Source organism: Orbicella faveolata, unplaced genomic scaffold, assembly GCF_042242905.1.
Source record: "Orbicella faveolata isolate gen_17 unplaced genomic scaffold, um_ofav_v1 contig_46, whole genome shotgun sequence".
Lineage (NCBI taxonomy): Eukaryota > Metazoa > Cnidaria > Anthozoa > Scleractinia > Merulinidae > Orbicella > Orbicella faveolata.
This window is the reverse complement of record NW_028301576.1, coordinates 13050180-13120152: the sequence shown is the minus strand read 5'-3', so window position 1 is coordinate 13120152 and position 69973 is coordinate 13050180. Positions and strand designations below refer to the sequence as shown.

Sequence of the window (69973 nt, the reverse complement as noted above, 5' to 3'; positions counted from 1 at the left end):
CCTGAATATATTTGTCGTGATAACTGGTTACAAGTTTATTTAACTATGACACAGTGTATCTTCAACAGTTTTACCTTGTTTACGTGACCTGGTCACATCCCATACACTGCCAGCAATCAAAGTTGCCGTTAGCAGGCCCAAAGATGCGTACAAAATAATGGCGGTCAAATCCCGGTGCTGGGAACTTTTCATCTGACTGCGTTCTCGCATCTCAATGTTGCAGTCCTCCTCTTCATAGAATTCTAATTCATCATCGTCGTCAATGTCTGTCAGTGGATTGATTTCGGGATGTTTTTCTATCTTCTCCCTCACACATTTCACCAAGTCGTCTTTTGTTGCAGATCTTTTTTTGATCACCTTCATACTGATTCCGACGATGTGAGGCTTCAGTGCTTCCAGAATCTGCTTATTGTCGGCGTGATCGGCAACACAGGTGTAAAGGACAATACTGTGCAAGCCTTTTCCAGTTTGCAAGTGGGTTTTCAGATCTTTCAAGGAAGCCATCTCTAGGGAAATTCGTTAATAGAGTAAAGAGTATGAAACAATTTCCTCGTTTGGTTCCCAATATTCTCTCTTACGTCAATGCTCAAAAGGAAGTTCCCGGATGTTTTCGACGAATTTTTAGTCAAGTTAGAATATCTAATTTTCAGCCTGCTAGCTAACAGATTATAATTAGGCCCCCCGTCACGCCGAAGAGATTTGAAACGGTTAGACTACGGTTAGGCCGTCCTCCCACGCTAATACGTTACGAGAACGGGGCTTTTCGAAAAGGTTCTTCAAACCAGAGTAATTTGAAAACACTGGCTTTGCGTTTTAGTGTGGAAGGAAAACATTTTGAAAGCGGAGCTGGGATGGCGTGATGTCATTTCACTGACCGAGTTTTCTTAAAACATAAGTCCAAAATGACCGGTGATTGCTGCGTCTTCATATTTTTCCGGCGTAGTGTGGCCGGCGCCTTTTAGAATGATATTATGATTCTGCTATTCTATAAATTTCCTTTTTTAAAAAAAAAACAAACAAAGGCATTAGATTACGCAATTCTGCGTCTTGTGGCCTAAGAACAGCACACTGAACATCAACTACGTCTTTTGTTTTGTCAGCCTATCACATTAAGCTTTTATTAGAACTAGAACTCATCATGTGGATCATAAACGACGACAAGGAAATTATTTCAGTTGAGTTACCTTTAATAGTTCCCCCTCTGAACTCCTTCGAAAAGAGATTCTTGCTGCCGACAGGCACTCCGATCTACAATACAAATAAAACTATTATGACCTCCACGCCTGGACTAGTCTTTAATGCAAAAATAAACAAATTTGTTATGTCAATATCATTTTAATCAATCGTTGAATTTTAATGAAATGGAATAAGCGAAAAAATGAAATTTAATTTGTTCGCAATCAATTGACTTCCTGCTTTCCTGGTTAAAAACATTGGCACAGTGAGGTGATAACAGCTGAGTTGGTGCATATCTATCAATTGCTAACCTAAAATGAACTATTTAGCCTTGAAATCTTTATTTTCTGGAGGCGGCTCACTGTGTCGGTGTTCAGAGAGAACTAGTTGAGTCCTAACTAGCAAATGATCAGTATATTTACAGTTCTATTGAGATATGTGTTCCGAGGCATCATTTCTCTCGCCGTCAATATAGATGAAACGTCTGCAGTGAATGTGGAGAGAGTTACCATACCAATGATCATCCAGACCGCCGCATAAATACGGGCCAGCAAAGACCTGGGTGATCTATCTCCATACCTATTGTAGGAACAAAGAAAGAAACGATAAAAATAAAGGAAATGGCTGCATTTCGGTACTTGTATTGAAAATTGTGTGTCGTTCGGAAATTCCAACTCAGTTTTTTTTTTCCTTCGTTAAATATATTTAGTAACGCGTTTTAATGAATGTATGTCCCTCTTCTCATCCTCTGATATTTACATAGTAGATGTTTATTTTCTTACCCTACTGTTGTCATGGTAACCACTGCCCACCAGGTTCCTTCGCAAACCCCTTGCCAAAAAGACGATGGGAACTGAAGTGGATTCCGTCGACAATCCTGCAACAGAAACAACGCCAAAAATGATCAATTAAACAGGTTTTTTCCAATAAAATAAAAATAAAAAACGGTTTAAAAGAACTTATTATAAGTCACAAAAAAAAAAAAAAAATTTAAGGCCTTAGAATGTCACCAGAAGTTGCTGAAGCAAAGCATTATTAATAAAGTCACTAAAATTTTATTTGCGACTGATACAGTCGTGTGGACATGAAATACCATATCAAACTGGAATTTAAGAGCAATTAATTTATATTTGTGGAGGTGGAAAATTGGGGGAACATGGCGAAAACCCTCAGAGAAAGCAACAAAAAATTCAACAGAAGCATTACGATGTGCTGGCCGACCAGAACATGTGTCCCGCTAACTGGGAATTACATGAAGTGCAGAAGTGCACTGTCAGTAACACACCAAAAGTTCAATGAAAGTTCTAAACGTTACGAGGTCAAGCGCAGGCTTTAATTTGACATTAATATGAAGACATGATTCATCATCGCAGTTATGCACACAACTTAAGCAGTTGTGAAATTAAACCTTGAAAAAAAAATTCAGGCCTGAACGGGATTCGAAACCATGACCTCTGTGATACCGGTTAGTGCACTATCAACTGAGCTATCAAGCCATATGGGAGCAGGTCACATTGTCAGTTCGAAATATACCCGTAGATGAAGAAGAATGTAAATGAATATATGAAAGATCATATATTTGAACTGCGGAGAAAGATATGAAGACATGATTGATCATCGCAGTTATGCACACAACTAAAGTAGTTGTGAAATTAATGGCCTGAAAAAAATTCAGGCCTGAACGTTCAGTTTGCATACTGACCAGCTCCCAGATGGCTTGATAGCTCAGTTGGTAGAGCACTGCACCGGTATCGCAGAGGTCATGAGTTCGAGTCTCGTTCAGGCCTGTATCAAGAAAACCGGCTCAACATTGATAACAATAGGCATTGTTATAAGACCTAAGATTGGTCTTATATGGCCATTTTGAAACAATGGCAGTATAAGCTTCTAAATGCTCACAAGAGTTTTTGAAATTTCCGATTACCATACGAGTGCGAAAGTTAAACGATCAGAGAGACTGAATGGAAGAGAAATTCTCCCGAGGGGAGATGGTACTGGTGTAATCCTGTCGGTGCAAATAGTTGCGGTGGAGTGGCTGGTGGGGTGGCGGTTGTACACGTGTATTTAAAAGTGAAAGTAAAAGCTGCCGACAAGTAAGGCATGTTTTTGCTTTAAAATTGCTCTAACCTGGTAAACTCAAAACGCGTGGGAGTGAAATTGAAGTTCGCATTTGGCTAGATTGCGAACAGGCTCTCTTACACTCTAAACCCATAAGATCAGTGTAGGATAAACGCGAAAATAGCCAGCGCGATAATCGAGCGGCAAAGCCGCTCACTTCGCGCTCCCGCTGTTTCCGCGTTCGACCCACGGATTGAAAAGCAGGAGGAGAGATTGCTTTCAGTCGAGCATTCGGCCAGAGGTTAAAAGCTCTTAACAGCGCTTCGAAGCTCGCGCATCTTTCCTCGCCGACCATTTGATGTCCACAGTGATTTCTAGCGGAAAGAAATCAGGGAACAAATATCCCACTAATTAAAATTACAGACGCGATGTTTTGGGTAGCGTTTCTCCGCTCTTTAATAATTTTCGCTTTACTCTCAACGTATTTTTTGTGAATCACGACTCCACCTTTCTAGCTTTTTTTTTACTAAAATTGAGTTGATTCAAGTGTAGCTTAATTGTTGTGCCGAAAGTTTTCCGAACAATGACGGTGATTTTGGCTTGGCTTCAGACGAAGTCCCTCAAGGGTACCAAGAACAAAAGGCTATTCATTTTTGCTCAAAGTGAGATGTTGAGCCGGAACAATAGACCATTTTTTTTTTTTTTTCACGCTTTAATTTCACCTGGGACAACTCATCCATGAATGACCAATAACCCACTCGAGAAGAACGAAATAAAGAAGTGCGAGTCTAAATATCACTTTAAAACTCATGATCCTCGAGAGTGTGTTAATGGTGCTCCTTGTTTGACTTGAGGAACTGAACGCTTGTTAAACTGAACTTTTTTTTTCAAGTGGGCACCTTTTTGTAAAGCGTCTTAATGCATTTGCCTTGCACACACGCATTTGACTGCTAGGTGTCAATCATCATGACAGCTGAACATTTGGTCCTTATTTGGATTTTTTTCGAAAACTACTTTTTTGCCGACATTTGATTCTTTGTAACAGCGTTCATAAAAGCGTTATGTCAGAACTGTTAAGCCTTACACTTAAATTTGAGCAAACATTTGCTCTTCAATAAGAAATGTGTGTTACATGTTTCCATGACCAGCACCTTATGGAACTGAGACCAAATGTGAAACAGGGGCATGCACAAAATTCAGTTTTTATGTATATCTTTTTCAATTTCATTTCCATCTTTTTAATATTTCTTAAGACAGTACGATTGGGGAATTATGCAAATGTAGATATCCTGCAATCTTATAATAAGAAAATGTACCCAGGAAAAGGAAATCATCATCAAGGATTTGCTTTCTTACGCTTTCGTTTTTTTACACTCTTAAAATTAACAGAAAGGTCGGCAAACAAAATTGCCGTGATGTTGCAAAGCTGTTTAAATTACAATTTTTTTTTCAATTCTCTGTTAATTAAAAAACTATGAGCTCGTGCAGTCAATAAAGGTCTGTTTAGAGGAGGGAGGGTTATACCCTAGCAAGGAGGTTAACCCTAGCTGGAGGGCAAAAGATAGCCCAGGTTTACAAGCAAAATTTCACAGATAGGGTAACCCTACAACCCGGGACAACTTAATGCGCGGTTACACTCAAAGGGCTTGGAAAAAAATTAGAAAGTTAACCCGAGTATGCGGGTTAACCCTACCTGGAGTGTTTACAAGAGAAAAGGTTAACCCGCCTGCCAGGGTAACCCTAGCGCGCAGGTAGGGTAACCCGCCCACCCGTGTAACCTCAGCTGCCTTGTAAAAACGACGATGAAAAAAAAAAAAAGAGGAAATGTGCGAGCGCTAAGGTAACGCGCTTGCTAAGGTAACCCTCTCTCCTTGTAAACAGGCCCTAAATAATAACGATTTACAATTTTCTACAAATGCCTAAAACTTTTCAAACTTTTTCGATGTCGATGAACTACACTTTTTCGTGCATTTCTGACGCAAGTAAAACATTAGATGACGGCAGTAAAAGTTTCAAAAAACGGTCCATAGGAGTTTTCGTGTTAACATCCTTAATTCAGTGCAAGATTAGTATTCCTTAGCTTGGTGAAACATGATAACGTAATAACGTTTATAAGTATTCACAGAAGTATCGATCAATAGTTTAAGTTCTTTGTTTCAGTTTTACTAGGAGCAAAGCAGCCTGTATACAACCGCTCGTTTTACTCATGAAAAATCGGAGGGAGGAAGCCCCTATCCGATCTTTAATTTGTTCAGCAGAGCGGGTGGCTGTACATAAGACAGAGAGTGAAGAGTGGGGATTCATTGGAGTAAAAATAATTCAACGAATAGAATCTAGGAAAAACAAAACGTGTTACTTTCGAGATTACATTACGCTTCACAGTTAACACATCTTTGAAATCAAGGGGTCAAAGTCTTCGTAACATCTTTTAAGTTTTATTCAAACATTTTCCCAATTTTAGTCAACATGATAAAATCGTTTCTTCAAAGCCATAAGGTGAAGATTGTTAGCATATACGTATTTAAAAGGAGAGTAACAAACCTCAGGCGGCTGTGTAAATACGTGTAGCGGCAAGCTATAGGTGTAACACTCAAATGAAAATGATAGACAATGTAATAAAAAGTAACCATTTTATGGTGACGAAAACTGCTGAATTTCTAAAATTATAGATTTTAAAGAGAGTGGGTTAAAAAATGGAATATTCAAACTTTTGAATTCATCAAGTTTGAGCAAAGGAAATCATAACGGCGACCATAGTTTAAAAGATCCGAGATTGAAATTAGGATACAGGTTTCACCCATTTTCGAACGAAACGATGTATCAAACACTAGACACAGTATTTCATCAAATCGAAAAGTTCATCATCGTGTACGTCGTGTTTTAAGCATTTTCCTCGGTGTTTGGATATTTGATTATACACCGAGCCTCGTTTTTGTTATATTACGTAAAAATGTATCCCTCAAGCTTTTTTCATCATTGTAGAATTCTTCCCTCAACATCGTGTATTTATATTCAAACGTGTATTTGTACGTCGAAAGAAAGAAATAAGATAAGTATCGTTGCCAAGTGGTTATTTCATAACCATCAGAGTCCAATAAAAGCGTGATCAAGATTGCCTACTTTCTGCTATTGTGTCTTCACAGAATGTAGTAATAATTGCTTAGAAAAAACGGTAATAAATTGAAGTGTACGGACTTTATTCTCAAATTTGCATCAACTGAAGTAACGTCATTTTTGGGGAGTGGCATTGGAAATTAACATACTGATATTGTGCAATTTAAATACTTTTGGCTCTTAAGTATAGTTTTACTCGATATTTTAGAGAAAAACTTCTGATTTTGTCACTAAATTTTGCTAGTACATCTGTTTTATTTCTTATTCTGTATTTAATGTTAGGAAGGTCACTTGCTTATCAGTGTTTTATCTTATTTCGTGCTACGTACCCTCGGTAAACAAAGACCTTACTTACTTACTGCAAATAAAACGCATCTGATATTCTAAGGGACCAAAGGACTAAGAAATGCATCATTCCCGTCAAAATTATTTACATATTATCGATGATAACGGAGAAAAAGCTAATTTTATTTGGTTGTTACGAGTATTGTTAAAGAGCAGGGTTGTTTCCAGACAGAACTCAGGATCGCCGGTAACAGCAACAAACTAATTTATTTCCGTAAGGTAACTACACGAATTTACAGCACTAAGCTTCTTCAAATCTGAATCAATCAATCTCACAGAAGAAACTCTCGCCCTAATATACATGAGGCTTAAAGTTCTAGAGACTTCTATTAGGAGCTAAATTAAGTAGTTTAACACAGTTTCTAATCTGAGTAATTACATAAGGATCAGAATGTTCTGGAATGTTCTTATAGAAATTGGTCACGGCTGAATGACTTCCGGTTCTAGGTTGTTCTGGAACTAGACTTAGACAATTTTTCGTAACATTGGTCTTTTACCAATATGGTTAAAAAAGTTGAGTCTCTGTAATTCTTGTTGTTTCTCGGACCAGGTGCTCTCCTAGAGGCTTTGAAGCTCACGTGGCAATCCTCCTTTTGTTTTTATCTCTTTCAAAGGTAACAGCACGAGATATTAAAACGAATGGCTACCAGTACATGCAGTATTAAAAAGGAATAGAGACTGGCAATACAATAACTACATCAATACGTCACATTGGCTTTATTTCGTCTCAACATTGCACATTTTGGGGCCAATCACAAAGATTTTTAGCCTTGTTATATTTCAAGCCTGGAGGGCAGCTCTTGTGATAGGCAACACCAGCAGAGCAAACGATGAACTTGGAGCAGTCTACAGGATCAGAATAATACCCATCCACTGAACAGTCTACTGGACCTAAATAACACAAACCAACATTACTCACTTAGGTTCGTTTCTGCGATCGGAATTAATAGCTGATCCATGTTTAGAGGATATTTTTCGACTTATAGAACACAAGAGAAGTTGGTACAAAAACAACAAAAGCGTAATAGTTTCTCAGGGCGCGCTTAGAACTTGGCTCGCTGCGCTTTTAAAAAGACTGCTTTCAGTATTTTACAATTTGGCCAAAGATTTTTATGCTAAAATTCACAAATTTTGTTCCTAGATTCTACTTTAAACTTATTGTCACAAAATGGCCTCGAGTGCATCAGTGCACCCGATCGCAAAAGGGGACTGGTTGAGATTAAAATATCTCAAAACAAATAAAGCGACAAAAGGGTAAAATCTGGAGATGTAAAGGCAAGATAATACCAAGCTCACCAGTAGGAGGCTTTGTTGTAGTAACAGGACTTTGGGTCGGTGACTTCGTGGTTTGGGGCGCCGTCGGCTTTCCTGTTGTTGTTGACTGGGTTGCCGTACACGTTGTCTGCGGTTTCGTTGGAGGGACATGCGTGGTTGGCACCTGCGAGGGTGGAATCGTAATTCCCTGCAGAAGTTCAAATGCATACGTGCCATAGTTTTTGCCGTTGACGTTGTTGTTTTGCACCCAGGAACAATCCCAGAACATAAGTCCACCAACGCCAGGTTTGTCACGGATTTGCTACAGAAACAGAAAAATTGGTTAAGATCAATATCAATAACGAGGTGAAATGTTCTGTTTTTAGGAGTTTCTACAAACCACTGTTACGTCAGAAAATGTCCACCCGCAGTGTGTAAATTGCGGGATTTCTCATTTTGCCAACATATGAGGTCCATTGTTACTTACCCTGAGGGCTAGCCTTAACAATGCAAATGACGGTTTCACAGCTAACCATAGGAGATTTGATTTTAATCAATGAATAATACCTTGTAGACGGCAGCCAGTTTATCTGGCGGGAAGTAGTAATGCGGCTTCCCAGCAGCGTCGGGTCCTGCTGGCAGACCAAGGACAATAAGAGGGCCATTGGGAATACCCCGTGCCCACTTTAACCAAGTGTCCATCACAGGGAGAAAATATTGATCTCCGGGATAGCAGTAGTTGTTGTAGAACTGAATAAACAAGTAGTCAAATTCGTTGCCATATTCTGCCAAACAGGAAAACAAAAACAGCAACGTCATTACTGCCTGGTACCTTGTTTCTTCTTTCATTCCTCGTTCCTACCATTCTAGTAAAGCCAATTTAACGTTTCACGTTTTAACTGCCAATGATTTGAACATTATATTATCTTTTCGGAGCAAATCGTCGGAGAGATAGCCTCTTGATCCTTTCAAAACATTTCCATAGTTTAGCTTCCGTGTTTATTGTTTTCATTCCTTTGTGGGTTGTAAGTGGGCAATTTGTCAGTATTCAGTTAACACCAAAAATATTTGGTCGGTTGGTTGGTTGGTTGTTGGGGTGACGAACGAACAGACGAGAAGACGGATGGATGAATGGCTGAATGAATGCATGAATGGATTGAACGATTGACTGTATACAAACCAGTCTGGTGACAGCCGGTTTTTTCTCTAAGGGTCACTTAGCCATCGCGTAAATTAAAGGGCGGTATGGCTGTGGCTGAGTAGGGAAGAAGGCGAGACAAGAGTAGTATGTCCATATCTCGTCCCATTCCCTCAAGACTAACGAAAGCGTCTGGCCCCATAACCCCTCCTGAATTTCGAAGAAAAACAGACTGCCAGCAGTTTACATACACACCCTCTAGTGCAGAGCCTTGTATCTGAGGTCCCATCCATTTATCAGGAAAGGGACACTGGGGAGCAGCTGTGATCAGGTACTGTTTACGTTTGTCTGTATTCATAAGCCGCCTCATCTCACGAACAAAGTCTGGGTAGTAATTATGACTTCCTATCTCGATATCCAGATCGACCCCGTCCATTACTGTCCTGTAGAGAGGAAAATATCATATTTACTACAGATACCGGTACAGGCCTGAAGCGAGTGTTTGGCTCTCTTAAGCGTGTAAAGTTTGATATCCTGACCCCTCTTGCTTCGTTCTGTTAATTTGGTTGGATAAAATGTTTGTTGGTTATTGCAAAATAAGCCAAATGTTTATTACTATAATACCAGTACAAAAGTCACTAACCTACAACCGTACAAAAGTACCGTTTTAATGTATGGAAAAGCATCATTGTGTCATGAACGATAGAAAAACTCACTATGCATCTTTTTTAGTATGAAATATTGCTCTACATTTTGTCCGTCATTTATTTTTTTCAATCGATCAAGCTGAGATCTGAGATTAGAAAAAATGATTGATAGCGGAAAAACCACTTCTATACCTTCACCCAGTCCCTCAAATCCAAGTTGATCTTCGCTTTCAAATGAACGAACCATAGTTAAAGATGATTTCCAGTCCGCACTGTGCAGTCTCTAGAGTTTGTTAGACTTGCCACAAGTCGACCTCATGAATTTCAGGGTAGACCTTTCAGCAAGTCTAAGAGTTTGCTTGCGTTTTTTTGTTTTGTTCCATGTAAGACATCCCAAAAGTTAAACATTTCGCAACAGCTTACATGAAGTAAATTCAAGGTTTCAAAACAACCACCATCATGGATGTGAAGCGGTCGAAGCTTTATGGTTCGTTCTTTCTCATATCACTTGATGAGACAACTTCGCAGTTGTAAAAATCAATGAAGCTGTTGAAAAAAGAATTTGAAAGGCCTCAAAGATAAGGTATGTGGTTCGCAACGAACAACATCGATTCGCATTCCGTCGAGAAACATTAGGGTGCGAGACTGCGCAGTACGGACTAGAAATCATCTTCAAGAACGATATTCTATATGTATAAGCTGTCTGTAACCAGTTGGGTTTCTACAATGACCTAAATTGTTCTGTACCACAAAAATGGCCTTTTATCCTGCATGTCCTTTCCTCCAAGGAACATATTCCATATGTAGTATGCAAGTTTCTTTGCGTTTTCTGCACTTCCCAGGCTGCCATCACAAGTATCCCCGCCAAGAGATATCAACATTTTCTTACCAAGCTTCTGACAGTCTCTGATCCCACCGCCGATAGTAGCGCACTCAAAAGCATCAGGGTTCTGGGTGTCCGGTGCGTAGCTGCAGTGATGGGCAAAATTCATTCCAGGAATTCGGTCTGGTCAGTGTGCGATGAAAGTATATAGCTTAATATTAGCTATTGTTATTCTATATTGTTCTCTTTCCAGCCCTTTAAGGTATCTAAGACTGTCTGCACCGAATGTGAAGGGGGTGTCAGGGTAAAACTGGCTGCCACCTTGATGTCAGGGAACCCACCTAGACTAACATAGCCTCCTCCTTTGGTCAATTGTAAGTGAAAGTTTTATTGTGGATTGGTGTAACAAACTGTTTAGATTCGCTCACTTCCAACTATTCCGTTTAGGCCGCCAAGCTCTAGGTGGAAATCTCTTTTAACCGACCGTAATGTAAACTAGGTGTAAACCGACGAAATGTTTTGGATACATTTCAAAGCATGTTCCAGTTCGTACTCATACACTGAATCATATTTACAAAACTGTCCACCGCAACACGATCAGGTCTAATTGTTTTCTACTTTGATCTTTTTGCACAGCGGGCTGACTGGTTTCTATGAAGCTTAGATGGTTACAAAACTTGTTCATACGAATTTCTAGTAGAGTTAAACTCATAATTATTTTATTCAGGGGTCAGTTAAGAAAGACGTTTGTGACAAACCGCAAAGATTAACTTTTACCGTCTAGCCATTTATGCACTAAAATGAAAAAAATATTTGTATTCGCTGTAAATTAATAGGAAATTTTTTACTTTTGTCTTGGATTTTTTGTTAGACGAAAAAAAAAAAAAAATCAGAGGTGATTATAAAAATGTTTCCATATAGCACGCGCTCTGATTGGCTGAAACAGCGTGCTTTATCAGAGAACAGAGCACGGGTTGATGACGGTAAGTTGGTTTTCAAATTTTTGCTTCGGAATTTTGACAAATTTGACCCAAATTAATTATCTCCTGTGACTCAGACAAACGCAATGGAAACGAGCTATTTGTCTGCAGTAAATGTGGCTCACGGAGACCATTGTTAGCAACAGCAGTGTTAAAAATGTACTAAAAAAAAAGTTTTGCTGGATTCCCGCCTCTCAACCTAAACAGTGCTTTGATAAAAGACATTATAATTGTTACGAAGGCAGAAATTATACTTAAGAAGTAAAGCAATGACAGAAAACAACAATTGAACTGTCTCTGTTTATGATGAGAAGCTTTACTTTTATAAAAATGCTCAATTGCTCAAACAACACTTACGTGCAGTGTAGTAACGCTCGTTCTCCGGTCATCTCAGCGAAGTGAACCGACGAGTGCTCAGTGCAAAGCTTGCTCTGATATTCTCTTCTGTGCTCGGAGTAGAACCGGTGGGAGCAGTGTACTGAGTGTAGTCTTTCTAACTTTTACGCTAGTTCGGGCAATCTTGCTGCAAGCGGCTACAAGTCGTAAATAACTGTAGCTCCTTTCAAATTTAACTCGGCATTTCGCCTTTTCATCCGCAAGCTTTGAACTCCTCGTTTCGTAATTTCCACTGGAAAAGTGCACGTTTTCATGGGCTACAATACGGCTGGACTATCAACCTTTACCTGCCTTTCGATCCGTATTTAAAAATTAACTAAAAAGCGAACTTTGAAGGCATCGTTCTTCCCTCGAAAGCCGCTCGAAACTACTCGAAACTGAAAGCTTAGCTGAAGTCCAGTTTGTGATTGACGGCTGTCGCTTCGTTAGCCAATCAAATTATTCGAATAATTCTAACAAGGATTGTGATTGGCTTATTTTAGCGCGCTTTATCAGAGAACAGTGCACGGCTGACGCCACTTTTACTCGTTTGGAAAATAAAGTTTGGTTTGAAAATTCAGCCGAATGCGTAGGGAAATTATCGGATTCTTTATCATAAAACAAATAAAGAAGCCTCGACTGTGGTCTGTTCTGTTGTAAAGCACTTAAAAAGCAGTAGAGCACTCAAGAAGTGGGGAAAGACACTCGACTACGTCTTGTGTTTTCCCCTACACTTCCTTCGTGCTCTACCGCTTCCTGCGTGCTTTACAACAGAACAGAGCACAGTCGAGGTTTCTTTATTTGTTAATTACTGTCGTTTGCTGTAAACGTCGTTCTTAAACCCTCTCTTAATATTATGGCAATACCTCTGTTCCTGTTATTCCTGAAGAGCCGGTGTACAAATGCCACTAAGTAGACATCAAACTTGTGATTATTGCAGAAGTAGCGCAGGTCCTTCTCCCAGTATTGTCGGCTGACTCTTGTTCCAATAGCATTTTGTCCCCAGTAGCCAACCAAAAGCTGGCGTGCTGGAAGGGAGCGCTTTTCCCTAAAACCATGGCTCAAGGCAGCCGCTAAAGGACTTCTGAAAATCAAAAGTGGCGCAAGCATGAAACATTTTCGTTGAACACGTTTAAAGACAAAGTATATTTCAGAAAGGGGTGAACTATACTCATTGGTGAGCTTTGGCATGCAAATGAAAACACTTCGTGGATTTTGCTATAAATGCCCTAAATGATTAGGCGTCACTTATGCTTGAAGCATAACTGAACAGACATTCTCACAAGCATTGGACATGTTCGGTAGCCAAAGCTGAAGGCCGATATGATATTTAACCCTTAAAAACTGTCTTCACATTCAAGTTCAGCTATAAAAGACAAAGAAATTGAAAATGTTATTGAATGGATGTTGAACGTCGAAGCATCCTGGAGGAGCCGCACAAATTCCTTTTCCTTGTACGAACGCGCAATTCATGTCTGCGAGTTCCACCCCATTTTTCTAGTGATCGAATTCTTGCCACTAGAATTTTTTCGATTGACTCCCTAACATGGCCAATCTGAACTTACCAGAATAAAATGAAATAATTGTGCTAAATTTTATAAGCTAGAACCAAACTGTTAGGCCAGAAAATGACCGTCCTTTGGTTTTAATAAAGGAGCTATATAAGAACAGATTAAACTTATAAAAATTTTGAACGACATATTTTGGCGTGGCTCGTGACTACGAACGACGAAATACTCGTCGTATTGAGAAGATTCGTCCTTAACTTAGTTTCTAAGAAATTTTCGTTACTTTTAAGATATATTTGTGTTTAAGTCTTAAGTTTTCCATGTTTTTGTTACACGCCAATGTCGCGTCATTTCTTTTGCCTTTTTTTCATTTCTTCTTTTCTTCAATGCTGCAAATGAGTCCCTACCTCCCAGCAGCTTCCCTGGACGCAACTAAACAGATGAAAACAATAAAATGGTTCATTGCTGTACTGTGCATGCTGTATGGCTCAATCTTTGAGAAGAAGACTTGTCTGAACTCTTCTCTATCCCAGCTGGCCTCCTGTTTAAACAATGACACACCTCGGCACGGTGAATGGTGTTCTTTACGAGAACACCGGAAACTTCAAAGCTAGTGCAGCACTGCACAGTCTGTACACCTGTGTATGTTAAGGCAGTAGGTCTAAATGGAGTTTCAGTCCAGTAGGTATAAGGTAATTTTATAGGTCATTCTGTCGAGTTTGTCTTCGTTTTTCTCTTTATCACAGTTAATGCTACCGCGAAAAACAAATAGTCGGAAATAAAAGACATGTTTTAGTAACTGTTTCTATGTCAACCTAGCTACTGCCCAAATTTTTAGGGCAAACGAACAAATTCCCTTGATTTGTAGCTTTCAAACGGTGATTTAGACGCTCACATTTAGAGGTCGTGAAAAATTGGACAATTCATTTTATTTCTAAATTATTGGTACAGTTTGATAGCCAGCTCTATAAGCTTTAATTTGATATGGGGTTTAGTTATCCAGAGTCACAATCGGACGCGCTACATTCCTTGGACGTGAGTAACCTCTAAAGGTATACGGTAACTTTAACGAGTAGAATTTATAATACCCTATTTTTTGAGACAATTTTCAGTCATAGAGCCAAAAGATAAACTTTACCAGAGACAGGACACACTCATTGAGTGATTGAAATAAACTGTTTTAAAAGAGAATAAACCATGGCACTCGTTTTATTGGAATTTCAAAAACCGGATCACCATTGGAAAATACTAGCAATTGATTTTGTGTACCATGAGGCCGCATTAACATAGGGTGTGGTAAAAAAAAAAAAAAAATTATGAAGTGGAATCAAGCGTGCATTGGTAACGACAGATGAATCAGACGGTGACTGGTTTTCCTAGAGAAATGAATTCGAACGTCGACAACTTCAAATACAAATTATATAAAAGAACTCGTCCTCTATCTATGTTACCATTATTATGAATAAGGCAACAAAACATCAATCAAGAAAGACACAGTCATCATTTATCCGTTCTCCAAGTGGAGAATTGGGCCGTAAGCTCTCTGCCTCCAGGCTGTTCTGTCCTCCGCAGCCGATGCTGCTGCTGCCCATGTTCTTAAACCTTCCTTTTCCAGCTCCCTTTCTACAGTCCTTCTCCAAGTCTCGCGCGGTCGACCCCGTTTCCGTTTGCCTTCAGGTACCCATGTGAGAGCAATTCGTGGATGTGAGTGGTGATCCATTCTGAGGACGTGACCCAGCCACGTCCATCTCCTCCTTGCCACTTGCTTGCTTATTGTCTCCATTCCTGCTCTTGCTCTAATCTCCTCGTTTGTTATCCGCATTGGCCAGTAGATCTTTAATATCCGACGAAAGCTCTTGTGTAAGAACGCATCCAGTTTTTTCTCATCTGTTTTGGTCATTCGCCAGCATTCACAACCATACAGCAACACCGAGATGACATTAGCTTTGAAGATTTTGGTCTTAGTCTTGTAGGTAAATTGACTGTTCTTCCAGATCCTATCTAACTTACTATATGCAGCCCTTGCTTTCCCTAGCCTTGCTTTGATGTCTTCTTCTGTGCCACCTGACTTGCTGATGTGTGCACCCAAGTACACAAAACTCTCTACATCTTCAATATCGTGTTCGTCAACCTGAACATTCTCATTGCTGGTCGTGTTCAGTCTAAGGAGTTTTGTCTTTTCGGAGTTGATCTTCAAACCAGTTTTCTTGCTGTTAGTGCTGAGATTTTTCACTTTCTGTTGGATTTGACATTTCGTACTGGATGTAAGAGCAATGTCATCAGCAAAGTCCAAGTCGTCTAACTTGGACCACAATTTCCATCTAATGCCAGTGTTAGCACCCGTTACTGTTCTTCTCATGATCCAGTCGATTACGAGTAAGAACAGAAACCCTGACATGTTACACCCCTGCTTTACGCCGGACTTCACGTCAAACCAGTCCGTTTGACCTGTACCGTCAACAACCGCACATTGGCTATCATCATACATTACGTTGACCATTCTGACAAGCTTCGACGGTATCCCATAACTCTCCATGATCTTCCACAAGGTTTTCCTGTGAACGCTGTCAAAAGCCTTTTCGTAGTCGACAAAGCATACATATAAGCTGGAGTTCCATTCCACTGCTTGCTCTACGATGTTCCTGAGAACGAATATCTGCTCTATCGTACTCCTTCCTTTCCTGAAACCAGCTTGCTCCTTCCGTAGCTTTGCATCAACACCACCTGATATTCTTCTAATCAATACCTTGCACATCACTTTTGCAGCAACAGACATCAGAGTAATCCCCCGCCAAAAGACACAGTGTATGCAGTATAAATTATTTTCCTTATAATATCTAGTGGGTTTTTGTCCTGGGGACTAATACTATCAGTGCAGCTGCTCTAGACAACAGCCTTTGACGAATGAAACATAGAAAGATATCTACCAAACAACTGTGAAGAAAATTAAATTATCATTTGTGATGATTTCAAGACTCGCTTTTCGTACTTATATGAACACACAGTCTTTGATAAAAAAAAAGGGGTGGATTGGATATTCCATTCTATTTACATTATTGCTCTGTTCTGTGGTATAGACGAAAATAGGTTTTCTTTGAGCAAACACAAATGTTAACGCTAAGGACAGTTGGCTAGGAAACAGTAAATACAACTGCTAAGGTGAAGACGGTTCGGTTTTGCCACCTGTTTGAAAGAAAACAAAGATACGTCCTGTGGACAGCTTTTGTTGTGAGGATAGACAGTTATCCAACTAGTTTGTCAATACGTTAAGTTGTAGTGAGCTTTCTCAGGACTATTTAAATAGCCAATGGCAAACTTGAAGGTTTCCACTTGACTACTTTTTTTCTCTTTTTTCTGGTTATCGAAAATAGTTAACGAGGAATGGAGAGGCTAGATTGTGTGCACGTGGATGGTGTTTTCGAATAACTATTTTTCAGGCTTCCTTTTGTAGTTGGATTCATTAAATCTGAATTTTAAGACTCCTCTGGAAAGATAATACATTTAAGAATTCCTCATACTTTACCAAGTGCAATAACGGAGCATATGATGTAAGATGTTTGAAAAAATATCACTTTTGGACGCGAAAATTAATTAAATTTGGCTATGAGTAGTGTTTTTTTAAGATTTACACGAACCATTTGCCCTTATTCCCTATTGATGTGATGATGTTGTTTTAGGCTATGTCAACTCATAACATCACAGGCTCATAAAATTGGTCGGTGGCTTCTTCTTTTCCTTCTTTTGTACGCCATTCGATCTTACAAATTCTTTCTTGGAGCAAACACCAGCGCTCTTGATGCAAACGATGAAGAAAGGGCTGATATTCAACTTCATCGCTCTGGTCTTTTACGCTCACCTTCAAGAGACAAATGAGAAATCATATGACAACAGAGATGGTCGACATTTTATTGGAGGTATTTCTACCAATTTCGATCGCGTGTTGATTGGCCATAACCTGAGCTTATTCCAGACGAGAGAAATGATTGAATGTGCACAGAAATGTTTGTCGATGACCCAATGTGCATCCATAAACTACCAGATCATTAAGCACTGGTGTGAGCTTAACAAGTGGGAATCTGACCAATATATGGATCACGTTGTCTACAGAAAAGATTTTGTGTTTGTTGTGCTGTATTAAAACCTGCGGAAGGCCAAGCTTTTTTTTTAACTATTACAAAATTCTTGCAATTGCTATCGGCTACAAATGAACTGTAAAAGGGAAGCTCTAGCAGCTTCATTTTATTGCATTCTTGTTAATATGCATACCAGAAGTTACATTTTTTTTTTTTGCTTCACGAAAACAAAATGAGTCAAATTGACATGCACTTATCTAGCTCGTCCACATTCGCAAAGCTCTTTTGTTCTGTTGCGCTTTCGTGCACCTTAAATTTAAATAGTGACAACATTTTGTGTGCTTGTAGAAAACATAACTGAGGATGGATTCTTACCGAGATACACCTATCAGTCTGGTACTAATACGTCAGACCAGCGTTAAGCAATATTGAAAGTGTTGTGACTGCGAGTACGAAAACTTGATTATGGCTGCCATCATATGCAGACTTTTAAACCGAGGGTACGTCACACGAACGCGTATATTCAGAGGACCGACATACTGTGCTGTGTTACTTTCATTTGAAACAGAGAACATTAATGACTGACAGATGTAACGGAGAAAAGGATGGCATTACGCGTATGCGGTTATCATGTTTTACACGCTATTTTATCAAGCTTGCTGGTGATGTTGCTCATGGGATATGCTAGGGATTGGCCGATAGCCAATTTACGGTTACCCAAAGTTCATACTAGCCTTTTTCCCTTTGGGAACTTTTTAATCCAGCGTTTTGCAAACAATAAGGCGGCCGGAAAGACCAAGTTAAGTATTGCGTGACACGTCAAGTTAAAAAGGAGTTGCCCAAATGTCATGTATGCAAGTGGTGTTTCCAACAACTCACCCCAGTCAACTACAAGGATTATATGAATCCCAGAACGGAGCTGTTCTGAACTTAACGTTCTGACAAAGAGACGGTAGAGGAACCATTAACGTGAAACAAAGGAAAAGAATAGAAAGACCTCCCTAAAGAGCTCCGCGTGAGCAGTACCTGAGTCTGAATATTAGTAACATTAAAATGTCTAAGGCCTAGTTCAGACGTCGTGCTTCTGCCATGCAGGAATTAAGTTCGACAAAAGCACGGCAGAAGTACGGCGTCTGAATCAAACTTTTGAATTAGGTTCCCCAAGCAATTAAGTTCGACAAGCTCTGACGTGTTAAACCTGTTTCTCATAAGGGACATAGCCACCGGCACGGCCTGGGACACCTTTACGGCGTATGTGAACATTTATCGCCGAATGATAATTGACCGCCGGCTTACCTGCGAAGTTGAGCTGAGTTCAACTTCGTAGGCAAACCGGCGGTTGTCGGCGATTATCAGCGATGAAAATATTTTATGTGAACGTCATCTGCGGACGCAACGTACTCCAGTAAGACGATTCGATCCATATTTACAGGTAGAATGGTTGAAAAGTGCGCCAATTCGATTTGCATTCCGCGCCAATTAGAGTACGACGGCGATCCATCGCAGATGGAACCGGCAGTTGCAACCGGCGACTACGTTGCAGGTAGGTCGGCGGGATATGAGAAGCAGGCTTTACACGACTCTTGCACGGCGGCAATTCAAACGTCGTGTTTCTGCCGCGCCAAACAAAATTCATAAATTATTAAAGTATTTTGATAGGATTGCGTTTTCGTAGGGAGTTACTAGGAGAATAGTTACGTGGCTTCAGTAAATATTGATTTTGGTACGACTCTAGCACGAAGTCTGAATCAGAGTCGAGTTTCTGCCGTGTTTAAGGGCCTGATTACATGGCGAATTTCAGCCCGGCTTCTGAAAGAAATCCTCTTATAATCAAATTGGCGACCACATGGAAAAGGATTCAGCCCGGGCAGCAATTCAGCCCAGGCTGAAAATCCTTGCCCAGTTTGAAAAACCTGGCAAACGGGCTGAAAAATGGGAAAAAATCTCATGCAATCGAAACAGAATTTCAGCCCGGGCTGAAAAGCGAGCTTGGACATGCGCAATCATGATTTTGTTTTCTGGGAAACAAGATGACTGCCGCTACGAAGGAGAAGCGATTAAGCGAGAAGCGAAAATCTTATTCGTTGTCTCGCAAATTCCAAAGCTCAGGTGGAATATAAGAACTTCGAGTTCAATGCTTTCGACGAACTCGGCGAGCTTGAAGATATCTGCTCTTTCTATGCAAGTGCGTATTTCGGCTGAGAGATACGTAGCAAAAGACAGGTTTCGTTTCAGTTCCATCATCTTGTAGGCTGTTACCATCCCAAAAAGGTTGAAAATTGAGCGCTAACAAAAGGCTAAACTGCGAGAGAAGCGATGCGCCTATTTTCACGATTCATGTTCTCGGCGCCTCTCCTGAGACTCTTCGCGCGCAGTTACATATTTGGCGTCGAGGCTAATATTTCAGTCCGGGTTGAAATTTGTCATGTAATCGCAACAAAATTTCAGCCCCCCCCCCCCCCCCCCCCCTACCTGGGCTGAAATTCGTCATGTAATCAGGCCCTTGGTCGAACCTAATTAAGATTCAGTTCGGCACGGCCAAAGCACAACGTCTGAGCTGGGCCTAACCGCTGTAGATGAAATTGTGGATTGACGGTTCAGTTGGTGTGTTATTGCGTTTTGTAAAAATAGCCACAAATCAATAGTCATGAGAGCTCAGCAGTTCACAAATTTTATTCTGGTCGATAATGATGTTATTTTCAAGATATTCTTAAGTACCTAAATATTTTGGAAAATCTCCTTAATTCACAATTTTAATTTGCCATAGAACTACTGTGTTGCAATTGTATCTAGTGCGGCAAGTGCAGTTGCTATAGCATTGCAGTTGTAACACTTAAGAAAATCAAGGAGTATCCACTGAAATGCCTGTAACACGTCAATGCTAAAAATTAAAACTGTTTACTCTTGTTTTAAAATTCTTAATAGAATATTGCGCTACAAACACAAAGTCAAGATACTTAACTTGATGGTTAAAACACGTCTAAAAACTTCAACCATATTTTCTAATTGATGAATACACATAACAAAATCATTGTGCATTACAATGATGTGTTGATTGGACATAAAATGTCACTTATGATGCATTTACCTTTTTATTATTCAATCCATTGTATGCGGTTTTTTGAAATTTCATAAACATTGAACCTCCTAACCGACTCAACTGGAAGGACACCTCCATTTAGTAACCAAAGTGCTTTTCCTTTCTTAGGTTATGTTTTGAATATATATCTTAACCAATGATATTAGCTTCCAAAAGCGACGACCGCACACATTTTTGCTGTCTCCCCTTTTACTTTGTCTCCGAGTGGAATTTTGGATTGTTCATTTTGGCTTGGGAAACTGGCTTGGGAATCTATGAAGAAAATCTCAAAACGTCTATCCCAATTTGCCCCGACAACAATTCGCTTACCTCCTGTAATGATCTATTACTATAACAAGGACATCAAACACCTCTGTTTGATTAAAATGTCTTATAACTGAGGAACCCTTTAATTGTGAAATTTGCTGCTAGAGGAAATACATTTTAGGGAATATGCTATTTTAGGTTGAATCTTTCACACTATAGTTATGTAATTTTATTTAAAAAGGGTGTACCGCTTGAGATTTCCTGCATACCGAAAGTTTAATGAAAGTTTTATCCTTATTTACTCTTTTCATTTTTAAATGAATATTCATAATTGAATGATAAAAGGGAAAATAGCCTGATCTAGTGTACTTCATGGCTAAAATCGACAGATTTTAAGGACCATTAAGTGGTTTTATGCGACGGCAGGCACTGTTTTAACTTAGTCACTTGACATTACAAGGCAGGTGGCTTTCATGCATTTCAAGAGTGCTGATTTTCTCATCACCTGGAGTTGCAGCCTTCAGCGAGCTCTTCTCCTCCTTTGCGGCATTCCTTTCGAACATCGATCCTGCACTTTGATCAGCTGAGCTCATCATAAGCTTCAAATCTACTAATGCGAGAAAAGAAGTACATTTTAGGAAACTGCAATCATTTGTAATCAAGGTAATCAAGGTAGACGTTGAGCATGAACTGACGTGTTGTCTGTATCGGGGAAACATTGAGGTATATATAACCCTACAATAAAGAACGAAACCAATATTTCCAACACTGAATACGAAAAAGTTACATACATTTCAAAAAATAATAGAGTTAGTAGCTTTGTTATAGCTTCGCTGCCAAAAATTAGTTAAAACGTACACGGTATGATTTAAAAGCATCTTCACGCATTTTAAGGTCGTCACACACGAGGGGACCAGTACTTGCGACTAGCCCCTGCAACAAGTCGCGGGGACAAGTCCCATCGCGTGAACTAGCCATTTTTGCCACAAAATCTAGTCGCAGGGACTAAAATTTGGTCCTTGCTACTATTCCCACGAATTCAAACTGGTTTGAATTTTTGGAACAAGTCCCTGCAACTTGTTCCTCAAAACGCCTCGTTTAAAGTGTTCTTGGGACAAGTCCTTGCGACCAGTCCCTTCGTGTAAACTCTTCAGGGGACGTCTAGTTGCAGGACTAGTCGTAGGGACTTAAGTCCCCTCGTGTGCGGCGACCTTTAGGGTGGTTAGCAATGCTTTACTGCTAATGTACTTGGATTGATCGATACTGGCAACCCGTATCCCTTTATGCTACAATAATGATATTAAACGAATGGCTCAACCTTTGGTGAACAACTAATGATTATCTCTTTGGCATAAAGTGTACTCATAAAAAAGGTGACTGACAACAATGACAGAAGTTGTTAGTGTTAAGCGAGAGTCTGTATAACGGGGCGGGCTTTAACTTCGTCACATTAAGACACCTTCAGACATTATTCAGACGGTCACCTCTTTTGGTGGCACTTTTGTAGATCTCCTTTTTGTGGAAGCAATCCCAGATGGTCCCGATAATGGAGGCCAGCATTAGGGTACCAACCACAGCGCCAAAAGGGATCAGATACTGTGTTAAGTCTTTAAAGTAAACCCATTGGAATTGAAACTTGAGCTTTTCGTTTTCCTCCAAGAGATCTTTGCACGAGCTTGATTTCGACGCTTTATTTCGTTGGTTTCCTGTTAATGCATGGGGGTAATTGCGGGCTAAGCGTGTCTGTGTCTTCATACATTTGATGTAACTCTTTACAGCTGCCATGTCGTCAAAATTTTCGCCGTTTGCGCAGTCATCGTCAGCAAATGGGTCGCTTGTACAAAATAGCAGCGCTGCACTAACTTCGCACTGAGGCAGGAACTGAAGCACTCGCAAGGTCTTGAAAAGTTCTTTGTCGTCACAGTGGAACAACACTACAGAATCCATTTCTTCAGTCGAAGTCCTTGCAGACTCTGAGGGGTCACTTATTTCTAAAATTGTGACAGTTGAAATACTTTAATTAGTTGATTAAACGACCCATGGGCGAAAATAATTGATCTTATTTCCTACAAGTAATGCATGTCTTCGACTACTTAATTATCCACATGACAACTAAAGAGAGCTGTTTTCGAAAGAATTTTGAAAACTAATTGCGGTCCGGGGATCATTTGCGGTACAATGTGAGGTTTATTTGAGGTAAACTTCACTCGGAGATCATTTGCCGGCCTGTACAGCCCAGACAACTAACAGGCCTTCCTTTACCAAAAAAGAAAAGAAAAAAACCTCAAAAACAATAAATAAATAAATAAATAAATAAATGAATAAATAAATAAAATAAAAGATAGTAACTCAAATTGACAAATACATTATTTAAGAAATAGAAAGCATGTACCGTGTTTCTGTCAGGTTTTAGTATAAATCTACTTATGTTCTATCACTGATGCCGTTCTCTGATTGGCTACGCTACTCACTATCTATTCTATGATAGATAGTGAGTAGCGTAGCAGTTTGCCTCGTTGACAAAATGACGGCCGCTTATTGACGTTTTCGAAGTGTCTATGAAGAGGATTGAAATCAATTTTAAACTTCTAGATTTATACTAAAACAATTAAATTATTCGCTCTCGATTTCTATCGCGTGATAGTTGACGAGGGCGCAGCCCACGTCAACTATCACGCGATAGAAATCGTGAGCGAATAATCTTATTGTTTAATAGGAGCACAATTTTAAACCAGTTAGCGCCCATATTTTCTTTGGGCCATTTTTTAAGAAGAAATATTAAGCTGTGTTATACTTGGAGACAATAAAATTAGTGTTATTGCAGTCGTTGGAAATTAGTTCAAATCACTAGATTAACAATACCTTCTACAATAGAATATGTCATCTGGTCATCAACGTAATATGACTTAGAAAGTCCAGGCGGAACTCCAATCTATAGAAAGACAGATTCCACAAGCTAAATATCCTGATTTTAAGCTATTTAATGATCTTAAGAGTGCATAACAGCTGCTCTTCATGCGGACCCTCTATTGACGTCAAACTGGAATGTAGAAACGTTTGTTCCTCAGGAAGAGGGCAGAGAAATATCTTTGAAGCAAGACTAGAACCAAAAACACACTCAAACCACATATGTATGGGACCAGGTGAGAGGCGAGCGCTCTCATCTCTACATCATCTCTACTCCGTAGAACTCTCCCCAAGAATACTTCAAGCTTTAGACCACACTGTATTTGATGGGACCAACTGGGGAGTGTTTCTTAGGACATGGCTGGTAATTGACTAGCTATGAAGCGTGGTGGCAGGTGTAAAACAGCTACAATTATGCAGGATATGCTAGGGATCACGTGCACGGATGTTGCAAGGTGTGGTGTAGATAACAAGCGTATATACCAATGGGCATGGCAGGCATGCTTACAGGGATTTATGTCACGGAAATTCGTAAATATAAAATAAGACACCTCATGAATATCTCCCTAAGAACTTCAAGGAATGAATAAAAGAGTATGTTACGTAACAAGTAGTAGAGTACGTTATGTATATTTAATCCTGGTTTTTTTTTTTTTTTTTTTTTTTAAGAATGAACCTATCAGGATACTTCAAAGAGTCAAACACAATGTCACAAGTTGTCTCAACGGTTGCAAATATTTTTCTAGTCAGATTGTAGAATGTAAAATGCGAGTGCAGTTACCACATGAATTGCCTATTTACCTTTTTACCAAACAGATGGTTGCCACGGTCCAGTTCCTGGGTTACCAGACGAGCAGAGACCTGAGCCGTAAACATCGTCAGCAAGATGATCCCTGCGACCATCCACACACTTGCGACCAGCCGGGCAAGCAATGATTTAGGAGCCTTGTCCCCATACCTACACACGTATAACGTGCTAAGTTATTGAAGTTGAACCCGGGAGTTGAACCTACCGGTAAGTGACCCCACATAGTGCTAAACATTGGTGGCCACTTAAGAGAGGTAAAAATTAGTGAAATTCGGCTTACAATAACCCGGCTTAACGCTAACAAATGATTAAAAGTTAACCGATCGCGAAGTATCAATTTTTCCCCTAAAAAATGTTTTTCACTTCTTATTTTTTGTATAGTTTGATATTACCCAAGCTCAAAACTGAAGGACAAATAATAAAAACAGAAAACGTCACCTAAAAAAAATACAAAATCTGAAATTAAAATTAACGCTGATCTTGGGTTAGTTCAATAGGACGTTGAACAATCCGGCCCAAAATAGCCACGACACAATTAGAGAGAACTTGAAGACAAGGAAATTAAGCTGCTGTCGTAAATCTAAAGAAACCGTCCCCCAGGGATAAAAAACGTTTCTTTGTTGACTTACCCAACTGTTGTCATGGTAACAACTGCCCACCACATGCCGTCAGCAATTCCCCTCCAAAATCGTCTCGGAAACTGTTCTGGATTTGACCCGCTATCCTTGAAAAAAAAGTCAAGCTTTAGCTGAAGGAACAACTTGTTAATTTTAATTATCAAAATGTAAATTGTCTTTGCTCGCGCCATCATTACGTCAACAGCTCGGTCTAGTTCTGTGTTTCTATCGAGTTATAGAAACACGATTTTTAACCAATCAGCGCGCGTATTTTCTTAGGACTGTTTTCTAAGGGCCTGTTTACTTAGAGGGAGGGTGCCCCGGCTAATCGAGCTACCCTGGGAGGGCTAACTTCTCATATGTTTCTTTAGAAAACGCATCGAAGCGTTTACATGCTAGACAGGGTAGCCCACCTACCCGGGGCACCCTGTCTACTTGCCCGGGGTACCCGGCTAGGCCGATAGCTTTTTACCACGTAAACGGTTCGGGCCGGTCTATCCCGGCTAGCCAAGGTGAGATAAACTGCGAAAACATGGCAGCGCGAGGGGAATTTTTTCGTCGTTCTATACACTATTCACTGTCCTACACACTGAAAACAGGCAGCCAGCGGAATGAGCGATAAAAAAGTTAAACTCGCCGCCAAAAAGTTTCTTTGTTCGACCATTTTGTTTGTTGTGCTTAGCGGCCGCTCAAAAGATAGCCCACGCAGCCCACTCACTGTTCCGGTTAGATTAGTTGCATGTAAAGGCGAGCTATGTGTCAACCCTTCTAACCGGGTAGCCCTGTTAGCCGGGGCACCCACCCTCCATGTAAACAGGCCCTAAAGGAAGATATGTTCGTTTGACTCCGGTGGGTAATATTGGAATCTCATGCATAAATAGACTCTCTTTAATGTTCTACAGCTGATGCAGGTGGCTAGTGTTGACTATAATAGAAATGGATAAACGTGTTTACAAATTGAGACATGGTTCATCGGCGTCAGTTCTTTAAAGGCATACATTATTGATGCTGATCGTGACTGAAAACCCTTTCAATGGAAGCTCAAAGTACATGTGATGTGTTTGTTTCTTTTTTCGTGTTTCTTCAAGAACGCGAAAGCTTTCAGGCCGCTCGACTGCAAAACAGCTATTCGACTTCTTGCTGCTGAAGAGTGCTGTCACTAAAATCCGTTTGAGGGCAGGGAAAGTTAAGAAATGTTCAAATGAGTCGGCGAAACACGCTACACGTAAAGGAAACTAGCTATTATACAGCCTATTAAGTTATACTTACTAAAACCCAAATGATCATTCCTGCGAGAGCCGCACATGAAAAACACAACACCAGAAGAGGCCACAACTCTAAGATAGACAAGTAGGCGATGGTAGCGAGATCGTGTCGACTCTTCTGTCGCACCAGCACTGGGTGAAAGGTTTCAAACTTCAAAAATTCTTCCTCAGGATCGACAGTGTCAAAACTTGGAAACAAGATTTTGAGTGTTGTATTTGTGCTAAAGCCACTGCCGTTTAACTTTGAGCAGTATCTGCTGGCGTTGATCAAAGTTTCATTCCATGCTCTTAATCGAGAATCAAATTCGGCCGTAAAGAACGGAAAATTCTCTTGGTAGGCGGAGTACTCCCACTCGGTTTGCAATTCTGACACATCCGTTGCTTGAATACCGCAGAAGTAAGTCACAATGAACAAAACTTCCAAAACAGTCATTTTCAGTTAAGGACGGAACGTCGGCGGCTATGAAGGCTTCAGACAATATCCCTTTCGATAAATAGTGGCGCACAGGCTTGTAACAAATAAAACCGCCAAGTGATTATAACCAGTCTAGCCTGTCTGAGGCAACTTGGTTGTTAGTTAGTTATGCGCGTTCATAACTATTGTTTAAATGAATAATTAAAACTCAAAAGTTAATACTTTCACCTAACTGAGCATCAATTATACAAACATTGAGAGTACTTTGTTGTACCGAGGTACAAAAACATTCGCAGGTCTTTTCCAGGTTTCAGCAAAGGAGTCACAGCTTCTAACAACAAATTGTTCAGTCAGTCAGACGGCACTGAGTGAGCGGCGTTTATAATTTTAAGCAGGATAAAGAGAGAATAAGACCAATCATTCTCCAGCTGTTGTTATTTTATCAGATGCAGCACACATTGGCACCCTTAATGGTTTCAGTGAACTCAAGAGCGAGCATCAGCAGTTCGTCCAGTGTTGTAATCTTTATGAGGGAACGGTCTCCTCGCCCGCTAGGTGATCACACTGCAAAAGTTAGTTTAGTCATTGAAAATTTCACTTTCAGGTTTTGAAGAGGGACGGACCGAGGTTCATTCTCAGCCACATACACTGTGCGATGATTTTAAGAAAATAATGAATTTGACTTCTTGGACGAAAGCTTCAAATGGCGTTTGCAGATGTTTATTAACATAGTATACTTTGCATAAAATGCAGTTATTACCCTGGGGCAGAGGAGCGATTCTTGCATTTTATCATATTGAATAATTGACAGCGGCGGGTAGAAAGCAATTACCGACGCGGAAAGTTAAAAAAGAAAATTTAAATATGGTTTATTTGTAATGTTTCCATTTAAAGAATAGTGAAGAAACAGGAGAGGAATCTGGAGGAGTACCAACAATTCACAATGCTAAAAAATAAACGAGAGTAAAAATTTGTATGTACAGGGGCATAGTTTAGTGAGACAGATGCACATAAACAAGTTATAAGTAGATATAGCAAGTACATCACTTTGTAGATCTGATTGGTCATAAAAAATAAAACAAAAAGGAACCCATTAAAAGGCTGTCACAAAAATGTCGAAGAAAAAAACCTGATCAAAAACTGGATCAAATGGCAACGATGCTCTTCAATTTTATTTTCTAAAAAGTTTTTATCTACCAAGCTCTAGATTGTACAAACAATTAAAACGCCATTTTGTAAGAAACCTTGGACTCCTATAACTCTACAGAAACACAGAATTAGCACGAACGTTTGAAGTGAGCAAAGAGAATTTACATTTAGATGATCCAAACAAACGAGGAACTTTCCTTCTTTTTCCCGCGGCGCTTTCTAAAAGAAATACAAAATAGTTTCTCCGTGTTTCTACCGAGTTATCGATACACTCTTGAAAGTTCTAGAGAACTCGAAAAAACTTTGGAAATGGACGTCTGCGGCTGGTCTTCCCACAGCATTTCTCGTTCTCATTAACTTACGCTCCTGTTTTTACGACTAGATAGAAACATGGAGCATATTTTTTGTTTCTCAGTTACTAAATTTGTATTTAATTAATAGGTTACTTTTTTCGTGTTTTTCGTCGATACGGTCATGCAAACGCAAGACGTAGTCGAGGGTTTGTTTAGCCGAGGTCATGTTAACACGGAAAAAGTACTTTATTGCTTTTATAAAATATTTCTCAAAAATACGCGCGAATCTAAAACGTCACAACCGTGTTTACATACTCTCATCTAAACACACCTATCGACCAATGAGAGCGCGCGTAGTATATCAGTTATATATTTTTTATAACTTCTGATCGAAGTCACAGCTCTACTGCACCTGAGCGACAACGGCATAAGGCGAGTATCCAGTGCCTTTTGAAATAACGGTATTTAGTGGCTAAGGGAGGCCACCCTGACAGAAAACCCTGGCCTTCCAGGTTGGTGGATGGGCATGCGGCCAATCCCTCCATTCCGCAAAAGTTATTGATTGAAAAAAAAACCGATATTTCTTCAAAGAAGCTGTTCTACTGTATGGGTGTGAAACGTGGCGTATGACCAAACTGGATTTATTCCTACATAAAAAGTAAGAGTTTGAACAGGCTCATGAAGATCTTCTGGCCTATGAAAATATCCAATGACGAGATCCGTAACCGGGCTAGCATCAGCACCATCAGCACCATCAGTGTACAAATACACCAGCGGCGCTGGAGGTTCATTAGCCGCATCCTCGGAATGAATGCCAGCCAACATCCCACGACAGCAATAACTTGAGCTCCGGAGCGAGAGAGACGACGTGGTAGACCGAGGGAGACCAGGCGTAGAACCGCAAAGAAAAATAGGACAGCCTCTGGTTTTACGTCGTGGAGCGGGGCAGCAGTGGTTGCACTTGATCGCGTGGCATGGCGAAGAAGAATTTCCAGGGGGTTGTGGATAAACGTGAAAGTGATCGAAGTTGCTTAAGAATGAATCACAACTCGAACGCTGCTTATGGCTGCTTGCGTTGGGCTTCCTAGTGCACACAAACTTTTCGTCGATTTAAACGAAAGTATATCAGAGCAATTGTCGGCATGTCCTTTCTGAGCGAAGTTCAACATCGATTTGAAATTTGCAATAGCTTGGACTCCGTTTGGTTGAGCTAAGAGACAAATATTGAAATGCAACTAAAATTAAAGTTAAAACTAATGTTAGTGCCACTCGACTTTTGTCAATTGAAATGAGTCATTGTATTAAGTTTACAAATAAAGAGAAATTAAAGTCAGTTTCCTGTTTATATGTTAATTGATTTAACAATTTGCCGTTGCAAAAATTAAATGTATATATTAACAAGCTTAAAAAGCTCCATCGAAAGTTTGGAATGAATTGAGGCTCACTTCAACTATAAAAATACTACTTTTTTAAATAATTGATTAAATACTTTTGGGGGCGGTTGTGTTTATATTTGATTTCAGACTACTATATTTTGCTAAGCTGCTCGCAAGCTATAAATTTTTGTTGTTGCAGCCTCGGGTAGAATTTTCAAGACCTCGGTCACATTTTTTCACAATACGGACCTCCCAACCGGCAAATAACATATGTATTTGAACCGTATAATTATCCGTGATATGCTAATTAAAAATTACTTAATTAACCTTATACGGTTAGTATTCAACTGACTCAGTACCTTATCATGTGACTCGCCATGTTTCCTGTCTGAACATTTTAAGCAAAACGACCTGCAGACAGGGAGACCAGTACTAAGCTAGTCAGCCTTGAAAAAACCTTTTAGTTTGACTGATGAAGAAGACCGTTTTCTTTTTTGTCCAATCAGCACGCTGATCGTCATCTGTTTCCTCCGCCGGCATAGGTTGTTACCATGCTACCATAGAGACATTGCCATCCTGTTACTAGTTGCACGTGCTAGTTTTCCTAATATATCTTTGACAAAATTAAACCTACAAAAGCACTTTTAGTAATGGGACATAAATAGTTTTATGTACGAAAACACTGTTTTCTGTGCGTTGAGGATTGACAAGCCTCATTACTCTTTCTTATAACTGGCTTAGGTCATGAATTAACGCTCCTATCAAAGGCTTTTTCTTTCAAAGATACGTATTTGTTAATTTAATTTATCGGAATCTTTACAGGAACCTGTGACAAATGAATAAATAAATATCGATAAATGAAATAAATAACTAAACTTAAATTTTTTACCGTGGCAAGTGATTTGGTTCGACTTCTGCTATCTATGGTTTAGTTTAGTCACTTCATGGTGAGAGACGCGATGCTTGGCGAGCCAAAATAATGGTTGCCAACGACTAAAAGTATAATGAGCTACAAAAACACTATGGACCCTGTAATACACTTGACATTGACTAAACTCCTGTTGCCGATTCTTCTCGTTTCAGAGCGACCGCTCTTGGCTGTAATTCTTGTGTACCCACTGCGTTCCTTTAAGGTGATGTGGATCAGGATCAGTGGTCCAAGATCACTCGGATCTTAGTTTATCAAAGGAACCGATGAATCCATGACCAGAGTGGATTCGTCGTTTCCTTTGATGCGCCATGATCCAAGTGATCTTGGATCACTGATCCTGATTCAGATCACCCCAAAGAAACGCACCTTTTATTGGAATGAAAACATTCAGTTATAATTCTTATGTACCCACTTCCTGATGGATACTAACATTGTTGTCAGTGTTGTCTGAAAGTTAGGTATCATCTTAGTTGAAAATTTATCCAATTATCGCATGATACAGATCCGATTTATGTCTTTTTTTCAGTTGAAATTAATTACTTTGAAATCTTAAAAAGATAATAGCAAAAGCGATAACGAGCTGTTGGGATGACCGTTGAATAATGGTAAGGGTTCTTCCAAAATCAAGAAACCAACCGAACGAGATGGTGCTTACCATTCGCAATTCGATTTCTTGTAATTGTTTTCGGCCGATGAGAGACTGGAAACTGGAAAACTTACCAAATGGTAAGGAAATTTCCGCCGTTCCGTTCCGAATGGAAAAAGAGGACTACCTCTGGAGGTAGTCTACAATTTCCGAACGGATTTTCCGGAAAATTACTGTTCCATTTGACTTTCAACCGAAATTTCCGGGTTTTTTTTGCTAAGTGGTAAGCACCCACAGTGTATTAAGATCACGAGAAAATTCCTACCGCAAGACTTTTTTGTCCGTCTTGATTTTAAGCAATTATTCCACAAAGCTCCAGTCGCCAAGAGGGTGATGAGAAGAGCAGCAGCACTGCATAGAAGGATAACAATAACTTCCATGCGAGGCGGTTTATTCTCCCTGGCATCGAGGTACTTTCCCAGACGGTGTTTTTCAAAACAGCGTTGCCGCGTGAAGAGCTGTAAATGATAAGTAATTCATTTTGCTTACTTTGGTGCATCCAACAGCATTTTGCTGAAACACTTCTGCGGCATATCAGGCAAGTTTGGTCGAGCCATGGTTTGTAACTTGGCGAGTTTAGTCCAACCCATGCTAAGAGGGGGATTCACGCTGACGTCATCGTTTACATTTTGCTCATTTGCATACGGCTTTCCATACAGAAAGTAGCATGCTATTTATGAATTGACTCCAGCCAGCTAAAGAGCTAGTGAAACTTGATACGTGGTGAAATTTTTAGCTCTTTGGGTGTAATATTCAAGGAGATATTGCCTTTCAAAAACTGCAAAATTTCTGGGTGGCAAAAGCGCTAATGAGCTCGTCTTTTGTAAAATTTTGAGTAACTAAACCCTTTTTGCACAAAAACTATTCAATACATCAGGCTCATATTAATCGGCAGAGTTAATCGTACTATGAGCTTTCAATATTCAAAACTGATTTATTTGTAGCTCCATCAGAAACTAAATTGCCTATGCTAATGAGGCAAATATTGTAAACAAGGACTCCCCTATACCAAAGGAACCTTATGTTATGCCGCCGAAACGTACCAAACTACGTAGGAACTATTAGGTATTTACCGTACCCAAATCCAGCTGGCTTAAATCCGGTAATACTGGCAAGTCAGCGACTTAATATCGCAGGAAAACAGGGCAGCATACGAGACTTCCGATAGGCTTTACTTTAATTACAATATCCTTATTCGCAATTTACTCACACTTTAAAACTGGATAAGGTAAGACTCAACACTAAGATCGTCGCCAAATGCAGTCTGAGCAACATGCATGAGACATTTCTGAGGAATCTTTGTTAAATCGCTCATGATGTTTCCGACTCTTATTGACTATGTATTTAAAATTACCAGTCCTGCGAAAACTGTGTTGCCAGCCCGACGTAACCCAGATACGTAACGTTACTTAATTAGCTATGATGGGGACGATGACTCGGTCTCCGTCAATTGGTACCATTCTTTGTGCTTGTTTTCTTGACTGCCTGGATTCTTTGACTGGATCTGGGATCACGACAAACGCATAACTAGTGGATCACACGTGAAATCAACCAATCAAAACCATGCTAAGAAGCATATCCCAAAGGATTAATTTTACGGTCTTGACGGTTAAAACGAGCAATAATTGTTTAGAACATGGTTCACGAGTGTATTTTTAACTAACAAGATAAAAAATCAAAACCATTACCAAATAAAATCACCTTTTCGAATTTTGGACATTCTAGTTCTCCCTTTTTCAAAATCTTCGATGCCACCTGTTCTTCATAGCAACTTCCATGCTCCTCTTCTGCCCATCGATCCAAACACTCAAAGAAGTATTTCTGTAAGTTCCTTCTGTACTCTACCAGCTCAACATGCGCCCCGATGACAGGGTTGACGGGAAAGACAAGAACTATCCTGAGTTTTAGGTCAGATTCATCATTGCAGTCAAACAGCCATATTTTGGCCACTTTGTCGTCCTGAAGGCCTTGAAGGAGTTCAACTTCTGTGTCATACGCTATGATCAAAGTCACAATAGAACGAAATTAAGAAATAGAAACATTTTCCATGTTTTTGTCAAGCTTTAGTAGACACTCAGCTGTGTTCTGTTGGAAATCTGAGAATTTCATTGGTTCTCCCATCGTTTTCTATTTACCAAATAGATTCCACCTTGCAGTGCGTCTGTTCAGTAATAGATCTCAGATGACGTCAAAATGACAGTAAGATAGTAAGAACAAAAAAGTGGCTCACGAGGCGATAGCGGAGTGTGTCACTGATGTTCTTACCACATTTTGACGTCATCTGTCATCTATTACTGAACAGACGTACTGCAACATGGAATCCATTTGTTTTATTTGGCATAATCCATTGTCTATACAAAATGCAGAAAGCTCATTGGTTGCTATACGTAGCAAAGAACTGTGATTGGTTCACGGAAATCACGCCACTCTCAAACTTAAATCTAGCGTCGCTTGTAGTGGAGTAGAAAACTTACAGCGAAAGCAGGATTGAAATGCGAAATCTACAAATCTTAAACAAAATGATGAAAAAGTCAAATCAGTTTTTGGCATCAAAGCAAACCCCCGTGGGCCGAAAAAACCCGGATGATGCCTTGAATAATGCAGGAGTTGAAAAAGCCGCTCAGAAAACTTGCGGTTGCGGTCCACATCGACTTATTGGAGCCCATTCGATTCGTGGTTTGAAGAAAGGAGCATTGATGACGGCGGAAATTTGTGTCCTCTGTGGTTGGTGATTCTCGAATGCATTTGAAATAGTGTTAAAGACACTTTCTACCTGTGATACAGACTGCCCTGAACTGTAGTGAGCTATACTTTGCTCGCCGTTGAGCTCCGAAACGATCTGGAACATTCAAGTCGGAAAGCAAGGTTGTGTGTTCATTTTTAGAAGTGGTGTTGTGATGTTTCTTTCCTGACACTAATCTGTGTAAACAATTATTTTGAGACTGAGAAAATTTGATTTTTTGTGTTTTAATTAATCTCATAAACATTTTGCTTATTGGGTTTATAGTTTCGATTTTGCTGGAGCGTGAAGTTTAATAGTACTTACTGGGGGATTAGTATGGTGAAGAGTTAGGAAATATTTTCACGAGCGGTTTGTCAAAATTTTTATAATTATTAGAATTTTGACAAAACGCAAGTGAAATTATTTTGTAATTTTACGAGCATACCATTTGATTACCTTTAAATATCACAGGTGACAAATTACGATTACAATCGCGGGTTTTTGACTTTTTTATCGAGAAATTTAGGGCCAAACGTTGCTATGGCAATTTAAATTAATGCTGAAATTTCGCGCTTAAATTAAGGAGTAATTTGTCACCCATAATAGTAATTTCAAAATTGAACGAGCGCGCAGCGCGAGGCCGATTTTGTGGCCCATTACTATTACGTATATAAAAAAAAAAAAACAAATCGTTATGTGGAGGAAATCAGTTAAGTCGGAGGATAAGGTGGGTGGGTAGGTAAGTGGTTGGTTGTTTGGTTAATTGGTTGATTGGTTGGTTATTTGTTTGGTAGATTGGTTCGCTGGTTAGGTACAAATAAGATGTCAGGGAATTTCAAGACATACGCTTCAAACTAGCTCCTTCACAATAAGCCCTGAAGAGTTCCCTGCTTCCATTTGGGATGCCAATCTGAAAATAGATGTAGATTATCAGATTAGTCTCCGGTAACACAATTAAACGTGTCCTATTCAAGTCAATCGCTATTTTGGTATCGAATTATCGCCAAATTGATAAAGATGGCTAAATCGAAGTAAATTTCTTGTCTCCTTCTTTTGTAACTTGAGACGAAACGTACTTCTTGACGAGTAAAATATCAACAACACGTGAGTTGAGGTAGAGGAGAACACTACCCAAAAAATGACCAAAATGAGGCATTTATGTTCTAGTAATTCGCTTCTGATATGTACAAAGATTCATAAGTTCTAATCTACCACAATTTATCAAGGACGTCCTTGGCATGATAAGTTGAATTTCAAATTCCCGAAAGTGTTATAAGGTTTTTACTCGGGACTGCATGCTTAGCTATGACGTTATGTAAAGCTTTCATACTTTGTATCCAAAATCCTCATCTAAAGGGCGCAAACCGTCGGTTGTTATGGTAGAGGAGATCTGGGCCGTAAAGGATGAGATCAGCAACATTCCAATGAACATCCACAGTGAAGCGTAAACTCGCCCCAGGAATGACTTAGGTGTCTTGTCACCATAGCTACCGAGGAAATGAAATATTCTTTTGAAATCTAACAACTGTTGTTAAGCACACCGACGAAGGACTGTCTGAACAGACTGAGTGACTCACTAATTGATTGATTGATTGATTGAATGAATGAATGAATGATTGATTGATTGATTGATTGATTGATGGAATGAATGAATGAATGAATGAATGAATGAATCCATCAATCAATGAATCAATGAATCAATGATCGAATGATTGATCCAAAGAGCTAATATTTTGACCCCAATACTGAAAAAGTCTATATTTTATCGATCGACAAAGCTTTGGATGAAATTCAAATTTCTGATTTCTGTTCCATGTAACCAAAAATCAAAACTGTTCTGACAACAAGTGCACGGACAATGCGAACAACAAGTGGATGACGGCTTCAAAACTGATTCCAAATAGCAACCCAATTCAGTACACGCACGAACAATGTGCGTCATAATCCGATGACGCATCAGAGGCGTGGGCATGAGAAGATTACCAAATTACCAACCCTGAGTGCTAAACGCAATGAAACACCTGGCATGGCAACCATCACGTTTCGCTTAATTAAACCTTACTAAACATAGTTTTCCCCTGATTCCTTTTTACATTTCCAAACGAAATGTTACAAAATTCAACACTTGATTCATCCTTTTAGATGCGTTTTTACAATCGAATTAAGACTTTGGAGAGCACGAAAATGGAAGAAGCACGGGCGTTGATCAAAGGGCGACGAGAACAACTATAGTTTCTTGTTGCTTCGTGGCTTCTTGCAATGCATGAGTCACCTGTTAATTTTAACACGTCGACCTAGTGCCAGACGCCTTTGATTTTCATTGGTCAAATCTAACGGAACACGTCAAAAAAATGCCAAAAAGATGTCAAATCTATTAACGGATTAAAACTTCTAGTGCGAGGAATCTTCATCAATCGAAAAAAGGGAAAACCAACAAGTAGAAATTAAAATATTCTTAACGTTTGGAATATTCGGATAAAATATATATTGCGGAAAACTGTTTTCTGTTATTTCAGAACAAAATGTCATTGTCGTTATTTTTAATTCCAAACTCTTTGCAGGTGACAAATGAAACAAAGCATGGATATCCAGACGCCAACCAGACGGATTAACTTGGAATACTGAGCATCGCGTTTATTTTACCTCTTTGTTATTTGCGGCGTTTGGTGTTTGAACTCTTTATTTTATATGGTGCCAACACCAAAGAATGAAATCATTTGCTCCTGATCTGTGGCATTTTATCCGCAGAAGAATATATGAAAGTATATGCAAATGCTTACCTCACTGTTGTCATGGTAACGATTGCCCACCACAAACCTCCTCCAGTCCCCCTCCAAAACGACTTTGGAAAATGATCAGAATTCGTTTTGCGATCCTATGAAGACAATCGCACGTAGATATTATCACAGCAGGACATATCACATATTTGTTCTTTAACTAAACAGGCAGCTGGTGTATGTGATCAATATCTCTGAACATGCAATGATAAATAATGGTCTTTAAAAGCAACCCATAATTACTATTATTATCGCCGAGTTTTCAGACTCTACAATCGAGAGTTTGAATTTTCTTCTTTTTTCTTATATTTCTGCTAAAAGACTCTGAGAGTATTAGAACTGTCGTGGCGCGCAAACCGTTTTGATATCAAAAATAGATTTACCAAAGCGTCATTGAATACTGCATATTAACTTCAACATCTTTCATTTTCGAGTTTTCGTTTGCACTTATTTCAACATTAACAGAAATTGATAATCGCCAGTCAAACTTATCTGCAAGAGTTTCTTGAATATGAATTAAAAAAAAAAAAAACAATTCCATGCCTTCTTAAAAGTGTGTAGCGCAGGTTTCAAAATTGTTATCTGAGACTGAAACCTTGAATAAATAATTATCTACGCTATAGATCGTTTTCACTGTCACGCAACGAAAAACTAAATCGAAAACTATTCAGTGGATAAAGTTAAGAAATTGTAACGTTACAGTAGATAGGTAAAGAAGACACTCCTCCAAGGTTTGGGTCTCTGCGTTTTCCCAAACTTCAGATATTCGTCGAAATGTTTTGCGCAACTTTAGAGAGCTCAGTATGGAGAAAATAGTGTAAACATCTGGAACTTACTTTGGCTTACTTTAGGCGGCTGATTATCTGAACTGAACCAGTAAACATTTACACAAGCACTTTACCTAACACTTGAACTCCTAAAAAGGCTAAAAATCACTAGATAAACGTATATTTTTCCACAAACGCGATGGGAGAGGTATGTCACGCACCGCCATAACTCTGAACTTCATACTGCGCTGGTTTCCAACCCAAGCACGCTATTGAGCTGAAAAGTTGTAAACAGATATAAATTTAGATTCCCTCACGCCTGATGAGGATAAAAACTTTCGTGGCTCTTTAGTTTTGGATTTGGAATGATGAACTCACGTGCATGAAAACGATCTATATTAATCATTTAATTAATTCGAACCCGAATGTAAATATGTTTGCGCAGACGTTTAAACGACAATGAAGAGAAAGTCCAGTTATTTTTTGTTTCCTATCGGCAATTCGTGTTAGTTCGCATCGCATAGTAAAGAATATTCGAAGCAAATTCTTTCTTCAAACATTAAGGTTCGATAGATACGGACCGGGCCTTTTAAATTCCAGTTTACGTAGCATGAAGCGAGACTAGATTTTTCGCTTTTCTCTGAACAGCTGATACGCCTTCTCCATTTCCCCTGCAAAAATGCGCCCCCGTAGGACACAATGTACCAAAATATCTTCCATCAAACAAACTACACGCATTACCTCATACGAAATCGATTCTTCATAAGATCTCATAACATCTTTGAGCGACGACAAATTCTTCAAGGACTGCGCGCTCGGCCTACGAATTCTCGACGATGTGTCCTTCGTAGCTAAGTAAGGTCTGGGTAGCACTTTGAGGGGAATTGTGGGGTTCAGAGAGAGTATTGGGAAAGTAATTTTGATCACTGGCTTTGTGCAACCGCTTACGTTCCTTTTCAGCAAGCAAAAATTTGTAAACTTTGCGATCGAGTAATAAAAACCATACGTCCTTAAGATTATTAGCTCAAAATGTATATCGCGTGGTAGTTCAGGTAGCTGGGTAATCAGAAATGAACAATCTAATAGTATAAATCTATTAGTCGTTCAAAACTTTATTTTAAAACTGCTCTTCGCAGGCACTTAGAAAATGCAAAGAAGCAGCTACATTTTGTCAACTACACACTTGCAGGCTATCTACAACAGAATATAGATAGTGAGTAGCGTTGTGGGCAATAAGAAAACGGTATTCATGATAGAGCGCTGGTAAATTTATACTAAGACCCGATAGAAACACGGAACAAGGACGAGGTGTTGGCACAATGATGGCGCGAAAAGAGAAAATTTACCTTCTGACATTATACCTAATCATACCAAGTTTGGCTGCTCCGGCCCGAAGCTATCAAAAGGCACGATTAGGTATCAGCGGCGCATGAAACGTGTTAGGTCGAGCCATGGTTCGTATTTTGGCTAGACTTTGAGTTAAAGTACCCATGGTGAGACCAAACAAACTTGTCAATGATATGCCGCCGAAGCGTACCCAGAATTGTAAGATTAGATCAGTATTTATCGTACCCAAATTCGGCCAAAATTCCCAATATATTTATGTAGTAACAGTAATCTTTCAGGCGTTAAATTTATGCGGTGCGCGCGAGTAGTTAAGTTTTGGCGGGAAAGTTTTGACACCTTTAAGCCCAGAAAACATCTACGGCTGTTTTAAGCCCTAGCTTCATCGTGCCAAAATACCAGAAGTGTTGCTGTTGTTTCTAAGAACGTTAACAACTTAGCTTCCTACCCGATGTAACCCCAGACACGAGTGTCAACTTCCCAAATTTATTTTATTCATGAATTTCAATTAATTGTGTTGATCTGCTGCGAGTCAAAACTCGTCTCCATTGCATTTACATGGCCTGCCACAGAAACATAAAAAAGCATCTGGCTATAAATAAATAAAAATACTTATTATTATACCTATTTTTATTTTATGATACTGTTTTTAACTAATAGCAAGTTAATAATATTTACTATTTAGTGCAGCATAACACGTTTTATTGACAAACGAGACTTCGTAAAAAGCGATAAAACTATTGGTTAATTCAACTTAATTCCTGTATGATGTTACCTTAAATAAACACAGTGAGCATTGCAAGAAGAAGGAAAAAGTTAGTCATAATTTTGTAGGGAAATGGCTCTAAAGGTTTTCCTCGGTCTCTTTGTTACGTTAAGTGCCACAGTGGGTGTACGTTTACAATATCAAACCGATTGTGTTAAAATTATAAAAGATAATAAGTTTCCATTTGGGTTTTTTCCCGAAGGTCTAGAGCGTGAAGAGTCTGTTTGGGAAAATGTAGTTCGTAAAATCGCAAATGTCACAACTAATTGCCTTAAGGCTATTAAGGAGGACAAACGTCCTTGCGATCATGGGCCAAGGATGAAAATCACGTTCCCGGTCATCTCTCAGAATCCCACAATTCCACTGAAAGTGCTACCAAGACCTTACTTAGCTACGAAGGAAAACCCGACCAACGCTGCAAGCCAAATTTTAAGCGCTTGGGCTCAAATATGGAAGCTGTTTGTTTTTTCCTTGATGGCTGCTGCAATATCGGGAATCATAATCTGGTTTCTGGTAAGTATTAATAAAAGCCTTTATGTTATCATTATTTCACGCAAAACGGGGCAAAAGGCCGAGAAGCCAAGGGTTCTAATTTGTCCATCTAAGAACTCAGACGGAGTCAACTTTCGATCGTGTAAGTCACATTCGTATTTCTATATTTATATCGCTATTCTCATGACGAACGGTGTTCTCATGGCAAAATAATGGTAGGTACGGTGACGCGAAGCTGCTGCCCAGCGGGTTTTTTACTTCGTGAAGAACAGCGGGAGGGGGTTTTTAAAATGGGTCCAGGCTTGGCAAACGCGCCACTTAATGGGTGCATTAGTGCGTGATGAGCTATGGATGTGCGTTCGCTAAATATATAATTACACTGGTCATTAAGCTCTAATTAAATATTTAACTAAGTTAATCTAATTAACGTATTAGTGGAAGTTAGGTAGTTACTTAGTCAGTTATTCAGTCAAAATTAGTCGGTCAGTCGGTAGGTTGGTTACAGTTAGTTTGAACATTTAGCACACCGAAGTAACATTAAAATTATGTGCCTCTCTTGTAGGATCACAGAGCAAACTCCGGGAATTTTCCACAGTCATTTTGGCGAGGGACTCTTGAAGGTTTGTGGTGGGCAATAGTTACCATGACAACAGTGGGGTAAGGATTTACATACATGTTTAATTATTCTGTAAAAACTATTCAGTTATGAATATGTACATAAAGAGAATTCCAATGATTTTAAGGATAAGAAGAAAGGAAGACATCGTTTGTCGTTAGGAGTCAAAGCAGGCTCTCTGACAAAAGGAAATTTCAAGCGGTGAACGGCGGACGACAAAAACGGGAAAAACCCAACGCGATATTTAATTCTCTAACTTATTAAATTAAAACCGTCTGTTATTGAATTTCTAGCTTTGTTATTGGTTCTCGGATATTTATTAGTTTGCCACAAGAAGTAGACCTTTTTAGAAAATTTACATTATTTGCGAAATTTGAAATGGCTAACTGAAAATGGGTAAATATAAAAAGTATTTGTTGTGCAACAGAAGGAAAAATATCACAATTAACTAGCTGCTAATTAATACACGTAGTTTGAAACTAAAAAATACGGAATATGCTTGGAAATGTTTGTCTTATCAGAACTGAATGAACGAAAGCTGTAGCCATAGCACGATTGACGGAATAAACCGACAAATTATCCCTGTTTCACTCCGCGATCACTTCAGATCTTCATGCTAGACTTAAACGTCTAGTTGTGACTTACTAAAATATAAACATCGCTGGAGGAGACTATTACATTAGAAAGACTTGCTTTCCTCTGGTGTTCATTCAGGGGCGTAGCTAGGGGGGCTAGGGGTGCCCGTGACTCCCCCCTTTTGTAAGCCTTTTTTTAAGTAATCAACCTACAACAGGTGAGCGTAAGTAACCTCACTTTGGCACAGTGTGACCTCCCCCCCTTTAAAAATCCTGGCTACGCCCCTGTCATTTAAAAAATCTTATAATGAACAGCGTGTCACAAATTTTGGGCCGCTTGTTCATAAAACCGTTGTAAAAAACATTTATGCCAATCGCGATGGTTTGACGCGACATTAAAACAGAAAAACAGGGAGTAGCACAATTACTATCTCCTCGCCTCGTTGGTTATTTATCACTCGTATCTAACGCACGCCCATGGATAAGGCATTTTTTTTTTCCCGTTCTGTCTTCCGGGAGCGATAATAGCGTTACTTTAATTCGCAAACAACAGAAAATGATGCCCTGCAAACTGTCTAAATTGTGCAATTTATGCGAGAGGTCATCGTTTCCATTAGATTAAATTTTTGATCATTTGTTTAGGTTTGACATCTTAAGTTTTGACAGCTTTCTGACCTGTTTCAGTAGAGTTTATCCATTAATCAAAATACAAGAAAAGCGACATTGAAATTGATGTAACGACACTATGGATTTACGCGTACGACGCCTACACGCGTCTTCTTTGTTATTATTGTTCGTCACATTTTACTGAAACCATTAGTAACATGCCAAAAAGGGGAAAACTAAAAGCAGGTTTTTTTTCGAGCGACGGAGTACATTTGTATATCGGGTTCAAAACATGAGTTCCTTTTCTACCCGCGTTTATTTCTTTAAGGTCGTTTAGTTATGAGAATTTAACGGTACATCAGCATCACTCATCTGAACAGGAGAATGTGCCGTTTACGTTATAAAGAGAGATGCTCAAACCACGTGGACTCAAAAGTCAACTGATCTCCGCATTAAACTAACTTGAGGTGATGAGGTAAACACCTCATCTAATTCATCATTCAATTTAATTCATAATTCAATTGTTCGTTAATTCATTCATTTATTAGCCCCGAGCCCATATTTTGATCAATCAATCAATCAGTCAATCATAGATTCGTTCCAATGTTTGTTCTTTTCGTTGATTCATCCATTCGCCTGTTTATTACTCCATTCGTTCATCCACTGATTTATTCACTCCAAACTTTTGTTTAATCAATCAATCATATAATTGCTCATTGTTTGTACTGTACTTTTAGTTGATTTATTCCTTCAATCTCTTACTCCCTTCCTTCCTTCATTCCTTCATTCATTTATTCATATATCTGTTTGATCGTTCTTCGTTCGTTCATTCATTGCTGACAGTTACCAAAGTTTTAAAGGTACGGCTTCTCAAACATCACTTTTTTCGGTAGCTATGGTGACAAGACGCCGAAGTCATTCCTGGGGCGAGCTTACGCTTCACTCTGGATGTTTACTGGAATGTTGCTGACGACATCCTTTACTGCCCAGATCGCCTCCGTCATCACAGCTGATGGTCTCCGCCCTTTGGATGAGGAATTTGGTTACAACGTATGAAACCATTTTAAGCCTGGTTTTAACTTGACGCTTTGAATTTTTAAGGCCCAATTAATTCGGCTCAAAATTTGACATACTGTATTTTATCGCCTGTGCCATAAATTCAAACTAGAAAACGAAATTCTGCAACTAAACTATACGGACCGAGAAGACGAGACTAGCAAGATACTTATTATATCTCTACTGTGTATGTGTCCTTTCAAGTCACACCGAACGGCTTTAAATGCGCTACGTACGTTAATATTTTAAGGAATCGAAACGTTTTACACTTTTGTTTGTCAGTCGGAATGTTGAGAAAGGTTGATGATACATCACGAGACATTATAATGACAAAAACAGTCCAAATTTTTACTGGCCATTCAATAGAATATGGCCGCTTAATTGACAAATCACAAGAGCAAACATGAATTAATAAATAAGATGAAGAAAACAGTGCGCGCTCAGATCCAATGTTGGCAAACTGCAGGTAAAAAAAAATGTAAAATGTAAATCTTGTGAAGGTGAATTAATCAACATGACACGAGCATAGGACAAAGAAAAATTCTGAGTCCCCGACAGGAATCGAAACCCATGACCTCCCGAACACCGGCCGAGCGCTCTATCCACTGAGCTACGAGAACTCATGGAGAGCAAGGTCATTTAACTGAGTTTATGTATGACAGGTGTCCTGCGTACTGCTAGGATCAATGCTATCGAAGTCATCGTGAGTAGTGATAAGTTAATAAAGATGGTAAATTTTAAGCTCGGTAATGAAATGTGAAGGTGAATTAATCAACATGACACGAGCATGGTGGTCATGCACTTAGCTATAAAAGCACTAAGCTTAGCTAGTTTACAGGCATGCCACTGAAACAAAGAAAATAAATATTTCAAATAAACGTAACATAGTTAAAAATCCCAACTGGCAGGAGGCAGACCAGTTGGCTATTTACAAAACGTGACCGAGGATTTGAACTCGGAACTACCGAGAAACAAATCCCGCTAGTGGCAGGGTGGAGGCCTTGAGCCAGGGACCTCCGGATTACAACACCAGCGCCCTAAACCACTGGGCCACGCTCCCTCCTTCGTTTATATGTGAGTACGTGACACTGATACTGAATGCACAAACCGAGAGTGAGCGTATTGTAGTTTTTTTGTGCGTTCTCAAATTCTGGTTGTGTTTGCTGTGTAGTACATGGTCGGGCTTTTCATAATCGTGGACATGGTTCCAGGATTTTGGGTTGGCGATATCAGTTGTTTAACAAATCTTTTAATTGAATATTTCAGATCGGCGTGCCTTATGGAAGCAAGGAATTTTTCGCAAATCAACGCGAGGGAGCTAACTTGATAGGTATATGCTGAATATTCCGTTAGGTTTCAATTTTTATCTTTTACCTTCGCACGTTGATCAAGCCCAACAGAATTAATTTGAATCTTCTAACTATAATTTCATTTTATCAGTCTCCCTTAGCATCACTACAATTTGTGATGACGCAAGTAGTCAGCTTACCTACACATCCATCTATCTACTCATTCGTCAACCAATCGACCAACCCAAGCACCTTCACATCCAACAACCCCTCCCCCCCTCAAAAAAAAAAACAGTCACCTCAGTCATATACTAGGAGATTCATAACCCTAAGTTAAATTCCTACTATTAAAATTCTATTCTATTTTTATTCGTAGAATATTCTGCAGAGAAAGATCTATTTCAGAGTCTTCAGGACGGGAAGATCGACAAAGCGTGGCTGTTTTCCTGCAAGGAAAATGGGACAAAACGAGAATTCAAGATCGTCAAAGTTCTGGATGTCTTACCTATCATCGGAGCGGAAATTCCACGCAGAGTAAAAAGGTGGAGACTACATTCGAAATTTAATAAATGTTTGGGACAATGGGCAGAAAATAAGACAAAGGAACAGAAGAAGAAGGAGGAGAAGGAGGAGAAGGAGGAGGATGAGGACGAGGACGAGGACGAGGACGAAGAGGAGTCCTTGTTAAATGAGCTGGCATCTAACATCCTGGACGAGACAGACTCGGAAAGCAAAAACGTGGAACAGGTCAGACAGATTTTCTCACCCTAACATTTGATTCGCCCTTCAAGCACACATGCACTTACAAATCGCCATAACATTTGCATTTAAAGAAGGGCCTTCGTCAACTTTTTCATAATTCGAACTACAGTTACAATCCAACGACGACCTTCCTTACTAGACGTGGTAACCTTCGTACTAAACTGATGACAGTCGTACTGCTCAGTGAATTAGCAGAATGAGTTGTTTACTCGCGCACCTCATTTCTACCATAGAATCGCTGCGTTGAAAATTACAGCCACGGCAAATACCGTGATGTCACAGGAACCACACCTTCACATATGGGACTTACTGACATCCTGCTTTGCATCTCCGCTGGTCTTCTTGTCATCCTCTTGGCGGCAGGAGCACTGTGGAATGCTGTCTTAAAAAAAAAACATGCAAGAGTGCTTCCAGGTTTGTATTTTCTCGCGGTGCCCCTTGTTTAAGAAAATTTGGTAACCCACTGAGCTAAATCTTTTTAGTAGCCTCGGAGCAGGCTACCAAACGCCGCGACACGAGCAAAGGAGGAGTGCAAGAGACGAGAGATCCCCCTCCCCCGATATTAAGCCCTCCCCTCCCTCTCTCCCCCAATACTAATCCGACCTAAAAAAATCCTTTTGGACAAATGAAAAGCCATGATTTGTAGTTGGAATTTTGTGACTGAGTTTTAATTTCAACAATATTTAAATACATGGGAATTCAATTTTTGGAATCACCTCAGGGAAAGGAAATCGTTTCTAATATTCAGAAGGTTCTTAGAATCGAGGGTAAATTTGTCTTATCTTTTTTGGCAAGTGGAGCAGACAATTACTTTAAATAATCGCGACGTTGGAGAACTGTAAGGCTCAAAACGCCGGGCCTCCACGTTCATAAAAGTAGAGGCTAATTTAAGACAAGAACTGGGATGATGTCTTTACCTTTCAGAAGACAATGTTGACATCGAGAAAGCTAGCAGTGAGTATACACAAGAACTGCAAGTGACGACTTTCCCTCTGAACTAATGCTGTTGAACGAGAATAATCTGCAACAGCTGTTCCATCAATATCAAGCTTCCTACAGGACCTGCAGTAGTTCCTGTAACTAATTGTGTTTTAGCAGCAGCTAATTAACGATGAGCTATCATTTGGCAATCACGCAGGTAATTAAAGATAAGTCGCGCAGTCACGCAACGCCTTTTGCAATGAAAGGAAATTTGCGTGACGATATAAATTACGTATAAGAAGAAGACCAGTTACTAGATGGTAGGCTAATAGAACCTCATCTGGGAAGACTGGGTTATTCAGGAGCGCGCTCATGTAGACCGGAACTGACCTATTTCGCAGGTAAAGAAGCCTAAAAGTAGACCGGTCCGTAAAAATGGCGTGACATAGGCTTAGTATGGGATCTGCACGCTCCTAGTGATGGGCTCCTGATTTTTCTGTTTTCCTCGTTTAAGACACTGTTTACTTCCGATTTATCAAAACCCTGACGTAGTAGATCTAGGCCACCTCGAATTTTTTTTTTTTCGCATTTTCATGCTTTTTCCATTTTCAGAACAAACTAATGAAGTAGTTGGTAACCTCTCTAAGTCGATTTATCAACCCGAGTACCGGGAGCCAGTATTGAGTCACTATGAAGGATAATTATCAGGAAGTGAGCTGTTCCTCTTCAAGGAGACCCGGGGCCCGTTCCTCGAAAGTCCCGGAAACTTTTCAGGCCCGTAAAGCCATTTTTAATTTCTCTGTATCTAGCAACTGAGAGGTTTACACGCCTGAAACTTGTGTGAAAAGAACCTCTGTTGATATCAAGAATATGTGAATAAAATGGCGCTGTAATCATAAGGTTTGAGATTTTGCTCCGACTTTTCGAGACCTTCGAGAAACGCGCCCCAGGATTTCTTTCATTTAAGCCACAAGATATATATAGGATAGTTTGATTTGTAATGGTAATGCCAAAATGTTCAAAAGGGTTTGAAAAGCCTACACATTTGGAAGTATTCGTAACTATCAAAACACAACAATCACAAATTAAAACTGCTATAGACCTTTTCCACTCGCACGATAATGCGCGAACTAATTCCAGTAGTTCTCATCCCTCCATACAAGCCCCGGCCATTATCAGTTGTTTTTGTTGTTGTTGTTGTTGTTGTTTTAGGGGGGAGGTGGTTTGAAACAAATGGCAAATTCCACAGGATGGAGATGCATTTTAAGCGGATCAAATGCACCCAAGTGAAAGAAGGCAAACTTCCCACCCCCGCACCGCTCAAAATTTAATAGAACAGAATGAAGAAGTGTCATTCATCAAGTGTGTTTATCCTCCCATTTGTCACAATATGGTGTAGGCATTTCCTTGACAATGCTACATGATAGTAGCTTTTGATTTTCTTATCTTGTTTTATTCAATTATTGCCTTGGTTTTTATTGTCATTATCATTTTATTTTGACAGGCGCAGTAAATAAGTGTACAATATAATGCACTTTAATGATTAACCTAAGACTATACAAGAAATAAATATTTATATAAATACGTGCCATTGAGGAAATAAAGACGCAACAAACAGAAACTGTGAGATATTCGTTATTAAGATGATCAGCCATATTTTGTACATCATTTAATTCATTTGTAATGAACACTTTTTACAATTTATTGGCGTTACTTTTAGTTTATTTTACGTTTTTTTTTTTTTTTTTTTAGGTATTTTAAGCCATCTTTACTGGGTTTGATTATTCGCAGCTTTGGGCGTTCTCTTCTAAAAATCGTTAAATCCAAAGCAGCTTATTCAAGATGGTGCGAAATTTATGATATGTAGTAGTCTGGTTGGGAATTAGCAGTGTAGCCTTAATAATTCGAAGATGAATCCGAGCATTTCTCCACCTCTTAGTAACAGGTCCTCGTAATCATTAGACATTAGAATACCCTCACGTCAAGATCGGCTTGGATGCCTTAAAGGTGCTAAGTCACTGTTTGGTCATGTTGAAAACTTCAGCCTAAATGTTTCATGGTTAATCTTCATCCATAACCATCCTTGTTCCTTTATGGTTCATTTTTATCTCTTTGGTGCTTTTCTACTTTAGCAAAATACTACTTTTAGGTTTTCTTGAATTTAAAGGTAATCTTGTACGTGGCCAAAATAACTCAAAATGCCGAGACTGAGCTCATTTAAATACGATAAATCTCGGAGCATTTATGAAGTATAGAGAGACTTCCCATCCCCCATCCCCTTAACGCTCGTGTTAAGCTATATAGTGCTAAACTTATTCTCTAAATTTGTTTCGTTATCAACGTGACGGTCGTCATCGTAGGCCAAGATTATGTGACGAGATGTTCATTTCTCTCTTTCATGCTCCCTTGCCAATGTCACGCTCATTTCTATCGGTTCCTCTGTTGCATTTTTCCCGAAACTCGCTCTGGTTTCAACATAACCTGAGAAAAAATATAATCTTATATTAGACTGCGCTAGGAATCACTGTATTATAGATCATGCTATCAAAAACTATACGTTCTTTTCCCAAGCGAAAACATGCGCATTTATTGGCTAGCTCATACTGCTATGACACCTCAACTTATTTCCGGCCAAATGGCTGTGAAAACGCCGCATTGAAAATGTGTTCCAGGGTATTAAGAAATCACTGTTAGCCGCCAATAGCTGACGATGATGCATACAAACAGAATAATAAACAATTGTTGGATAATGTTTCGTGATATCCAGAATAATCAAGGTCGACGTAAGTTTCTTCACTGACGGCAAGCAACACAAAGCGCGCGAACTTGACATGATTACCCTTAGAAATCATGCACCGCGGTCATATATGACATAATTACCCGTGACCTTAAGTGTTCTTAACATGATTATTGTATAATCTGCAGCCAGATGACGTCACAGGTGCTGATTTCGAAAATTCACTGTACGCTTTCGGACAATCAGAAAAGAGATAGTGAATTCAATGTATAATAATGTGATGAAGCAAAGCTATAGCAAATTCTCGAACGTGATTGGCTATCAGCAGCCCGATTTGACCATTAGTTGGACAGTGTACGCGTCCTGGTTGTAATTGGACAGTACGCGTCATTTTGCGCGCGCTGTTGCGGTGCACTTTGTTGAGTAAGCTGCTGTGTTTTTCAGCATTCATAACGACGTTTAATCGTTCAGCGATCAATGGCCATCAATCGATGGTTGGTTCGTTTCTTGAACTTTGTCATAGTTTTGATTAATTGGTAACAGTACATCGTGTCGTCCAATTCAGTCTGTAATCATTCTCGTGATTAACAAACCGGACGACCGCGAAGCGGGAGTCCGATTTTGTTTATCACTCGTATGATTACAGACCGAATTGGATTCCACTGTCCTATTACCATTATTAATTAGTTCAATTTGCTTTGATGTTGTCGCCGAACTCTGTGTTTTCGCGCCTTTTCGCAAACTCCTTGTTTTGTTCTCGTTTGCGTAAATGTCTGCATGTTTAGTGAGCCTCTCACTCGAAATATTTTTGACCCTGTATTTGTGAGCAGAGTCTCAGTCGGTTTTCCTTTAATAAAACACAACAATTTATTAAGAGAACCACAATAAGCTTGTTTTTTTATATAATTCATTCCCTATGTGGCAGTCCTGTTGTGATGAGTTTCTTTAGATTTGACAATACCATATAATTCTATATCTTTGATAATAAATAACATAAATTAACCTTTTGTTTCGTTCACGAAAGAACGTGCGTTATTTTGAGCCCGCGCGTGTTTAGATACATGTATGTATGAATCATCGCTGTTAACGTATTTGCATATTCTATCAGTCTTTCGCAATCAGCGTCCTTGTAACGGTTACCGTAGATTTAAGCTTTCGTTCCGTTTTGCTGTAACTCTCTTGAGCCACCGGGTAAGTGTTAGCAATCAGGCGTCGAACTGCTCATGTTTCTTTTGTTTAGTTTCATGTTACGTTTGGTCACGCCTTTGTATATATTTCTAGCTTTCGAAGTAATTACCGACGAATGGAATTAAATTGTTGTGACAAAAGTGTCGACTGATACTTTGATAACGGTGAATTGTACAGCGAGCGAAACACCTTTATTTACTCTCGGCAATGTTTATAGCACAAGTGTTAGTGGGGCCGAGCAAACAACTGAAACAAATATTTCAACATAAACATAACATTGTTAAAAATCCCAACTGGCCGTAGCCAAATCAGTTAGCTATTTACAAGCGGGGCCCAGGATTTGAACTCGGGGCTACCGAGAAACAAATTCAGGTACATGTAGTGGTCAGGGTGAGACTCGAACCCGGGACCGCTGGATTGCGAGTTCGACACGCTGACCACTCGGCCACGCTGCCTCCTGATACTCAGATCCAGTCCACTCTGCGTCGGAGGAATTTGAAAACGGAGTTTTAACCGGTGGTGTAAAGTAAAATGCCGCTTAACTTTTTTTCCTGTTTTATTATTAATTATTTAATTGTAGGCAGTAAAGCATGTGAATGAAATACTGCTGTTGTTGTTTTTTCTTGTTTAAGGTATCAGTATACCCCAAAATTGACCATTTTTCAGAAAAATTGCATGTTTCTTTACTTTTCAGATAGATCTTATTGGGATCTTTCTTTCAAAAAAAATTTCTATGAGAAAAGATTGATTCTAAAACTTTTCTTTGCATTAATTAACTCTAACTGATAACTGTCAACGGGTTGTCACGAGAAGTACATTAAAAAGTTGCGAGACAGATTACCGCGTAGTACGATTGTCAAAAGTTTGCGTTTGGTATAGTAGTCGACGAGCTGTTCTGAGTGTTCTCCGTGCATAGACTGTTGATTTGAGCTTAATATATCGTCGAAGAAACGCAAAAGTTCGTGTCCATTTGTAAGTGCGAAGAAGGCACCACAAAGGAAAAGGCCAGGGCGGAAATGTTTCAAAAACATTCGATCACAATTGGGCTGATGCGTTAGCTGGCTAGCGACAAAAGTTCCTTCTTCAAGCAGTAGAAGTTGCTCGCACTGGACGAGGAAGGCATTTGACATCCTCTAAGCATTATTTCCTTGGCGCTTTTGCCGTTCGAAGCGGTAATGGTGCTATCTCAACTCAATCGGTATCTCGTGGGTTTGCTTTACGTTGTTTACGAGTGCGCTCTATCGTTACCTACGGCTTCTCTAACCTAAGGCGTTTTAAAATTTGAAAAGAAGAAACGGAAACAAAAACTATTTTCTTACTAACCTGGGCGCACGAGCGGTGGAATTCAGATCTTGCACAAGGATATTTGTCGCCAGAAGCAAGATTTGAGCCCTCTTTGTAATTGAAACGAACTCGGTATTGGTAAAGTATGATGAGCCTTCACTTCATTGATCAACGCGTCATTATTTTCACACGTTTTGTGTAATTATCTCATTACACCAGAAGAGCGCCCCAAAGTATTTTCCTTCGTATCGCGAAACAAAATTTCAGCGAGTGAAGCACACCTTTTGAGTTTGTTTTTGGCGAGGTTTCAACGTTTTTCGCAGAAATTTGGAGGGACCGTTGCCTGATAATCAGGCAAATGAACGGTGTCGAGGAATTTTTAGTTTTTGTTTCTTTCAAAAGTTATGACCATTTTAGGGAAGAGAACACATGTTTTGTAAACTCTCAAACTTTAACTGCGTGTCAAAAACAAACCAGACAAGTAATAAAAATTTCCCGACATCGCTTTTTAAGAAAAAAGTGCCAAGAAGACATAGCGATGTTGATCGCGTCCTCTCGTTCAAATCTGACCGGAAACGAACTTGATAAGTGAACCTCTGTACTTTGTGAAATAGGGCGCTATATTCGGAAAACCTAACTTTTTTAAAATAAATATTTAAAAATATATACTTTACTAGGGTTTGCGTCAAACGTCCGACCTCAAAGCAGCGCCAACGAATCATTTGGGGTATACTGATACCTTAAACATGTTTAACTTCATTAAGTCAAACTATTTGTTTTGTCAGTGCTCTCTCATAAGCTGCGCCTTTGAATGTAGCACCATCCAAAATGCTTTTCCCTGAATATATTTGTCGTGATAACTGGTTACAAGTTTATTTAACTATGACACAGTGTACCTTCAACAGTTTTCCCTTGTTTACGTGACCTGGTCACATCCCATACACTGCCAACAATCAAAGTTGCCGTTAGCAGGCCCAAAGATGCGTACAAAATAATGGCGGTCAAATCCCGGTGCTGGGAACTTTTCATCTGACTGCGTTCTCGCATCTCAATGTTGCAGTCCTCCTCTTCATAGAATTCTAATTCATCATCGTCGTCAATGTCTGTCAGTGGATTGATTTCGGGATGTTTTTCTATCTTCTCCCTCACACATTTCACCAAGTCGTCTTTTGTTGCAGATCTTTTTTTGATCACCTTCATACTGATTCCGACGATGTGAGGCTTCAGTGCTTCCAGAATCTGCTTATTGTCGGCGTCGTGATCGGCAACACAGGTGTAAAGGACAATACTGTGCAAGCCTTTTCCAGTTTGCAAGTGGGTTTTCAGATCTTTCAAGGAAGCCATCTCTAGGGAAATTCGTTAATAGAGTAAAGAGTATGAAACAATTTCCTCGTTTGGTTCCCAATATTCTCTCTTACGTCAATGCTCAAAAGGAAGTTCCCGGATGTTTTCGACGAATTTTTAGTCAAGTTAGAATATCTAATTTTCAGCCTGCTAGCTAACAGATTACAATTAGGCCCTCGTCACGCCGGAGAGATTTGAAACGGTTAGACTACGGTTAGGCCTTCCTCCCACGCTAATACGTTACGAGAACGGGGCTTTTCGAAAAGGCTCTTCAAACCAGAGTAATTTGAAAACACTGGCTTTGCGTTTTAGTGTGGAAGGAAAACATTTTGAAAGCGGAGCTGGGATGGCGTGATGTGATTTCACTGACCGAGTTTTCTTAAAACATAAGTCCAAAATGACCGGTGATTGCTGCGTCTTCAAATTTTTCCGGCGTAGTGTGGCCGGCGCCTTTTAGAATGATATTATGATTCTGCTATTCTATAAATTTCCTTTTTTAAAAAAAACAAACAAACAAAGGCATTAGATTACGCAATTCTGCGTCTTGTGGCCTAAGAACAGCACACTGAACATGAACTACGCCTTTTGTTTTGTCAGCCTATCACATTAAGCTTTTATTAGAACTAGAACTCATCATGTGGATCATAAACGACGACAAGGAAATTATTTCAGTTGAGTTACCTTTAATAGTTCCCCCTCTGAACTCCTTCGAAAAGAGATTCTTGCTGCCGACAGGCACTCCGATCTACAATACAAATAAAACTATTATGACCTCCACGCCTGGACTAGTCTTTAATGCAAAAATAAACAAATTTGTTTTGTCAATATCATTTTAATCAATCGTTGAATTTTAATGAAATGGAATAAGCGAAAAAATGAAATTTAATTTGTTCGCAATCAATTGACTTCCTGCTTTCCTGGTTAAAAACATTGGCACAGTGAGGTGATAACAGCTGAGTTGGTGCATATCTATCAATTGCTAACCTAAAATAAACTATTTAGCCTTGAAATCTTTATTTTCTGGAGGCGGTTCACTGTGTCGGTGTTCAGAGAGAACTAGTTGAGTCCTAACTAGCAAATGATCAGTATATTTACAGTTCTATTGAGGTATGTGTTCTGAGGCATCATTTCTCTCGCCGTCAATATAGATGAAACGTCTGCAGTGAATGTGGAGAGAGTTACCATACCAATGATCATCCAGACCGCCGCATAAATACGGGCCAGCAAAGACCTGGGTGATCTATCTCCATACCTATTGTAGGAACAAAGAAAGAAACGGTAAAAATAAAGGTAATGGCTGCATTTCGGTACTTGTATTGAAAATTGTGTGTCGTTCGGAAATTCCAACTCAGTTTTTTTTTCTTTCGTGAAATATATTTAGTAACGCGTTTTAATGAATGTATGTCCCTCTTCTCATCCTCTGATATTTACATAGTAGTTGTTTATTTTCTTACCCTACTGTTGTCATGGTAACCACTGCCCACCAGGTTCCTTCGCAAACCCCTTGCCAAAAAGACTATGGGAACTGAAGTGGATTCCGTCGACGATCCTGCAACAGAAACAACGCCAAAAATGATCAATTAAACAGGTTTTTCCCAATAAAATAGAAATAAAGAATTGTTTAAAAGAACTCATTATAAGTCACCAAAAAAATAAATTTTAAGGCCTTAGAAAGTCACCAGAAGTTGCTGAAGCAAAACATTATTGATAAAGTCACTAAAATTTTATTTGCGACTGATACAGTCGTGTGGACATGAAATACCATATCAAACTGGAATTTAAGAGCAATTAATTTATATTTGTGGAGGTGGAAAATTGGGGGAACATGGCGAAAACCCTCAGAGAAAGCAACAAAAAATTCAACAGAAGCATTACCATGTGCTGGCCGACCAGAACATGTGTCCCGCTAACTGGGAATTACATGAAGTACAGATGTGTACTGTCAGTAAAGCACCAAAAGTTTAATGAAAGTTCTAAACGTTACGAGGTCAAGCGCAGGCTTTAATTTGACATTAATATGAAGACATGATTGATCATCGCAGTTATGCACAAAACTTAAGCAGTTGTGAAATTAAACCTTGAAAAAAAAATTCAGGCCTGAACGGGATTCGAAACCATGACCTCTGTGATACCGGTTAGTGCACTATCAACTGAGCTATCAAGCCATATGGGAGCAGGTCACATTGTCAGTTCGAAATATACCCGTAGATGAAGAGGAATGCAAATGAATATATGAAAGATCATATATTTGAACTGCGGAGAAAGATATGAAGACATGATTGATCATGGCAGTTATGCACACAACTAAAGTAGTTGTGAAATTAATGGCTTGAAAAAAATTCAGGCCTGAACGTTCAGTTCACATACTGACCAGCGCCCAGATGGCTCGATAGCTCAGTTGGTAGAGCACTGCACCGGTATCGCAGAGGTCATGGGTTCGAGTCTCGTTCAGGCCTGTATCAAGAAAACCGGCTCAACATTGATAACAATAGGCATTGTTATAAGACCTAAAATTGGTCTTATATGGCCATTTTGAAACAATGGCGGTATAAGCTTCTAAATGCCCGCGGGAGTTTTTGAAATTTCCGATTACCATACGAGCGCGAAAGTTAAACGATCAGAGAGACTGAATGGAAGAGAAATTCTCCCGAGGGGAGATGGTACTGGTATAATCCTGTCGGTGCAAATAGTTGCGGTAGGGTGGCGGTTGTACACATGTATTTAAAAGTGAAAGTAAAAGCTGCCGACAAGTAAGGGGTTTTTGCTTTAAAATTGCTTCAACCTTGTAAACTCAAGACGCGTGGGAGTGAAAGTGAAGTTCGCATTTGGCTAGATTGCGAACAGGCTCTCTTTTGCTCTAAAACCCATAAGATCAGTGTAGGATGAACGCGAAAATAGCGAGCGCGATGATCAAGCGGCAAAAGCCGCTCGCCTCGCGCTCCCGCTGTTTCCGCGTTCTACGCACGGATTGAAAAGCAGGAGGAGAGACGACTGCTTTCAGTCGAGCATTCGGCCAGAGATTAAAAGCTCTTAACAGCGCTTCGAAGCTCGCGCATCTTTCCTCGCCGACCAATTGATGTCCACAGTGTTTTCTAGCGGAAAGAAATCAGGGAACAAATATCCCACTATTTAAAATCACAGACGCGATGTTTTAGATAGCGTTTCTCGGCTCTTTATTAATTTTCGCTTTACTCTCGACGTATTTTTTGTGAATCACGACTCCACCTTTCTAGATTTGTTTACTAAAATTGAGTTCATTCAAGTGTAGCTTAATTGTTGTGCCGAAAGTTTTCCGAACAATGGCGATGATTTTGGTTTGGCTTTGGACGAAGTCCCTTAGGGCTACCGAGAACAAAAGGCCATTCACTTTTGTTCAAAGTGAGATGTTGAGCCGGAACAATAGACCATTTCTTTTTCTTTTTCTTTTTCTTTTCTTTTTTCATTTTTTTTTTTTCACGCTTTAATTTCACAACTGCTTAATTAAGTTGTGTGCCTAGTTGCGATTATCAATCATGTTTTCATATCTTTCTCCGCACTTCAAATGTATGATCTTTCATGTATTTATTTGAATTTGACATTAATGTCACCAAAACTAGCTGATTTTATTGGCTGAAGTCGATTAAATAGTTTAACTTTAGCGAGAAATGAAGGGAAAACACGAGCAAATGTTGACAGCTTTTAATAAGTTCAGTTCAGGCTCTGGGTTGAAAAGCCAGATGGCGAAACAAAATTCTCCATACAAACCTCCTGTCCGGTTATAATAAAACTGAACTAAAAATAAGCCTGTTACTACGCGCGATCTACCAACTGCTGAATTTTAAAAAAAAAATTAACGCGCGCTTATTTTTTCGTAGCCCTTTTTCCACTGCGGACCAAAATATAGCTGTTTTGAAAACCTCTTGATCCTTCATTGCGCCCTTGATGCATTATGCAATATACGTTTTTAGTTACGTGGTTGTTCACATAAGTGGGAGGCGAACGCCCAACCAAATGCGTCACAGTTTCTCTTGTTAACGTATACTTGTCTGAAATAATCATGAATACTGAGATAATTGGTTCCTCAGAAGGGTCGTTTATGACAACCGAGCAACTGAATAACCATCTCTCCTAATAACTGAGAATATTAATATGACTACATACACAGAACAAAGTCTTCACAATTTAGCTGGCTTTAAGAAAAAATATATTTTTATTTACCTAGAAAAGGAAAGTTTAATGAAAATTTAATGATGATTTTGCAGGTTTTAGGTTGACTTTTGCCGGCTGGTAGAACAACTTTATGGCAAAATTCGCAGACCTCTCGGGTGAATTGCTCTAAGTTTTCTAATGAACACAGAATTCTACAACAGAATTGTACGCTTGAGTCGATATCCCAACCGCCTTTTTCATCTTGCTTAATGAACGTGGTACTAACAAAGCACGTTTGACCAATGCTATATAGAAAATGCACACTGAGCTTGTCGAACAAACGGATAACAAGACTTACCAGCAGCCATATGATAACTCCTGATATCAGCGTCCACGTGATGCAAATGCACAGTGTTACCCATAGGTGTTCAACAGACTCACCAAGAACCGTTAACATGTCATGGTCTCCTTTCTTCATAACCAAATACGACGCGGGTGCGTAGAAGGCGTACACAAACCTCTTCTCGTAGTTTTCTCGTTTGGCGAAAATGGGATATTTGAATTTTATTGTGACCGAAGATGGTGTCAAGGAGGTTCTCTCCGTGGAGTTCAAGCAGGTTTGTGTCGACATGTTCAAGAAAAATTCCCAATGCTTTCGGTTCCATTTAAATATGGGCCTCTCATCACGAACGGTCCAAAACCTTTCGTCATTCCAGCTCACGGAGATTTTCCTGAAGCATCTGCGGGATCCCTTGAATTTTCTTCCTGTTTCATTAGAATTCAAATTTCCACAGCACAACTGTTGTATACAAGATAGGTTAGCAGCCAATCGCTTTTCCGCAGAGTTACAAACATCTATAAGTTCTTTTACACAGAGAACGTTGTAAAAATGTGCTGGTACAACGCAGGCACTTGCTTCGTCGCAGCAACCTTTTAAAGCTCTCGTTAAGTTGAAATTTGTTGCTTGCGCTTCATTTCGCACATGGCACAACTTCTGACAAGCGTTGTTGAGAGGTTCCCCTATCTGAATTTCACAGACGACTACACTGCAAACTGCAGCGAAAAGGGCTATACTCCTCATTCTAACGAAGGAGTAAAATTTACATTGTCTCAGGATACGATAACGGCTTAGTTAAGCACGAATGACATGAAAAAAATCTCCAGATGTTCATCGGCTTAATATGTTGAAAAGCACGCTTCCCGATTAGCATGTTAAAACGTCAATATTATGACACGCCATCGCCTAACGATGACTTTTGAGAATCATAGCAAACTTCGTTCATCTATTATTGCCATTTATCGCACCGCAGCCGGGTGGGTTCTCTAAGTTCACCCGTAATCCTTTTGCTTTCATTTCCTTTTATAATATGAAATATGAAGTAGGCATCAGTAAACCGTACGTTCTTGCGACCAAGCCGGATAGTACCATTTACAGTCAGACCGGCTGTTGTTCGGACGAAACTCCACAAAGTTGTAACACAATGTTGCGATGCACCGTTTTCACGGTAGCCTTATTGATATTCCTAAACTACAGGAAATGTTTACATAAGAAAAGAACTCATTTCCCAAACGGGAGAGAATTTTTTTCCAGCGGCTCCAGCAAATTGGCCGCCGAGACGTCCTCAAGTGAAAATACTCAATATTGACTGGCACTTTTCACGATTAACTTTCTCATTTCCATTTGTACATAATGTCATCCAACGTTGATTGCAGTTTCGGTCTGAAATTGCCTCCCATACATGTTGGACTATATTGAAGTGCAAATGCGAAAAACGTTATTGGCTCCCGGCAAGTAGTCAAATTCCACTTTTGAGTTTTGATAATGACGGTTTTCATAAGAAATAATACTTCTGGTGTCAAATACGGAGAAAACAATTGTCCCGTGGACGACGGTCTATCAACAGACTGCGAGAAATTGGCAACAGGTTGAGACATTTGAAAACTAGCAGAGCAAATTTGAATTTGTAATCAAAATTCTCAGATCAGCGATCTCAACTCAACTCAATTCAACGCTTATCTCTCTAACTTTGCTGATAATAAAACTGTCAACCAAAGTGAAATAATTTCTCCCTCTTTGAAACACAAATATTATTATTTTATTTTATACAGGAAAACAAAAACCGGTAAAAACTCAGACTGAACTTGGAACATTACGCCGCAAAATGGCAGAGTTCCGTTAAAAAGAACATCCGGTTTGACTGCAAACAAAACTACTAAAACTCAATGCCCGTGACAAGTTGTCTACATGAATTCGTTTAGTTTTATGTCACATACTTTTTCTAGAGGCAAATTGAATAACTTTATAAACTCTTTTACAACAGGAGTTGTTACTGAATTTTAAATTTCGTGCCTTATGCTGCTATAATATATAGTCTTCAAGAAGATGTGTACCCACGTTTCAAATTAATGAATTTTTTGGGGACAAGAAGCAACTGCAGGACGATAATTCATGCAGACATAACGAGAAAAAAAAAACCCATCACCTTACGTTAATTTATACACCATATAATAATTATGCAGCTGTCTGACGTGCGATCGTCTCCTTTAGAAACACAAAAAGGACACGAGTTGTCAAAAACATGAACAGATTCTGGAAATCTAACAGCTGAATAACAGGTCTCCAAAGCTTTTGGGCTGGAGGAGATATTGTAATATACTATCCATCTTTAAACGATAGTTTTCTGGTTGGCCACCGCCATGGTCAAGGAAATGGTACACGCAACGCTCCCCCCAAAGAAACGGCTGCTCACATCGGAACAACATTCCTTTCACGAAATTAGCCAATCACCGCTTCCGTTGCATTTTCAAGAACGTTTTTGCGCCAAATTCGCCCTTTGAAACTTGTCCAATCAGGGAATGTTTTTTTATCTTTGTTTCCCGTCGTGGGAGATGTCACAAATGAACATACAGATTTCCGGCTTTTGTTTAAGGACGCCGAAAAATACCGGCGACGCTTGAACCAGCTTTCTTGTAGCTGAAAACTCTTCAAAGTTTAAGCTAATTAATAGAAGCTTACAACTCAAAAAATTATTGTCGAGAAGGACAATATCTATTTCAGCTTAATAAAGGAACCAGGAAATCAAGTAGCTTCGCTCGATTCAGTGTTGACAGCGAGTTCTGAATGCCGCTCTTTCCTTCTGATTACAATCTGTAGGAAGCGTTTAGCCCTTAATTGACGCTTACAATACGACATTTCCAGAAAATATATATTCTCTCATTAGCTGAACATAGCGATGAGCACATGAAGCACTTGTACCTAGGGCTTTCATTTACATTTTTTTCAGTCCGTTTGATCGTAGCCAGCGAACACCGCCTACTCTTGGCGAAGTGCGGCGTGAAACAAAAGCCAGAAATCCCTCACGTGTTCGCACCGCAGACCTTCTCGCGCGAAAGCTTACGTTATCACACTTTGCTATTATGTGATTGGTCTGTTCAACAGAGCGCAAACAAACCACAAACACAAAAGGAAAAGAATGTGGTTCGGATGTAGGCAGCCGTTTGTTTGGGGACTTTGGGGGGAGCGTTGCGTGACATCCCAAAAAAAGGCTGCGGAGGAGACTAAGGAAGTGGCAGTAAAAACAAAATTATTCAGCTAAACTACATAAAGATCTACATAAATTAAATCGCTTCGTTCCGTCATTTTTAACTCGCGATTCCGAAGCAAGTTGCGAGTCGTAGTGGGTGATCAGATTATGCAAATAGTAGGTCATTCATCTGTAAAGTCAGTTCGGTGTTGATTTATTCTGTCAGCGGGTAATTAAGTAATTTAAAAAAAAACGAGCAGCAATGTTTTATCGGATTAAAGGCACGAGACGAAGCCGAGTTGTTTTAAACCCGATAAGACATATGCTGCGAGTTTTCTGAACAGCTTTAAAAGCGTTTGTGGTAGATCTACTCATTTGTAGAATAATCCTTGGGCTTATTATTTCTCTGGAAAAAATCGGCTGCAAAATTTAGCCGTGTCTTTATCAAATCTAAAGACACTCATTAAACATTCATTTCTTTTGTATTTTCTTTATAAATTATTAATGAGTTTTTGAACGAGTAATAGCGTAGCTAGGAGTGATCTGATTATGCAAATTGACATAACTTGAGACTCCATTATCCTCGGAGATTCAGGGCAGCTGAGCTCACGGGACGACGCAGTATTTTCGGGGGAAGGTTAACATCAAAAGATGGAGAGTTCCTTGACACTTACTCTTACCGAACCAGTTCCAGAAGCGTTTGAATTCCTTCCGGCTGATTGACCAGACATTTTCTTGTGAATCATCGGCGAGGAATCTAAATACTTTTTGAACATTGTGGAAATAAAATAGGGTATTTTTATTATTCCCGAATACGCTGAAAAATTACAACAATAGATCGATTCTCCCACGCGGCACGTGTAACGGTAAGGCCATCCCTTTTTTTTCTCTGTTTATCGTCGCCCGACCGACCCAGATTTTCACGTTTTCAAAAAAAAAAAAAACAGTTACACAGAAGGCAATGAAGGCAATGACACATTATTTCAAACAATTGTCACTTTAATCTAAAACATAAGCAATTTTTTGCCTTACAGATTTTTAGTTTTTCCCTGTTCTCGTTTGATTTTAACAACGACTTTTTCTTTCCTCCATTGCCGCGATGTTGACTTTGTAACCGCACCTTGTTGTTTCCAGGCTCCACGGATATTATGCTGAGGTACCGGGCCTCCTAGCTCCAGACTCCGTTTCCAATTTTATTGTTGTTTTTTTTTCCTTTTCCGACCGACCGACCCAAAATCAGAAAACGCATTCGACAATAAACCAAAAAAAAAAAGGGATGGCCTAAACGATTATTAAAGCACATGATTTGAAAATTCAAGAGATTAAGATAATTCGATCACTTAAGAACAAACCAAAACAAAAGTCAAAAGTTCAGTTCATTGGCGTGACGTTGTCGTCGAGCTGAAGTTATGTGGGTGATTGGATTTTGCGTTAAATTTGTGGGCGCTCGTACACTTTAAGCTGGAATTTTTCGCTTCTCGGAACGGGCGTGTCGTATGCAAATGAAAAGCAGCATGGACCTAAATCTTGGCGAGATTGTTTATATATCAATCATCTGTCATATCCCAGATTCTTGACTTAATTTGTTAAATGGTTACAATTTTTATTTTTGATGGCGTGACAGTGAAAACCAGCAATATGCGAAGTTTCATAAAAAAAAGCCGTGACATACTCGTCACGTAACTTCCTTGCCGTCACCTTCCAAGTTTGGTCGTGTTATTCCCTTTGTAATGTTGAAATTATTATCAGAGACACGTTGCAGTTAAAAAAAAATACATCCTGTAAGCGAGATAAGTATATATATACATTTTTTTCATTTGATTTATTAACAGACTTCAAATTTCTAAGATGTTATTTTTGAAATTCATTAGTACAAAACTTCTGTAATTAAAGTAACTGGTGGTTACTTTCATCAGTTTCCAGGGTATTATTTTTGCAGGGTAACAAAAACAATATTTTCGTTTTAATTTGTCTTGCATGAACCACGACGCTTGTGAGAGCCCCGCAATCATGTCTTGCCGTTCAGGCTTTAAACAAACGTTACATTTTGATTTTATTGGGGAAGCTACACAGTTGTGAAACGAAAGCAGATGTGGTTGGAACAGATGAAAGTGATTTTCACTGTCCGTCTTTCGACGAAGTAAGATTACGATGGCACGATTCTCACCCATTTACTCATTGCAACTCATCAAGCAAGATTCTTGAAGGACGTCTGGTTCGTTTTATGAGACGTGCAGTCAATACGTGTTGTGCGGTCGTGCAAATCACTGGCGAAAGGGTAAACGTTACCAGCTCGTACGACATGGAGATCCTTATAAGGAAATATCACGTCGATGATCCAACGGTCCACTTTCCAATTTTCTCCAACAGAGGCAAAAAAAACCCAGCAGTTTGACAGAAGATTCATTGCCCTGTTTGATTCTCCAGGACCTGCAGTGCTGAAATGCAGCCGCGGATTAGATTCATCTCTTACTGGATTTGCATACTTACTGAAAAATAGGTGGAAACTGATACTTATCTGCTTTTTACAACCGGTGTTAGCTGGCATGGCCATGTGGGGTTTGGTATGTACATAAAAATTGTCAATCATCGCTCTCTATTTTCTTTTTGAATTTTGCTATTTGCTTACAGCCCAAACTTTGTCCGCATTCCGACACTACAACGTAGATTGCTTAAAATTATTACAATTTCGAAATTGCTGAGATATATCTTGAGATATATCTTGAGATATATCTGGTATATGCATAGCATTCAAAGCGGCATCTCTTCGTAAAAGCTCTTATTTATGAAGTAACTCATATTTTTGATTCAAAATTCCTATGTAATAATTTCATGATCAGGTGAAACTGAGAAGTTGTATTTTTCGAAGCATTTTTTACGGTAATAGCGATATTTTTTGACGTCCAAATTTAGAAACTGAAGACATGGGGTGGTCCTTTACATATGAATCGGTGAAAAATATGGCAAAAAGAAAGTGTAATGACATACTGTGTTTTAAGAATAAGGCCCGTTTACGGTTTTGATAACATGTTCTGTGCCTACAGTGAAAATGAAAAGTTGTCACTCCTGTAACGGGTAAAAATCCGTTTAATTTTGCAACATGTCAGCCTTCACTTGATGAAAACAAAATAATTAAAAAAACTCCTTGTTAATTTTTGATGAGTCGCTCGTCATTCCTGAATGAGCTGGAACAATACCAAACACGTTTAAGACTTTCTTGGCAGGAACAACAACAACATCTTTTATTTAAACACGGTGGGTTTTAAAGCTAATATAGCTTATGGGGCCGTGTAAAAAATGTTCATAGGACAATAAAAGTAATGGCGTAGCCCTTGAGAATACCAAAGTTGCCCACGGCATACCACAGTGCTCCGTGCTTGGGCATATACTCTTCGCCTTATACACAAGCGATCTACCGAAAGCAGTCAACACTGCAACGACGTTCCTGTCTGCCGACGATACTACCATGTAACGCGTTGGAGAATCGGTGGACCAGGTCACAACAATGCTGAACAAAGCTCTAGAAGAACTCGACCTTTGGTGCAAACAGAACTCCCTGGGTACCACGCCCCCAAAAAGTGTGAGGGAATGATTAAAAAATTTTTGTGTTACAATTTCATGATCAGGGGAAACTGAAAAATAATGTTCTTTGGAACCCTTCCTACGGCAATTGATTTAGAAACAAAGTTTGTTTTGTAAACACGAAAGGGTAGACCACATTATCAATGTTTTAGACACCTCCGGCTGAACTTTAACTTAATTTTAATTAATTATTACATTTTCGAGGATCACAAGTCGAACCAGACGAGTTTCCGCATAACTCTTTATGCGGAATACGCGAAGGAATATGATGGGCTTTCGTTACTGTGGCAACCGTTGGGTAAGCTTTAATAATATGTGCATCTTTGTAGGACTAGTGTCTTTGTTGGGATTAGGCTTTTTAACTAAATGATGCATTGTTTTTTTTCTTTTGCTACGAATAAACGAAAAACGTGTAACAAATAATGTCATCACGAGCCGCGAGATTAACAAGGGTAGGAACGGGAAATGGAATTCGTTAAATTATAACTCCAAAGCCTTCAAGCCTCGGGTGTGATTTTGAAAAAGGAATTATTAAACTAGTAGTAGATGTTAGTCCAATTTAGGTCACTTTAAGGTGCCTTTAATTCGTAAACAGATGTATTTGTTCATAACTAGAGTTTCCCTTCAGTTGCTGTAACTAGTCTTATACCTTTGAAATCTCTGGATTCTCCCAGGCTGGAGCGACTAAATTTCAATCATTTTATTGAGACCTGTTGAGCACAACATTACTTACCATTGCAGGTATGGCGACAAAGAGCCCCGGTCCTCTCTGGCGCGTGCGTTTGCTATCCTGTGGATGATAGAGGGAGCAGTTTTGACGAGTCTGTTCTCAGCTAGGCTTAGCACTGATATGACGGCGGGCGAAATCAGCACAGATCTGAATCTCATCGGTAAAAAGGTATAGGAAGACGACCGTGAATCCTCGAATTAGCCCCCCCCCCCCCCGTCAGATAAGCGCCCCCTTCGAATAAGCGCCCCTCCTATGAACCAAAATTTAAAATAAGCGCCCCCCACCCCACCCCCCATTTTGTGGACGAGTAATTAGACAACAAAGGATGTATAGTTTTTGTCGTGTTTAATCATTCACGTCCAGCCTTTTTTATACAGTCATTTTAACAAATCGAATGTGGTTTAGCGTGGTCTGTACTCTCATTGACAACGATGCGGTAGCTGCGCCTTGTGAGTCCACAAGAAATTTAATTTTGACCACTGTGATGACGCGTATCGTTGTCGATGAGAGTACAGACCACGCTAAACCACATTTCGATTTGTTTTTTACCACAATATCAACGTGAAACAAAATGTTTTGTTTTTTTTTTCAGAGCGTGAGCAGAAAAAGGAGTTGCGCGGCACATTGACGCGAGCAGCGTTGTCTGGACTATTATCGATAACGGCAAATTGGCCAATCAGATTGCGAGATTAGTAGCAATTCTGGTAAAAAGTAATTTACATCTTTACAATACAGGAAACATGTTTCTTTTCCTCTAAGTTACATCCTACAAATGAAAATGATCAGGCCACGATTTAGGAAAAATTGAATAAGTACCCCCTTTATTAAGCCCCCCCCCCTCAAATATGCACCCTCCCCCCGCCCCCTGTGTTCTTCTAAATTTGAAATAAGCGCCCAGGGCGCTAATTCGAGGATTTACGGTACCTGATAACCACAATAATAATAATAATAATAATAATAATAATAATAATAATAACAAAAACAATCTTTGAAGAGGGAGCGCCCGTCACGTAATACGTGGTTTTCAGGGAGGTCCTCCATAAAAATAGAAAGTATTAAAATCTAAAATAAGAAATACAAATATCACAGACCTAAAATATAAAATATACAATAATTAAAGTACTAAAACTACCAAAAACTACCTACTGTCCTAAAAAGCGAATTACAAATAATTATCTATTAACAATACGTCGTACATCATGAAATTGAACACAAAAACGGGGTTGTCAAATAATTAATATGGAAAACTAGCGTCATATCATTAAAGCAGACGTTTGATATTGCTAGGTCAAAGTGAAGATTCTTGATTAAGAACTTAGCAAAGAAGTCTTTAACGCATGTTATACTTACTTCTGGCCCCTCTAGCGTTATGTAATATTTTTTTAGGTAGGAGTGCCACTCGGCACGGAAACGTTCTTCACAAAAGAATTTAACTTCGGCGCTGAATTTGAAGGTTAGCTAGATTTGTTTTTGGTATGGTTTTCCTCGTTTTTAAATGAGGTTCCTTTAGTAGGCACTACAAAACTTTATTTCCGGAACCTCTTTGTTTTATATCCTTAGTTATCTGCGTACCTTCTCATTTATTCTAAGATAGGTTAAAGAGTTGTGGCCTATATTCATTGATGTTTGAAGTTTCAAATGACCGAAAAAATCTTGAGAGCGATACACACCACGCCCACAGCACCGCCTTCAAGTTGCTGGCATTTTTAGCTGAGACAGTCGAGCCCGTTCTTATTGGCTAGAATTTCAAGCAGTGCAGGCGCACTGTACTAAAGGCTGAGAACCAAGCAGAACAAGGATACCTTTTCTCGCCACCAATTTAACAAATTGACGTCAGTTTCTCATTCGTCTGTCTTGTTATTAATCATGAATTTCGTCATAACATTGTCAAAGTAGCTGTGGATCCTTTGGGCGATGGCCGAGTGGATCCGCAGACTACTTTGACAATGTTTTGACGAAATTCATTGTCAATATCAGGACAGACGCATGACAAACTGACGTCGAATTGCTTTTTTACGATAACAAAAAGCACATCGCATCGCATCGCATCACATACATTATAAATTCATGTGTCTGTCCGCTTATTGACAATAAAATTTAGCAAATGAGCGCACGAGAATTAATGCAGTTATTGTAAAATAGGGTATTTCCCGAGGTTTTTTTATTGATTACATGTTGACGGAGTTACATTACTTGCAAAAATTTCGGACGTTTAGAATTTCGGACATTTTATATCAGACGTTTAATTTTCGGACGCTTTTAATCTCATTTCGGAAAAATTTCGGACAAAACTTTCGGACACTTCGATGACACCTACTTAATAAAACAACTAAAACAACAGCTGTGAAAATGATAGTTTTACCTACTGCGCCCTAATGGTTTTACAGATACGCCGTTTAGAAAATAACACAAATTCTATCAAGCTGATACTTATCTCAAGCCGTGTCTAAGGTAGAGTTCGCTCAAAAAAGTAAACTAAGGGTTTTCGAGCTACTCAACCATTTTATACTGTACTGTAAATATTTCGGACGCTTAAAAATTTCAGACGGTTTTGTTTGCGGACACCTTTTGCGTCCGAAATTGAAACGTCCAAATTTTTTTTTTTTTTTTCGCAAGTAATGAAGTCCAAGTCCAGTCTAATTGGTTAACTATGGCTCCTATTTTCGGGTGAATTTATTAACCCGGCAGGAATGCCTGTCACTTTTTGCCTTATAGAACTGGAAGACTTCCATGAGCTGGACGATAGCAAAAAATATTTGAATCACTGGAGTATCTCTTGTTTTTTGATGTTATGGCGGCTGAAATTCTCGAGGAAGCGAACAGGAATCATCTCGTAATGGAAAGAAACATCGCTTACAAGTTCTCCGTCGGTGTGATCCTGACGGGACATTTTGGTACAGTAGATGATGAAAGTTTCTTCGCTTGTTAGAAAAGAGAAATTGTGGACCTCCACGAATAGGAAAGGTCAGAATTTTAACTGCTAACTGTTTACAGTTTTTTTAGCACTTAAACCAAAGATAAAGATGTGCTCAGAGACCAAAGTAGCTTAAGCTTAATTTCGAGTTGGTAACTGACACGGTCAAACAACTGACAAGTTAAGATATATGGTATTACCAAACACGAATAGAAAAAAGTCGAAGTACATGTACCGTAAACTAAGTTACCTTCTACGTTACCGTAAACCATGCAAGAAAATTCCTTGACAAATTTCTCATGAGCGGGATAACTGGTGATTTTTTTGTACAGTGGAACTCCACCTTACGGACACGCCGTTAATACGGCCACCTTGTTGTCACGGCCACTTTATTCTGGCCCAGTCAAAAGCTCAGTCGGTCATTTTCTTATTTAAAGAACCCTATTAAGGAGGGGGCCTACCTAAATTTAAGTGCAGTTTTAGGAAGTTTAAAGAGAGATTAAACGGAAAAAAAAAGTTTTGGAACACCACCAGACAGTTGAACGCCCCCCGAAAGGGTACGCCAGGTTGGTGGACAACTGGTTGGCGTACGTTTACCAATATTTAACTTCAAATTCTAATTTTAATACAACATCAAACCTTCAAAATTTCCTATTTCCATAAATTTTACTAATCCTTTTAGAAAAATTGTTTATCCGCAAATATACTCAAAAATCACCAAAAAATTTACAAAACAGCCCAAAACGTAGATATGTGGAATGAGCAGAGAGATTCTTGACTGCTTGAAACGTGAACGATGATATTTGCATAAAACCATAATACCCAGCCAAATTACGGCCTTCATGTTTACCCCCGCCTAACACGGCCAGATCTTTGTGGCCCGTTGGTGACCGGATTAAAGGAGTTCCGCTGTCCCAATACAGCCCTTTTTCATTACCAAGGTATTTATATTTCAGGCCCTGGAAAGGCGCGAAAGAAAAAGAAAGAAAAAACATCAAGCTTCAAAAGATCAACCGCTGGATTACGGAACATGGGTCGTTATAGTCAGCGCAGTGATTGTGGTTTTGTGTCTTACCGCATCCATACTGAGGGAGTACCGCAGGCTCAAAGGTCACAATCAGGCTGTACCCATAGCTACTTCATGAAAAGAAAAAATTTATCCTGATGAATCTTGGAAATATCAAAAGTTTCAAACGCTCCCACGTAACTGACGTGTAAGCTTATAAGACTGCTGTTCAAGCTCCATTACTCGTGACCCGGCCAGTTTGCGTCGTTTACAGCCAGTGGTTTGCAAGAATTTTCCTGATCCATGGACTGTACAGCGGCGGATATCATATCAGTTTGGCAAATCGAAGCTGCAAGATTTTCATGGCTCAAATACATACGTCAACGCCAATTTTTAATTGTATTTAAGATAAACGAGGGAATTGATGTAAGAACAGAACGATTAATACTCGTCCTTGACAGAGATCTGTAAAGAATGTAACTGTAGTCAATACATGTAGCCTTATCAAGTAAATGTGCGTGAGTCTTTCACGATTGGTTTTGGTTTTACCTCTGATTAGATAAGAAGGTGGCACACGTTTTTTAAAACAATCATCGATCGTTGTGACGCAAAACCCATGTAAAAGGGATTGATATATGACACTCAAATGATAAGCGCAATCGGATTGAAGAGCTAGTTTTAGGATATTTTGTAGGGGAGGGGTGGGTATTCCCTATCATGGAGTCACGTGGAAGCTCCACCCAGATGGAGTACATGTACCTTTTCAGCTCAAGTTGGAATTATTATTATCGTCATCTTCTTCTGTCATCGCGCCAGTGGTTGCATAAGGTGGTGGAGTTATACAATAACGTAGTAGTTTCTCGAATTAATTCAGTGAGGAAAAAAAAAACTGACATTTATATTTAATTAATTTGAAGAGGCTTTCTAAAATCTTGAACAGACGCACCTGACGGCTGATTAATCAAGGCTGATTATATTGTACTCTCTTGGATCCCAGTGAGACCATCACAAAACATTTGTAAGTAATCTAAATAAACACGAACACGGCATTAGGAGCGGGCAATTTATTTAATGATGCACGATATAGCGAGCGTTACATCATTATGAAGAAAATAGAGTGGTAAAAAAAAATTAAACGCAAGGTTGTCGGAGATGCCTTCGAGTGGCACTTGCATAACTTAAAAAAAACCCTACACCTACAAGCTCGCCTGTCTGCGCTATTTAATTTCAATAGCGTAAGCATGCAGGTGAAAGTAAGTTATCGTGACCAACAAGTGAAATCATATGCTGTGCCAACGACCAGAGGCGTTCCCGGAGCTCAGGCTCTGACAAATCAGCTCTGAGTAACCAGGCCGATGAGATTCTCGTACAAAACACATCGTGTTATGAAAGGATTTGTTGAGCAACATCTTGTTCCGTAGGAGACGTATAGCCGTATTTGATGGCAACCCAATGGATTATTTTCCCCTTATACGCCCCTTCCAGATCGTAATCGAAGATAGGAAACTCGATCAGGCCACCAGGCTTTTTAATCCAGAGCAGCACACAGCTTGAGGAGCCCAGCATTGGTAAGACGTTACTTTTATATGAAAGCCGAGA

At 39.4% G+C, this 69973-nt stretch overlaps 7 protein-coding genes and 1 pseudogene across 7 annotated transcripts; 2 read left to right on the top strand and 6 right to left on the bottom strand.

The window, feature by feature from the left end:
• Positions 1 to 39: 39 nt before the first annotated feature.
• Positions 40 to 1900, bottom strand: LOC149098483 (uncharacterized). Its single transcript, XM_089276697.1, has 3 exons — positions 1599 to 1900; positions 1185 to 1248; positions 40 to 506 (listed from the first exon to the last, which is right to left on the bottom strand). The coding sequence occupies exons 1-3, from the start codon at positions 1698 to 1700 to the stop codon at positions 40 to 42; spliced, it is 633 nt and encodes a 210-aa protein (XP_089132823.1). The 5' UTR covers positions 1701 to 1900.
• A 4983-nt stretch (positions 1901 to 6883) lies between these two features.
• Positions 6884 to 13020, bottom strand: LOC110041313 (uncharacterized). Its single transcript, XM_089276696.1, has 6 exons — positions 12777 to 13020; positions 10480 to 10738; positions 9341 to 9528; positions 8515 to 8732; positions 7990 to 8269; positions 6884 to 7584 (listed from the first exon to the last, which is right to left on the bottom strand). Exons 1-6 carry the CDS (start codon positions 13018 to 13020, stop codon positions 7421 to 7423), a joined length of 1353 nt encoding a protein of 450 aa, XP_089132822.1. The 3' UTR covers positions 6884 to 7420.
• Positions 13021 to 20146: 7126 nt separating this feature from the next.
• Positions 20147 to 28453, bottom strand: LOC110041318 (uncharacterized). The gene is made up of 6 exons (XM_089278103.1): positions 26439 to 28453; positions 25182 to 25276; positions 24546 to 24702; positions 23700 to 23769; positions 22322 to 22828; positions 20147 to 21447 (listed from the first exon to the last, which is right to left on the bottom strand). The coding sequence occupies exons 1-6, from the start codon at positions 26865 to 26867 to the stop codon at positions 21281 to 21283; spliced, it is 1425 nt and encodes a 474-aa protein (XP_089134229.1). The 5' UTR covers positions 26868 to 28453; the 3' UTR covers positions 20147 to 21280.
• A 2502-nt stretch (positions 28454 to 30955) lies between these two features.
• On the bottom strand, positions 30956 to 37272 carry LOC149098482 (uncharacterized). The gene is made up of 5 exons (XM_089278009.1): positions 36747 to 37272; positions 35297 to 35453; positions 34813 to 34876; positions 32946 to 33241; positions 30956 to 31702 (listed from the first exon to the last, which is right to left on the bottom strand). The coding sequence occupies exons 1-5, from the start codon at positions 36758 to 36760 to the stop codon at positions 31415 to 31417; spliced, it is 819 nt and encodes a 272-aa protein (XP_089134135.1). The 5' UTR covers positions 36761 to 37272; the 3' UTR covers positions 30956 to 31414.
• A 2420-nt stretch (positions 37273 to 39692) lies between these two features.
• Positions 39693 to 46785, top strand: LOC149098481 (uncharacterized). The gene is made up of 7 exons (XM_089278606.1): positions 39693 to 40133; positions 40675 to 40769; positions 42803 to 42959; positions 44232 to 44295; positions 44631 to 45001; positions 45250 to 45430; positions 45941 to 46785. The coding sequence occupies exons 1-7, from the start codon at positions 39693 to 39695 to the stop codon at positions 46015 to 46017; spliced, it is 1386 nt and encodes a 461-aa protein (XP_089134732.1). The 3' UTR covers positions 46018 to 46785.
• Positions 46786 to 47692: 907 nt separating this feature from the next.
• Positions 47693 to 54016, bottom strand: LOC149098480 (uncharacterized). The gene is made up of 5 exons (XM_089278236.1): positions 53945 to 54016; positions 53586 to 53742; positions 53172 to 53235; positions 52043 to 52492; positions 47693 to 48418 (listed from the first exon to the last, which is right to left on the bottom strand). The coding sequence occupies exons 1-5, from the start codon at positions 53956 to 53958 to the stop codon at positions 48321 to 48323; spliced, it is 783 nt and encodes a 260-aa protein (XP_089134362.1). The 5' UTR covers positions 53959 to 54016; the 3' UTR covers positions 47693 to 48320.
• LOC149098479 (uncharacterized) lies at positions 53965 to 58468 on the bottom strand. The gene is made up of 2 exons (XM_089278237.1): positions 56977 to 58468; positions 53965 to 54039 (listed from the first exon to the last, which is right to left on the bottom strand). Exons 1-2 carry the CDS (start codon positions 57697 to 57699, stop codon positions 54007 to 54009), a joined length of 756 nt encoding a protein of 251 aa, XP_089134363.1. The 5' UTR covers positions 57700 to 58468; the 3' UTR covers positions 53965 to 54006.
• A 3655-nt stretch (positions 58469 to 62123) lies between these two features.
• On the top strand, positions 62124 to 69424 carry LOC110041296 (uncharacterized; annotated as a pseudogene).
• Positions 69425 to 69973: the final 549 nt, after the last annotated feature.

What these genes read in the sequence shown, in the direction of transcription:
- LOC149098481 (XM_089278606.1), top strand. Translation starts at nt 39,693, where the DNA reads ATGGCTCTAAAGGTTTTCCTCGGTCTCTTTGTTACGTTAAGTGCCACA. An exon ending in GAATCATAATCTGGTTTCTG is followed by an intron (nt 40,134 to 40,674) that starts GTAAGTATTAAT and finishes CCTCTCTTGTAG; the next exon opens with GATCACAGAGCAAACTCCGG. An exon ending in ATGAGGAATTTGGTTACAAC is followed by an intron (nt 42,960 to 44,231) that starts GTATGAAACCAT and finishes TGAATATTTCAG; the next exon opens with ATCGGCGTGCCTTATGGAAG.
- LOC149098482 (XM_089278009.1), bottom strand. An exon ending in ATGAGGATTTTGGATACAAA is followed by an intron (nt 34,877 to 35,296) that starts GTATGAAAGCTT and finishes ATCTATTTTCAG; the next exon opens with ATTGGCATCCCAAATGGAAG. An exon ending in AATGTCCAAAATTCGAAAAG is followed by an intron (nt 31,703 to 32,945) that starts GTGATTTTATTT and finishes TATCATTTACAG; the next exon opens with CTCTTCACGCGGCAACGCTG.
- LOC149098480 (XM_089278236.1), bottom strand. An exon ending in ACACATACCTCAATAGAACT is followed by an intron (nt 53,236 to 53,585) that starts GTAAATATACTG and finishes TTTGTATTGTAG; the next exon opens with ATCGGAGTGCCTGTCGGCAG. An exon ending in ACAAGGGAAAACTGTTGAAG is followed by an intron (nt 48,419 to 52,042) that starts GTACACTGTGTC and finishes ATTTTTTCTCAG; the next exon opens with GTTATGTTGAAACCAGAGCG.
- LOC149098479 (XM_089278237.1), bottom strand. Translation starts at nt 57,699, where the DNA reads ATGAGGAGTATAGCCCTTTTCGCTGCAGTTTGCAGTGTAGTCGTCTGT. An exon ending in GAGTTATCATATGGCTGCTG is followed by an intron (nt 54,040 to 56,976) that starts GTAAGTCTTGTT and finishes TTTCTGTTGCAG; the next exon opens with GATCGTCGACGGAATCCACT.
- LOC110041318 (XM_089278103.1), bottom strand. Translation starts at nt 26,867, where the DNA reads ATGACTGTTTTGGAAGTTTTGTTCATTGTGACTTACTTCTGCGGTATT. An exon ending in GAATGATCATTTGGGTTTTA is followed by an intron (nt 25,277 to 26,438) that starts GTAAGTATAACT and finishes TTTTTTTTCAAG; the next exon opens with GATAGCGGGTCAAATCCAGA. An exon ending in GTTACCATGACAACAGTTGG is followed by an intron (nt 24,703 to 25,181) that starts GTAAGTCAACAA and finishes ATACGTGTGTAG; the next exon opens with GTATGGGGACAAGGCTCCTA.
- LOC110041313 (XM_089276696.1), bottom strand. Translation starts at nt 13,020, where the DNA reads ATGCTTGCGCCACTTTTGATTTTCAGAAGTCCTTTAGCGGCTGCCTTG. An exon ending in GATAAAAGGCCATTTTTGTG is followed by an intron (nt 9,529 to 10,479) that starts GTACAGAACAAT and finishes TCCTCTCTACAG; the next exon opens with GACAGTAATGGACGGGGTCG. An exon ending in ACAAGGCTCTGCACTAGAGG is followed by an intron (nt 8,733 to 9,340) that starts GTGTGTATGTAA and finishes CCTGTTTGGCAG; the next exon opens with AATATGGCAACGAATTTGAC.
- LOC149098483 (XM_089276697.1), bottom strand. Translation starts at nt 1,700, where the DNA reads ATGATCATTGGTATGGTAACTCTCTCCACATTCACTGCAGACGTTTCA. An exon ending in ACACATATCTCAATAGAACT is followed by an intron (nt 1,249 to 1,598) that starts GTAAATATACTG and finishes TTTGTATTGTAG; the next exon opens with ATCGGAGTGCCTGTCGGCAG. An exon ending in CAGAGGGGGAACTATTAAAG is followed by an intron (nt 507 to 1,184) that starts GTAACTCAACTG and finishes GAATTTCCCTAG; the next exon opens with AGATGGCTTCCTTGAAAGAT.